This window comes from Tursiops truncatus, chromosome 8 (assembly GCF_011762595.2).
Source record: "Tursiops truncatus isolate mTurTru1 chromosome 8, mTurTru1.mat.Y, whole genome shotgun sequence".
NCBI lineage: Eukaryota > Metazoa > Chordata > Mammalia > Artiodactyla > Delphinidae > Tursiops > Tursiops truncatus.
Window position 1 is genome coordinate 83,827,497 of NC_047041.1, and position 71,893 is coordinate 83,899,389.

The 71,893-nt window shown below is 45.3% G+C and overlaps 1 protein-coding gene and 1 long non-coding RNA gene across 3 annotated transcripts; both read right to left on the reverse strand.

Annotated features, from left to right (window-relative positions):
• Window positions 1-8,851: 8,851 nt before the first annotated feature.
• Window positions 8,852-20,605, reverse strand: LMO2 (LIM domain only 2). Of its 2 annotated transcripts, none has more exons than XM_019948454.2 (4): window positions 20,465-20,605; window positions 19,439-19,664; window positions 15,118-15,333; window positions 8,852-10,492 (listed from the first exon to the last, which is right to left on the reverse strand). In XM_019948454.2, exons 2-4 carry the CDS (start codon window positions 19,477-19,479, stop codon window positions 10,273-10,275), a joined length of 477 nt encoding a protein of 158 aa, XP_019804013.1. In that variant the 5' UTR covers window positions 19,480-19,664; window positions 20,465-20,605; the 3' UTR covers window positions 8,852-10,272. The 2 variants fall into 2 exon arrangements, with proteins under 2 accessions (XP_019804013.1, XP_019804014.1); XM_019948455.3 differs by lacking the exon at window positions 20,465-20,605 and adding an exon at window positions 19,786-20,063.
• A 10,330-nt stretch (window positions 20,606-30,935) lies between these two features.
• Window positions 30,936-40,654, reverse strand: LOC141279270 (uncharacterized). The gene is made up of 4 exons (XR_012333242.1): window positions 40,556-40,654; window positions 40,080-40,160; window positions 39,445-39,643; window positions 30,936-30,987 (listed from the first exon to the last, which is right to left on the reverse strand). It is a non-coding gene; the product is annotated as an uncharacterized lncRNA (long non-coding RNA).
• Between the last annotated feature and the right edge of the window lie 31,239 nt (window positions 40,655-71,893).

Here is a 71,893-nt window from a genome sequence, read left to right on the forward strand (position 1 = left end):
TGTTCAATTCAATGAGTTTTAACAAAAGTACAGTCACGTAGCCATGACTACAGTCATGATACAGAACACGTATATCATCCCCAAATGTCTTTCATGCCCCTCTGAAATCCATACTCCCTACCCCCAATCCCAGCTCCTGGCAACCACTGATTTGTTTTACATCACTTATTTTCCTTTTTCTAGAACTTCATGTAAATGGAATTGTATAATATCTAGCCTTTTGTGTCTGGCTTTTCCCAGTGCAATGATTCTGAGATTTATTCACATTGCCTGTATCAGTAGGTTTTAATTTTTCCTTTTTATTGCTGAGTAGTCTTCCATTTGTACATCTCCTTTAGCGAAGTGTCTATTCAAATCTTTTGCCCACTTTAGTTGACTTGTCTTCCAATATTGAGTTATAAGAGTTCATTATACATTCAGGATACAAATCCTTTATTAGATACATGCTTTGTAAGTATTTTCTCCCTGTCTGTATGTTGCTTTTACATTTTCTTAATGGTATCTTTGGAAGAGTAAAAACTTTAAATTTTGATAAAGTCCATTTTATCAATTTTTTGTTTTAGGATTTATGCTGTTTATATTGCATTAAGGGCTCATTGCCTACCCAAAAGTTGCAAGATTTTCTCTTAAGTTTTCTTATGGAAATTTTATAGTTTTATGGGTTACATATAGGTCTATAATTCATTTCATTTTGAGTTAATTTTTTGTATGGCATAAAGGATTGAGATTTACCCTTTTTTCCAGTATAGATATTCAATTATTTCAACACCATTTGAATTACTCTATTGAATTGCCTTGGCATCTTGTCAAAAATCAATTGACCGTATATGTGTGAGTCTATTTCTGGACTATCTGCTTTGTTCCATTGTCTAGTCTTACACCAATATCACTCTATCTTGATCAGGTAGTAGGTGAGTCCTCCAACTTTGTTCTTTTTCAAAATTGTTTTGCTATTTATATCCTTTGCACTTTATGCAAATTTTAGAATTAGTTTATCAATATCTACCGCCTAAAAAGTTTCCTGGGATCATGATTGGGATTATGCTGAATCTACAGAACAATTTGGGGGGAGAATTGACATCTTAACAATACTAACTCTTCAGATCCATGAACATGGTATTGCTCTTCATTTATCTAGGTCTTATTTAATCATTCTCAGCAATGTTTGGCAGTTTTTAGTGTATAGGTTTGGGACATTTTGTTAGATGGATCCCCAAGTATCTAATATTCTTATGCTATTTTAAATGGTATTTAATTTTCTTTCAAAGTCTGATTTTTCATTGCTAGTATATGTAAATGCAACTGATTTTTGTCTGTGACCTTGCTAAACTCTTCAGTTCTAAGTTGTTTTTTATGGGAAACTCCTTCAAGTTTTCTAGACAAGCATTCTGTTTATGAAAAGACAATTTGCAGTCCATATGCTTTCTATTTCTTTTTTCTTGCCTCACTACACGGGTTCGAATCTTTAGTACAATGTTGAAGAGAAGTTATGAGAGTAGGCATCCTTGAATTTTTCCCAAACCAAAATTGAAAGTATTCAGTCTTTCACATTATGTATAATTTTAATTGTGGGTTTTTCTTTATTGTATCTATATAAATACACACAACACATCCTGTTGGTTCTGTTTCTCTGGAGAACACTGGCTAATATGTTGTGACTCTGGCGTGTGAAAATTCATGTGTGTGATTTAATCAATTCTGGGATATTATCAGCCATTATCTCTTCAAATATTTCCTCTTCTCAGGTCTCTCTATTCTTTTGTTTTGGAACTCCTAGTAGGTATAAGTTGAAACTTCTTGTTCTAACCTCCATTTTTCTAAATCTCACCCTGGGTGATTTTCTTAACTCTGTCTATAGGCTCACGAATTCTTTGTTCAGTGGTCTAAACTGTTTAACCCATTCATTGAGCTTTAAATTTCAGTTCTTTTTCTTTCCAGAAGTTTTATCTGATACCTGTTCAAATCTACCTTTTTTAAAAAAAATAGACTTGTTCTTTTAATAGATTTCAATTCTTAATGTATCTAATCATTTAAAAATATATTTATTTTATATTATCCTTTAAACAGTTTTTCTATGAACTGAAGTTCTTGGGGGTCTCTGTGTGTTGTATTTTCTGATACTTGTTCATGGAAGGAGTACATACTTTGCGTTTTACTTATTTACTTAAAGCTCTTCTTGAGTGAGGCTTTAGTTTTCCGTGGAAATTCTGAAGTATCTAAGTTGCAAAAATGTCCCTTCAGAGAAAGTTGATGTTTGCTTCTTCCCAGTGAGACAAGAGGAATCATTGGCCCAGTGTAGATTTTCATTATAATTTTCTGGGCTGTGCATTTATTATAAATTCAGAATCTGTGAGCAGTAGGCCTGAGGTTTTGGGTACCCAGAGGAAACTTTTGTTTGCTCTCATCCAGTATATCCAGGCAGAGATTACAAACTTCCTTGACATCTCTCTGAGACTGTGGATACGTTTTTTTTTTCCGGTCTACCCTTTGTGGATGTGGCCCTTTGCCATCTCTGCTTTTATGTAGGTTTTTGCTTCCAATCTCCTACTTCACAACAATTCTCATCTCTTAATCCCTGCATGGAGCCAGATTGCAGTGGCCAGTAACTCCCCCAGGGCATCTCAGGATCAGCTTTACACAATTCTTTCCACCTCTATTTATTTCTGGACCTAATATTTTCTATGTTTGCTTTTCCTGCAGCTCAGTTTTGTGTTTAAATATCTTTGGATTGGTTTTATTCAGCATTTATAGGTGTGGTAGGTTATCCTAGGTGACCATCTTGCCCAAACTAAACGTTCTCCAGTTTAGATTCTACTACATCTTTGTGTACAGCTGGGTCTGAGGCATCCTACCTTCCCTTTGTTCTGGGTGTATGCTGGGTATACTCATCACTGGGCACCTTGGTTTTGTTATAAGCCGTGGCCGGCAGGATCAGAAGATTCACATTCTAGTGGTTACCAGAGGGAGAAGGGGTGGGGAGGAAGGCAAAATGGGTAAAGGGGATCGACTGTATGGTGACGGTTGGAAACCAAATTTTTGGTGGTGAGCACACTCTAGTGTATACAGAAATACATGTGAAACATATAATGTTTTAAACCAGTTACCTCAATTTAAAAAAGAAGATTCACATTCTTTTCTAACAATACCAATTACCCAGAACCTAAGACCAACTATCTTTTTTTTCTTCAAGCACCGGGTAAGGAAGGAAATATTTGTCTATATTCAAATGAAAATTTTCTTTTTTTAAAAATAAATTTATTTATTTTATTTATTTTTATTTTTGGCTGAGTTGGGTCTTTGTTGCTGTGCACAGTCTTTCTCTAGTTGTGGCATGCAGGTTTCTCATTGCGGTGGCTTCTTTTGTTGTGGAGCACAGGCTCTAGGCGCACAGGCTTCAGTAGTTGCAGCACGCGGGCTCAGTAGTTGTGGCTCGTGGGCTCTAGAGCACAGGCTCAGTAATTGTGGCACACGGGCTTAGTTGCTCTGCACCATGTGGGGTCTTCCCGGACCAGGGCTCAAACCCATGACCCCTGCATTGGAAGGCAGATTCTTAACCACTGTGCAACCAGAAAAGCCTGACAAATTTTCTTTTCTTAGTAGCTCATTTCCTCTGATCACACGAAGCAAGTAAAACCTTAGAGAACGTGGCAAATTGTGTTGCAACAAACACCATGAAGACAATGTTTCATCAGCAAAAACTGACACCCAAGATGTTTAAGAAGTCCCTATTAATAATAATAACAAGAAAACAACCATTTTTTTAGTGTCACTAAGTAATTTCAGCTACCTCTGAAATACATCTTGATCCTGTCGCCTTTTCTCCATCCTCACTGCAAACACCCTCGTCCAAGCCACTGTTATTTCTCGGGCTTCCCTGGTGGCACAGTGGTTGAGAGTCTGCCTGCCGATGCAGGGGACATGGGTTCGTGCCCCGGTCCGGGAAGATCCCACATGCCATGGAGTGGCTGGGCCCGTGAGCCTGCGCGTCCGGAGCCTGTGCTCCACAACGGGAGAGGCCACAACAGTGAGAGGCCCGTGTACTGCAAAAAAATAAAAGTTTCTAAATGTGTTTTAATTATGTCTTGCCGCATAATAAAATACCTCAGAACTCAGTGACTTAAAACAATTATTTATCTTACATAATTTCTGTGGGTCAGAAATTCAGAAGCAGCTTAATTGACTAATTCTGGCTTAGGAGTCTCTCGTGAGGTTACATTCAAGGTGTGCCAGGGTTGCAGTCACCTGAAAACCTGACTGGGGCTTGAGGATCTGCTTTCAAGATGGCTTCTTCATAGGACAGGCAAGTGCTGGCTGATGGCAAGAGGCCTCAGTTCCTTTTACTGCATGGACCTCCCCATAGAGCTGATGGAGCACCTTTAAGCCATGGTAGCTGGTTTTCTCCAGAGCAAGTCATCCAAGAGAGAGCTCAGTAGAAGCCACAGAGTCCTTTATGACCTAACATCAGACATCATACTCTATCATCTCTGCAATATCTTGTTGGTTAGACAGGTTAGCCCTATTTGATGTGGGCAGAGACCACATAAGCCTGAAGCCAGGAGGCGAGAATCTCTGGAGGCATCTTGGAGACCAGCTACTACAAATGCTTATTCCCAATTCCCACACTGCCCTGTCTGTAAACCAAAATTTGAGTAGCAAATTCCTAGAGATAACCTGTAATACATTCTTCATTTCGCAGATGAGGAAACTGAGGTCTGCCTGAAGACATAACCCTAATTGGAGGCAAAATCACATTTCCAATTTCCATTTCAGGGTTCTTTCTACCACATTAGATTGCCTTTATATCTATTTTACCTACTATTTATCTAAGGGGTGGGGTGGGGGGCATTTGCCCTGAGCTGCTCATTAAGTAATGAGACTGAATCAGGTGGGGTGGAAAGGCCGTGACACACAGAAGCTGCGGCTGCAGGTTTTCTTAGGATCACCACAAAGCCGTCTTCAAGGTGGCCATCAAGTAGGGTAATTCCGTGAGCCCAGTTCAAAAGCTTCACAATGTTACAATGGAAATAGACTTGATTTAGCTTCAAAGATTCTATTAACTCAGAGAAATGATGGTTTTCTGGGTGAATTAACACACAGCCACTGGTAGAGGACGAAAGTCACTTTAGTGCTTTGAAACTTCTTTCAACTCAATTCTTAGATCTACGTACAAAACATTATAGCTTAGATTCCTGGTCCTAAAATACACACATTTCAGAGCCAGATGATCACATCTTGATCCTAATTTCAAAGGAAATGAAGAATTTGTATCAAGCTCATTTTATAAGGTTGAGAAATAACCTGCTTCAGAAACTGGCACTAAGTGAATCCTCCTAAACACATCATTTACATTACATGTGTGTGTTTGCAAGGAACTGCTGGCTTGAGACACATGAACTTTACTTCTAAGGCTAGAAGTACATTAAAATTGTGATAAACGAATAGTAGAGTATCACTGACTTCCAAACGATATTTTCCCTCACTTTATCATCTCTCCTATTCTTCTCCTAATTAAATCAAAACCTCCCAAAAAGAAAAGGTCAAGATTTCTAAAGTTTAAAAAAACTTTTTATTTGTAAACGTGTCAAACTGATAGAAAAGATGCACGAACAAAAATAGTGTACCTGTGTATCCCGTACCTAGATTTACCTGTTAACATTTTTACCCATTTGCTTTGCCATTTATTCCTCCCACCCTGCCCTCTCTCTGTCTCTGTCTCTCTCTTTCTACACACACACAGCAGACACACACACACCCCACACATGTAAATTTTTCTTAATTATTTGAGACTAAGTTCCATATGTCATGACCATTTTGTCCTAAATATTTCACTGTGTATTTCCTAAAAATAGGGATAGTCTCTTATGTAACCACAGTACAGTTGTCAACCTCAATAAATTTAGCATTTGTGCAATAATTTGAACTAATCTACCCTCTCATATTTCAATGTTATCAATTGCCCCAATGATATCCTCTATAGCATTTTCCCCCTCCAGTACTGGAGGGAAAGTAAAGGGCCAGGTATTGGACTTAGTTGTCAGGTCTCCTTAGCCTTCTTGAATCTGGAACATTCCCACAGCTTTTCTTTATTCTTTATGACACTGACATTTTTGAAAATAGAGCCCCATCTCCTCCCTTTTTAAAAATACAATGTTCATCGTTTTGAGTTTGCCTGGTAATTTGTCTCGTACTTAGATTCAGGCTATGCATTCTCAGGAGGAATCCTAAAACAGTGATGGTATGTCCCTCACAGAGAATCACATCTGGAGGCACACATGGTCCATCCGCTCCTCACTGATCACCTGGTCAGCGTGCTGTCCAATGTCTCCACTGTGTAATTACGGGTTTCCCCCTTGCAACGAATAACAATACATGGAAAGGTACTTTAAGACCGTCCAAGTATCCCGCTCTCTCTTTGTTGAAATTTAGCAACTCTTGATGATTCTTGCTTGATTCTATCATTTCACTATGATAGTTGCAGAATGATGACTTGCCAACTCCCACACTCTTTTCACATTTACCTGTTGGCATTCAAGATTCTGCTGTAAACAAGAGCCCTTTATTCTCTCCATTTATTTATTATTGGTATGAACTCACGAATTCTTATTTTCCCCCCAACACTTTGTAACTCATTACTATCCTTAATTATTTTGGTAGTCAAATTGCTCCAGATTGGCCAGCCCCTTCAAGTTGGCTTCTTTGTCCTTGTGGCGTACCTACATCACTTTTTTAAAAGCAGTTCCTTATTTTCTAGCATAATAAGATGTTCCAGGCCCCTGTTATACCTTCCTTGCACCCTCCCTCCACCTCTCAGAGATTCCTGGGTTTGGATTTTGATTTGCCATTCAGTCTCAAAACTGTGGAAGACCTCATCTCCCCTGTTAGTTACTCACTGGCCCAGCCCCCCTCCAGCCAAAGCTCACCACCTCCACCACCACCACCATGAAAACTCTGGGCTCACTTGACTACCTGCTCCACTAGGTCAAGGTCTCTGAGTCTTTGCTCTTGCCTGTGTCACCCCCTTGCTGGTCCAGGGGCATTTGAAATGTCACTTCTGCTTTACTCCAGATAGCCGCCCAGGGGCCAATAGAATTGTTCCCTCATCTGTGTTTCCACAGCACTTTCGACATATCTTTATTATGGTGCTAATCTCATATCATTGTACTTTGGTTACATTTCTGGCTAGACTGTACTCAAATGGTTTCAAATAACCTGGGGAGAAAGGTATTCATTTTCCCTATTTTGCAGATGAGAAACCTGAGGTTCAGGGAGGTGAGCCTAAGAGAGGCAGCAGAGCACAGGGTGAGGCCTCAATTACAGACTACTTCTGCCCTTTATTAGCCGTAGGACCTTAGGCAGGTGACTAAGCCTGTCTGTGCTGCAGTTTCCCCGGGAGTCCATGTGGATGATAATAAATAGAAACTGCCACGTGGCGCTGTTCTGTCACTTAAAGGAGTTGCTATTTGTACAGCCCCTAGAAGAGTGTCTGGCACGTGGTAACTGCTGTGTAAATGTTCGTTAAATAATTAAGTCACATCATTGCCATTCATATCCCAGTCTTATGATGATAGAGCTCCTAGCCACTGCTCTGCTGTAACTTTGTAGGATTCCAAGATTCCCTGAGAAGCAGTGATTCTATTAGAGACAGCAATAAAAGGAAGCTGGTTCAGGTTACAAGACATTAATAAGGTAAGAGGAAGTGAAATGTTCCACCAAATTGCTGAAGTAAGTCATGGACCGGGGAAGGGTGCAGGTGCCTGGTTCTCTGCCTCTGGGTCTTGGGCACACAGCCTGCATGCTCAGGCAAGGACCACCAGGGTAGATTCTGGGAGCTGGTCCCTCTCTTTACATGTCCTTCCTCTCAAGTCAGTTGTGGGTTAGACATTTGGGCCCCTGGGGTGATTTACCACAAAGACTCTGCTTGCGCATTCACAATTCTGCAAAATGGCGCCGTGGACAAATGGAAAACGTTAATTATCGCTTTGTTGAGGATGGCAAAGGTATGGGTTGAGCTCCTGAATCTTATGTGTATTATACTATCATGGGGATTAAGAATAAAGTTTACATTTCAAAAGCAAGAACCATTTTTATTTTGACCTAATACTGCACATAGGTCATTCACATAACTAAAATCTATTATTATTATTATTAATGTCGATATGGTTAAAAATGGTGGATTGAATTGTGATTGATCTGGTAGATGACAACTGCTAGCTGAGTGACAGAATTATGTAAAGGTTTTCAGCTTAGGGACCAGGGGTAGACAGTGTTGGTCTACATGTGGAAAAGTTACTCAGTGATTAACCATTGTGTCAAATACTAACTATTAACAACTTAGAGCAGATGATCTACCAAACTGGGGGATGTTTCAGAACATTCTTAAGCTTCAGCATGAGTCAGAATCATCTTTAGGGCTTGTTAAAACACAGATTGCTGAACCCCATCCCCAGCATTTCTGACTCACTCTGTCTGGGATGGAGCCCATGAATCTTCATTTTTAATAAGTTCTCAAGTGATGCTGATATTGCTGGTTCATGGACCACAATCGGAGAACCACTTCCCTTTGTTGATTTAGAACAAATATCCCCTCACTGGAAGTCCCTTACCAACACCTAGTTAAAATTCAGTATAACTAGATTTGTTTTAAATAGGCCACCCTAAGCAGTCAAACTTCCCAACCACTTTTAGTATTTTACAGACCAAGAGAGCCATCACTTAATTATTTCTCCAGAAGAAGAAAAAACCAAGCAAACCCTAGTGATGAACTTTTTAAAGGAATATCACAGTTAATTAATTGTAGCACTAGATGCATGTTTCTGATGTCTTGATAATTAAACACATTAAGACTTCTTGGTACTTGCCAATATTTTTATGTAACAATTGAAATACATCTCCCGTTCGTCTTTCATTGGGACGTTCTTGAACTAGTGAGCTGAGAGGTGATGACCAGCAGGTGGCGCTCTGAGTCAGTTCATGGCTGCCTGGATGCGGTGAAAGGCAACCGCACAGACAAGGTGCCTGCTTTAAATCCTCAAGGTAAGGTTCTCTTAACCACTTGTCATAAAATACCCTGAGACACACGTCTTGGAAAATCGAAGTGTCAAGCTCAGCATCTTTGCCACATTTCAAACTAGGTAATTACCTTCTCTCCCAAGGGAATCTGTTTTATGTATTTGTGTCCTTCCTAGGTTACAGGTTTCCCAAAGGCAAAGATCTTGCCTTCTGTTCACTCTATACAATGCTGAAGTGAAATGCAGGTTTTACAATAGCAATCTCATTATTCTACATCCCTCTGAGCTACATGATGACCCGTTAGATACTAATTGCTAGTAATATAGAAACGTGCCTGACTCATATAAACCCTAGCCATAAACTTGTTTTTATTTGACCGAAAAGTAAATTGCTTATTTACTTCTCCTTTACAATATAAAAAGCCGTTTTTTTCCTGCCATCCCAAATTGTAAGTCATTACCAGGTAAACACCACTGCGTATTTTAGTCAGTCATTTTTATTGTCCTCGGAGTTTTTTTAAACTACACACAACAAATACTTTGATATAATCTAAGATAATAAAATAGGTGAACAACTTTTTTTTTTTTTAGATTTACATTTGTATAGAAACAATCTGTGGAACTCCTCACTTCAAAACTAAGGTGTCTAAAAACAGTGGTTCATCAGCATTGCTTTAAAGAATTGTTTGGTTAAAAGTTGCAGTTTTCATTCTCAACTGAAATGTTGTCTCCATGCAGTGTCCCTTGGGTCCAAAGCTTAAAGCCTTGGGAAGGTGGCCAAGAATAAAAGGATGGCCACTCTTCTCTCTGTCCTTCCCTTGTGTGGAGGACAGTGGTTGGAACAGGGTTCTCATAAAAGCCAGGAAGGAAAGAAATCAATTGCACATCTCTAGTTTTCAAGGGTTAAAGACATAACAAGTCTGGGCAGAACAAGTCCCCATCTGTAGATGGGAAGTTCCATCATGACGGCACAGAAGCCCCAACACTCTCTCCCTCGCTAATCATGTCAGTTACTACCCATAGGCTGTGGCCATTGTCCATAAGTTCTCCCTCAAGGCCAGTCATTTTGTCACGTTTAAGTTTTGCCCCCTTGCATTATGTCACTTGGATGCTGTGTATTGGTTCTTGGTGTCCAATTAGGGTCTTTCATCCCCTAAGAAATGTCTCAGCCCACCCTCAAATCCCCCAAATGCCTAAGAGTGAAGACCCCACGGAGACAGTGACTTCAGTGAAACACCTCTCCAGAGATGCTGGGGCATCTGGCCTATATCATCCCATTGACCTTAGTCCACTCATAGATGTCCTGTTCACACACTATATCGGAGTTGATGAGGAGGTATCTGTCACCCACACAGAAATGCTTCTGACAGGCGGCACATTTGAAACATTCCAGGTGATACACTTTGTCCCTCACCCGCATCGTCATCTCGTAGGCACGGATCCGCCTGTCACAGGATGCGCAGAGGCCGTCCTGGCCAAAGAGCCTAGGGAGAAAACAGAGAGAAGAGCTAAAGAGACAGTGGCACAGATAATACTGGAAGAAAGGGCCTGAGGATGGGTTCCATGCTGTAGGCTGGATTCCCAAGACGTCCCAGCAAGGAAGAGCTGGGTCCAGACTGATGGCTGACTCGTTCGCAGTGCTTCCTAGAAGGAAGTGGGTCCTCTGGGATGAGACCGTATCTGTGGCATTTGTGTTTGGCATAACTCGTCCCTTTTCTGAGCTCTCTCCCTGCCTGCAGCCACCACCCTCCACGCCTCCAGGTTGCCCCGGGCCCCACCTCTGTGGAAAAGACTCTCAGCTGAAGTGATTTCAGAGGTTAGGCCTGGATTGTGTGTCTCTTCCCAGGGGAACTTTCATTTTAGAAGAGGGGCCAGGAGTGAACCCCAGGGGCCCCTTTGAGAGGAAACTGACCAGGAATGCAGTGAAATGGGCATCTTTCTGAGGCTCCCGAATTCTATCACATCAACAGCCACTAGTTCCACCCATAGGGAGGGTTGGTCTTGAATTCCTTCAAAGGTACCAAGGCCATCTCCGCATGGTTGTTTGCTGGGTCCCCAGCCTCTGGGAGACAGAGGGAGCTCAACCGAAAACACGCGGTATAGTTAATCGTGCCTCGGACATCGGGAGGATGGGCAGCATTTCTCCACATAGAATGGAAGATCTTAATTCGAGATCCTTGCTGCCCCAATGGCATGAGTCTCTGGAGAAACTCCTCTTCTGACATTGAAATCAAGACTCTCCTAAGTCTCAGCTGACAGGTTACTTATATTAAGCAACATGTAGTGCCAAAGTGGGAGATGCGATATGGTGGAGCCTAGTGCAGTGGTTCTCAAAGTGTGGTCCTGGGACCAGCCGTATTTGCATCACCCGGGAACTTGTTAGAAATGTTCGCTCAGGCCCTCCTGATTGAGATGCTCTGCGGGTGAGGCCCAGCCATCTGTGTGGTCCTGAGCACGGCCAGGTGATTCTGATGCAGGCTGAAGTTTGAGAATCAGCCCGCAAGAGTGGGATAACACAAGCACTGGAATCAGAAGACTTGGGTTCAGCCAGGACTAGCCCTGAGTGCCTGAGTGACGCTGGTGAGACCTCTGATTCCTCTGAGCTTGGCAGTGATCATAGCGTGCCCCTCACCCGGCTGTTAAAGGATGGACGCAGCATGTCAAAGCACCAGCGTTCAAGGGCAAAGCCAGTGCTGGCTGGGTTTTAACACATCTTGGGGGTATTCCAACAGGGCCAGTCTTGTTGCCAGAAGTCATTTTCCCACATGCCTGATTACATGGCATGTCAGCAGGTCCTTTCCACGGAAAACCTTCAGGGCGGTTTTAGGTGAATGCCTGTTCTTCTCGGAAGTTCTTATTAACTTCAGAAGAGCAGAGAATCAACTGGTACGTTCTGAGAGGTTCTAGGGGAGATGAGGGCAGTTGACAAATTTTGAAACACATGAACAAAATTAATGGAACCAGGAAGACGTGGTCTGTGGGCAGGGAACTCATGGTTACAGCCAGGCCAGCTAATTTCCCTCCGAATCCCGCTTTCCATTTGAAGAACTCTGAGTGTTTTCAAGGCACCACCTGGGAGCAAGCTCATTACTGGGGGAGAACATTTTATCCCAAGGCAGCAGATGGTGGAGCTGTAGGGAACTGCCACCCTGGAGGTCACAGAGTGGAAAGACAGTTCTGATTTCCTGATTGTTCAGTAAGTTGAGTTTGGGCCCAAGTGACTTACAAAACAGTGTGTGTGGAACGAAGCCAACCACCTGGGGTGTGTGACCCTTACGGAAGGAGAGCGTTTATTAAAGGGAAGTTGGGGGTAAATTACAACACACGTCAGGCAGCTAACGAAGGGAAGGATGAAGGACTTGTATTTGGGAGACAAGTTCAGGTCCCAGCATCACCTCTAACTAGCCGGGTGCCCCAGAGCCAATGACATTCTCTGCCCTGGCTTCTGTGTCTTAAGCTATAATGCAGGAGAACTGGAAGAGAAGGCCTCTGCAGGCCCTTACAAGCTCTGGTTTGCTGGGACTTCACTAATAGTGAAAATAGCCAGGACTTGACATCTAACTCGGGCGTTCACCTCTGGCACCAAGAACTGGTGCCTTAGGCTGGATATCCCGGAAATAGACCCTGAGACCAGGATTTGTTAAGGATGTGTCATCAGGGGAAACAGGTAAGGTGGCAAGGGAAGCCGGACAGGAGGGGTGCAAGGCAAGCAAAGTTGCACACTCGGGCCAAGTCCGAGGGGAGCTTCAGCCTGACTGCACGGGGACTCTGGGGTGTAAGTTATGTCTCCAAGAGGCCCTGGCTCCCGGCAAGATTGCAGGACTTTGGTCTCCGGCAGTGCCAGCCACTGGGCCAGGTCTGTTGGGCATGGGGGGGTGGGCAGTGGGCACACTTCTGGCTTTAACAGACACAGGTGCTGGCTGTTGAAAGTAAAACACTTAGGGGTGGGGAGGCACTGCACACAAAAACTGGTAAAAAAGCGATCCGAGGGGATCTGGGCTGGGCACTGATACTAACAGCTACTCTTCGGTTCCCAAGAAAACAACATAATAGCACAGGGTTTATTTAGGTTCTGCATGGGGGTCTCATGAATATTTGAGGCTAAATGTCTGAAACGGACAGTAACAGGCAAGTCAAACATTGGAAACCCTCAGGGGGAGAAGTTCTCCTGGGGCAGGGGTGGGTGGGCAGGGGGAGAAGGACTGAACCCCATCATAGAACCCATTTCCTCACTCCTCCAACTTGCCTTTTGCAAAGACACTGCCAGATATGTCAAGAATGCAGGCAAACAAGTCCATGGCTAAAGGGCCATGCCTGCAGCAAGAAATGATTTTTCTCCTCTGTCAAGAGATGTCATGTCTGAAGCTCCCTCCTGCCCATTTTAATAACAATAATATAAATATGAAAGGATGGCTGGAAACGCTTGCACTAACACAGAGTTAATTAACATGTTGCCTAGGAATGTAACAGGGAGAAGAATTATTTCATGTCACCAAGACACAGGTTAATTAACACTGGGTTCTCCCAGACTGTTTTTTTCCTCTCCTTTTTAAAAATGCAAGAGATTAACAAGCCCAGGCAGCACGGGGTTTATTCTTGAATGTTATATAAAAACCGCAGAAATAGGGAGAAGCCCGGGCTCTTTTGACCTTACTCTATCTGTACTTCATTTAATAAGATTCAAATGATTTGACAGGGATGTAGTCAGGGGGCCCAATGGGAATCATTTACCCGTCTGCTTTCTGCACTGTCTTGGCAAACTGATAGCGAGCAGAACCAGGTCTCTATTTATCCCAGTTCTGTTTTCTTGTTACTTAATAAAAAATTGACCAAAATTAAAATCATGATCCTTGGAAACCTGACTTCTTTTCTCTGAACCACCAAATTTGCAAGGACTTTATCAGGAAATTTGGGGGTGGGAAGCTTACTCTGTCAGTCTCTGGGTGAACAGATAAGCTTCCTTCACCATGGAATTGCCTGCATTTTTTTTTTTTTTTTTAATGTAAAATGCTCTGAGGGCAGGTTTGGGAGGAAGAGCTGGCCTGGCAGCCAAGGGCGCTGGAGTCTAAACAAGCTTCCCTGGTTTGGGTGGTCCTAATGTATTAGGGCTCCATGCTCCACAGACCCTCTGCCACAGGAAGGTGGCAAAAATCTGACAGCTACACAGTTAAGCAGATTTGACAGCAGAGGGCACAGAGTTACCTCTGCAGCAGCTAATATGAAACTGGAGATGCTAGAACATTCCGGGCAAAGGCACTCATCTGAGTGCTGGAAAATTCACATAGCCAAACTTATGACCCAGAGCACCCAAGATGGCCTCAGTGCCTGTCTCACTGGGTGTTCCAGAGTTCCTATTTTGCCTTTCCATTCTTCCCTTTCTTTGTTCATTAGATCGGAAAAGACTCTAATGATCAATGTCATGAGCAGCTAACATCTATTTGATCCTCATACTCATGCAGCAAGCCAAGCCCTTCACATGTATCACCCCATCTAATTCCCACCCCTTCTTGGAAGTAGGTATCGCTGTTATCCCCATTTTACAGATGAGGAAGTCGAGGCTTAGGAAGGTTACGTAACTTGTCCAAGGTCACAGAGCTAGAAAGCAGTGGTGCCGGGGCTCAAACCTACAGCTGACTTCAGGGCCTTCCTGCTGTGACCGTCAAATCCTTGGAATGCAATGGCGAGATCATGCTTTCTATTTTTAATTTTCTCATCACATAATATTGGAATCTTACAAAGGACTATTTAGAACCTATAGGTATATTTCGAAGCATTAAATGAGCTCCTAGGAGCCCCCACTCAAACTTAGAAACTACAAAGCTCGCAGTTCCTTTGGCACATCCTGTGCCTTCTCCCCAACCTTCTCCCCTTTTCTGCCCCACAGAGGGAACCGCTATTCTGAATTTTGTGTTCATCACTATCTCGCCTTTAAAATATTAGAATTTGACCATGTAGGAACGTATCCCTGAGAACATGCTTCTCGAACAGGAAGAAAGGCCGACTGCTTCCCTGCATCGGGCAGCTGAGACCCAGCCTGACCTCGCTGGGGCAAGAGGCAGGCACTGGGGGAGACAGACCCACAGCCCCAGGAGGGCAGCGATGACAGTACCTGAGATAGTCTCTGCGGCAGAGCTTCCTGCCCAGCTTGTAGTAGAGGCGCCGGCCCACCTCGCCCAGCCGGCACCCGCAGAGGTCACAGCTGAGGCAGTCCTCGTGCCAGTACTGGTCGATGGCCTTCAGGAAGTAGCGGTCCCCGATATTCTGCTGGCAGCCTCCACATGTCAGCAGGGATGGGGGGATCTGCAGCACCTCATCCACTGGCTCCCTGGAAAGAAGGCCAAGCATTAGGGATGACCTCATCTTGGGGAGACAAGCACGGGAGAGGGGTCAGGAGTCATGCTGTGCCCAAAAGGAAACCTCATTCAATTGCCTGTAGGTGACATAGGAGAAAGGAGGGGATAGCATATACCTAGGGCAGCCTGCAGAGAGACCCTGCCAGCCTTGGGTTAGGACAGGAGAGAGCTAGACCCTACATCCTAGATCCCGGAAGAAGCAAGTGTGGGGCACCAAGAGGCACCAAGGCAACTGCAGGTGGTACTGCACCCCTACCCACAGTCCAGCCCCACTTTCTTGGCACCTGTGGTCTCTCTTCTTTATCTCCCTCCTACTCCATCTCCACACCTCTCCTCTTTCCTCCTCACATACCCAGGACCCAAGGGCACTGCCCAAACCCAGAGGAGGCACCCAGGACTATAAGAGTTGCTTGCTGCCAGGACAGTGACTTCCTAGAGGGCTAAGAATCTGCAAATTCCCTTTTGAATCTCCGTGCCATCCTGCCTCAAACCCTTCCCAAGTGCACAAAAGCAGAGGTGAGGAAGGAAGAAAGAAGAAAGGGACCCCAAGTTATTTTAGGTTGCTTTCTCTTTCCAAGATAAAAATTCCTTCAGGATATAATAGAAATTCTCATTATTATTATCTTTTAATAGAAATTCCTCATCCCATCCTTCTTACTGAATGAATCCTTGGAGAAAAATCTCAGGTGTTAATTAAGGCCACTGTTAAACTTAGAAAGGACGTCAAACAGAACTTTCTGCACGTGAACATTTTTACAGCAGCAAAACTGATTCAGATGAAGTTGATTTAGGAAAGAAAATGGGGAGAGGGGCAATAATTATTTTCGAGAGAGTGGAAGGCAATTAAACAGACTCTGAAATCTCCATCCAGGCAATTGTTAGGAGCGAGCCTGTGATGTGTGTTCTTTCACTACAATGTCATACAGTGTCTCCAGTTCACTTTGCTTCACTGGAATCTGAATACTTCCGTTTTACATTTTAAAAGAAATAACGTTATTTGCCAAAAGAAAATAAAGGGAGTGGGAGAAATGATTCTCTCACCAGATGGGACACAGGAAAAACAGTATACCTGTTGATGTGTGACAATTAACAAGTGCTTTCTTGACCCTCACTCAAACACAAATCTATTTTTCAAAATTCTATTATGTTTTGAAAAATGGAACTGCCTCCAACTGTGAAATTCCCAAAGGGAGTTTCCCCCTCGGTACTTTGAGGGTATAAATCTGTGTCTCCTATTTCCAGCTGACGCTAACTTACCAGGTGACCTTGTGTCCTGATTGGCCTGTGCCCACAGCACTCAGCGTCCTTTACACCTAGGGATGACAAGGCTCAGGGAACCAGTGTTGATAACACACTCTGACAGCTTCGGGTGACTCTGTCTGTAATGTGCATACCTCCCTGTGAATATTTAGGGCTACTGAAACCGAGCCCACACTTTGTAGATCAAGTATGAGGGTCCTTTTTGAGATGATCTCCTTTTAGAACAGGGAAAGGTAAAACCCAAACCAGTTTCCTCCTAAAAACTCAAGACTTTGAATAGTTTTAAGAATTCACTGAAGCCTGGCTTGCTTTTCTTTGTTTCCATGGGTTATACATAAAGACTTCCACTCTCCCTCCTGAAAAATAAAACACCAGCATTTTCACATGCATCACCTCAGAATCGCATCTCTTCCCTTTCCACAGCCCATGGTCTTACTTTAGGCTTTCAGAAACACTCATGGAACCTCAACACCGCTGGATGCCCTGATGCTGAGGCTGCCAACCAACTGTGAAAGAAGAGAATTTGCACTTAGCTGGTGCAAAACTGCCTGGAATTAAAATGAACTGCTCTTGTTACTCACAGGGAGGCGGTTGGGGCCACTGGTGGTCCAGTAGAGGAAATCTCTGTGTGAATTCTGGCTGTCTTTCTGTCTAAATGTTTCATTTGCATATGCCTTGGCAAATTTCTGTGTGTGATTTGGAGATGCTGATCAGACTGACCTCAGCTGCACTGACCCAAGTATGTACACAATGAAGCTTCTGGTAGAATAGTGGTTCGCAGTAGAAATGGTAAGCAAAAGAGCTACTGTGATGGCCTGAGATGAGATAGGAAAGGATAGGATAAGATATTGGCTCTATCTTTCTATAATTAATGATAATATCACATTATCTTTGGTGGATGTTCCAAGCCAATAACTGAGTGGGATTTACTCCCTAATATTTTATATTCTCCTAGAGCCTATCTGAATATTATACCTAAACACACTTCGGCCTGGATTTCTGGGATAATTTCTCAACAATTTCCAAGAGCGATAGGGAAGAAATGTGCTGCAGTAATTTCTCAGTGAGCTGGTCCACCTCCAATGAGAGCTTGTCTGCATTGGGCAAATAGTGAAGCAAAGGATGGAGAAGAGCACCCTTCAGTAGGTGCTTTGCTGTGTTATGAGGTAAAGATGTTTCAATTTTCCAATCTCAGTGAAAAAGCACAAACTTTGAAAAGAGAAACACTTCCTTCAGGGAACTGAAACCTCCAGATTTATCTTCTAATAAAAGGCTTAGTGATTGAGTTCTACTGATCGAAAAGGCATTAGGAGCCTTTCAAAGGTAATTCATCCAATTCACTCTCTTATTGTATTACTATGGTCTTGCCCAGGCTCTGAAAACTCAGAGCTAAGTTGTAATTCTTGGTTTGTTAAAAAAAAAAAAAAAAAAAAAAAGAGCAAACCACCCCTTTAAACCCAGTGTTTTCGTAGATATATACTTTTAAAAAGGAATGTTATCTTTCTCCTGAGAATTTAAGGAAGCTGGGTTTTTGTTAGAACAAACCAGACTCCTTATAGAACTGGCATCTGAACCTTCAAGATTGAATAGGGCTGTTTATATTCTCACTAGATCATGGTACTTCCTGTGTTTTATGAGAACACGCTGAGCTTTTATGCTCGTAACTGAGGGTAAAACCCAGGTATATAAACACCATAGGAGACTGAAATTGGGAGAAGGAGGTACTTCAATCAGGAAAGCACAATTCTTTTAAAGCAGAAAAAGAAAAGAAAACAAAACAAAACAAATGCCTCTTAAAAGCACAAATGGACAAGTCATTAACCAGCTCCTTTGGTCTGTGTAACAAATCCCTTCAAAGGATTAGATGGGGACTTCAAAGGAATAAATGTTCTCAAAACCAGACAGCTAATGAATCTTAAAAGGGCATTTGCGCTGACGGCTAAATGATATCTTAAAACAACCCTTTCTCCGCGTCTTAACACCAAGGAATGGGCTGGAGGTAAACATTGGGAAGAGGGGTTACTTCAAACCAGTCAGAGCCTCAGAAAACAAATGCAGTTCATTAGAGCTCCGGTTCCCAGACTCCAAACCCTTTGAGACTGTGATAAAAGCCGTGAGACTCCGCTCCCCAGAAAAAATTCACCTATACGCAAAATGGTGCACTAACTTTCAAGGTTCAAAGGTCCCCATCGGTGGACCCCGAGGGGAGAGGCGGGGACGTGTATCCAGATTAACTCCGTGTTTAGCTGCTCTACAGTCTCTGGAGGCCTGAGTGAGCTCCGAGGTGAATTCTCGCACCTCCTCACCCGCCGGTCCCTGGCGCTGCGGGCAGCCGCTCCACCTGCGGACCGGGAAGGGGGCCGTCGGGGACTCGAGAGGCCTCCACTTGTAATGTCCCCCTTTCCAGGACCAAATGGACAAAGAGAAAGGGGACCGAGAAGGAACGAGAGGGGAGAAAGGAGCAGAATCGAGTCCTGAGGGCTCTCGGGACTGCACCTGCGCGCCTCCGACCTCCCCCTCTGCCTGCTCCGGTGTAAACTTTCTGGCCCGCAGTGGCTTTGGGGAGAGTCCCAGGTAGCCGGGAGGGGCCCGCAGCGGCGCCGGGTCGATCCCCTCTTCCTGCCGCCCGCCGCCCAGCCCCTCTCCCAGTGTCCCCGGAGTCACCCGATAGGATGCGGGAGCCCCGCGCAAGGCAGAGGGAACCAAGGGCACGCTGCGGGCGCGCACCTGGAGCCTTCTCGCCGGCCGCCCGCGCCACCCTGCCGCCCCGGGGCGCGAGGCCGTGGACATCGTGGGTGGTAGGGGCACCACACTTACTCAGACGGGTCCAGGCTCTTCCTCTCGATGGCCGAGGACATTGGGGAGGGAGGTGGTGTGCCAGGCGGCGGGGGCGCTCCCTTTGTGGCGCGGGGCTGGCCGGCTGCCGGGGCTCGGACCCCCTCGGATGCTCGGGCGCCGCCGCCTCCGCTCCTGCGCCTCCTCTTGCTCCGGCGCTCTGGCGGCGAGCTCGCCCCTCCGCGCTCAAGGACAGTCACCGCGCTCCCTTCAAACGCCAAAGAGAGAGAGCGAATCACCGGGCTGCCGCGCGCCGCGGCCGAGGCGGGGACAGGGGCGCGCAGCCTGCCCCGGGCGGCTGCAGCTGCCGCTGCTGCTCAGGACTTAACCTTCCATCCCGGTCCCGCCGCCGCCGCCGCCGCCGCCGCCGCCCGGTCCGGCTCGGCTCGCGCGCTGTCGCCGGCTCCGCGCCGCCCGCGGGAATGGGGCGCGACCGTCCGGCCGCCCCTCGCCCCTCGCCCCTTCGGCCCGGGTCGCGGCGCGCAGCTAGCCGCCGAGGGCAGGGAGGGGGCGGCGGCCTGGGGGCCGCGAGGGGACTGCGCCTCTCTCCCCCGGCTCCCTCCTCTCTCGGGAAGGTCTATTTTCGCTCAGCTTCCCTCTGTCTCTGGTTTCATTTCCTTTTTCCTGATCACGATTCAAATACAATAGAAGGAAATCACATTTAAAGAGACAGCTGCCCGGTACCCACCCCCCCTTCTTCTTTTTTTTTTTTTTTTAACGGGGCTCCTGGGGATTAGCGATACAAACAGCAGCCGCCGCCGCCGCAGCAGCCGCCGCCGCAGCAACCTCCGCAGCAGGACTGAGTTGGCGTCTTAAAGGGGCCAGCGTCGGGGACAGGAAGAGTCTCTCAGTGAACACCTCTCCTTGGAGAGGCGGCTGGGTTGCCTCTAAATCATTCTTTAGGGATTCCCCTCTTCGGCGTTGCCCTTTTGGTAAACTAAGATTGAAAGTAACCAGCGGGCCGCTCGAGGAAGAAAGAAAAGACAAGAATGCGAAATAAGCACATACAGAGATGCACGCGTTCCGAGTGGCGTTCGCGCCCGTTCGAGGTTCCAGGTCCGCGGACACGGAGCGCGGAGATGCCCCAGACAGCGTGGCTCTGCTGGCTGCGGACTTGTGACTGCGTCCGCGCTCCAGGCAGGCGACGGGAACTGTGCGAGCAGAGGCCGCACGGGCTGGGTACGCCTGAGCAGTGCCAGGGGCTGCTAATCCCAGAGGGAGCGTGGTTGGGAGGGACCAAGCTGATCTCAGTCTCCTCTCCATCTGCTGGTGGCAGAATTCCCTCCCTCAGCATCTTTCAAAAATCGGACTCCTGCGGTTAAACTGGCCCCTGTAAAGTGCCAATAGTACTCTGCACAGAGAAGAGTGCCTCTCCAATGAGGGAGAGACTATTTTGCCCTGGGTCAGGGAAAGCGAGAGAAGCCAGACTTGATTTTCGAGTTCAGGTTTCCCCTCCAACCTCAAGGGCAAATTCTAGGAAGAGGGAGGAATGCAGAAGGGGAGAGGAGGAGGCAATAATCTGCCCTTGTGTAGAGCAAAACTTTAGGTCCCTTGGGCCTCATCAGAATTCCTTGAAAATAACTGCATTCAGAAATGATTACTAAAGGCCTACTTGTGCATGACACCAGTCACAAGTCTTGTAGAGAAGAAACTACCAAGTACTTTCAGGATCCATAGTTTTATATGAGCAGTCTGGATCATGGTCATGGGTATTGTATTCCCATTTTAAAGATGGCACTGAAGGACCTGGATGAGTTCACCCTCAAGGGTGGTGGCTGAAATCAGAAGTGCATCCCTGTAGGCATCGTTTTCCCTGTTCAGAGCTTATCCTCACTAACTTCTCACACGTAAAACCAGAATTTACTATTGCTTGCATGCTCTTGTCCTTTCCTTACCTCCATGTCCAAAGCTTGGGTCCCTATGGGTATAATTAAAATCTCTCCCAATCTCCACCCCTCCGATGTGTGTGTGTGTGTGTGTGTGTGTGTGTGTGTGTGTGTGTGAAAGGAAGCCTTAAGAGCAGCTTTGGGTCCAACTCAAGGCCTTCTTGAGTCTCTAAAAAGGCCTTCTCTGCTCCTTGTTTTTAATTTAAAAAGGGAAAATGCCTAGAATTTTTAGGTCAGCCTAAATTATGTGATAACCATGTAACCTACTACTCTGCAATTGGAAATGAAAATAAACATATATATAGGCTGTGAGGAGCAGTTCACCTATTTACAACCAGTCAACATGGTGATTAAATGCTAGGACTTGGGCATCCGACTGCCTGGGTTTGATTTAAGCTCTTAGTTATAAGCTAGCGGGGCCTATCTAGGAAAGTTACTTAACCTCAGGAGGCAGTATTGGTAGTGGCTCTGGAGTCAGACAGCCTGCACCGCAACCCACCATTTCCCACCTGTGAACCTGGGCGAACAGCAGGAATTTAAATGCCCAAGATCCTCATCTGTCAATGGGGGTGCCAGAATCTATTGATCAGTTGTTGTGAGGATGAGTGATTGCATGCAGTGTGGCCCTTAGACGTGTAATGAGCTGGGGGAGATACAGACATGAGATTACATACATGGATAGCATTTGGTGTGTGTTAAGCTCTCATAAATTGTAGCTTCTGTGTTACAGCAGACTATCGTTGGGAGAATTTAAAAAGAGTTTGAAATTAAATTTAAAGGTGAGCTGGGGGTTAAAAATAAGAATTTCCCGCCCAAATTAAAAAAACTGTCCCATTTTTTAAAAGCAAACAGAGGAGGGTCACTTCACTTCACCTCCTTGTGCTCGTATAGAAAACATATATGGATTTTCCACTTTAATGTTCACTGCCTTGGTGATTACATGATATGTTTGCATCTGCTTGCTTTTATTAAATCTGATAAGTTGCTTCCTACCTTGCTATATAGTTTTGCATGGGGCTTAAGTTAGTTGTTATATTAAATATATCCTTGGGTTCCGGAGGTAACCTCTAAATGGCCGACTTTGGGACATGAAGTTTCCTTTTAATAATATGCTTCTGTTTTGACCCGAATGTGTAAAGAAAGAGCGATTACTGCCGATGACTTTGGGTCAGTTTCTTATCTCTCACCACTCTTTGGGGAGAACTTCCTTAGAGAAAGTGAATATTTGAAATGGTATCTTAAGATTTCAATTTCACACACAGTAGTTGTAAGAAATAACTGCCTACCGGTGGGATTTCATTTCTATTCAACGGGCAATTAAATTGCTCAAATTTAAGTTTAACATTTAGAATCGAGTCTCAAAATGTGTTTTCATTATGACTAATTTTAAAGCAATCATGACCTTATTGTATCCTTCCATAGCAACCTTATGCCTTATGCAGAAGAGGGACTCAGTACCTATGAGGCAATTTGAACATGTAAAATGGTTCTTGAGAGTTGGGGAAATCTATACTTGATCCCTATCCAGTGGGATTGTCATTTAATTCCTTTTGCCCTCCCCCAACTCCTTGCAGATCTTAAATACCCTAAAATTTAGAAAATTTCCAAGTTTTCCATCCTGAATGTGAATGTCAGAGGAAGACTGAATGAGTTGGCATGATGAATCTGACCCTAGGTGGATTACTTTCTTCCTGTTGGCATTTTCTATTCTTTTTTTGCTTATTACATCTACAATTGTTTTCTCCGGAAGAGCAGTTTAAGTGACTAAGGCTACATATCTTTGTTAAAATGGACTTCCAATAGAAAGGAAAATGCAAATGTCATTGGGAAAATGTCAAGAATGACAATTTACCTCTTTTATTTTTTTCCAACCATTAGAAGCCAACTTGCGTCATATACCTGTTAGTTGTGACATTCACATACAGGAACAAAAATAAAGGTTTATTTTATTATGGCTTCAGCTCCCATGCAAACTTCTTTAAACTACTCAATTGTCACAAGTATCTGGCTCCCAAACACATTTCAGAATATTTCAGGGCATGTTGATGGGTATGTTTTCAGAACGTTAGACCTATTAGTGACCTTAGTGATAAATAAACCAGATTTCCTATATAGTAGAAAAGAGCTCCAAAAATCTAAAAAAAAAATCTTTATCAACTGAGTTTAGGAGATGAGCATAGGTGTCAGAAGGCATAGCTCAGCTGTTTACTAGCTGTGTGACTTGGGGGGAAGTTACTTTACCTCTCTGAACCTCAGTTTCTATATTTGTAAAATGGAGGCAATAGTAACACTCAGCAGGGCTGGGACTAGGGTGAGGCCATAGGGATGCCTGCTTACTTCACAGGAATTTTAAGAGGATTTAATAGGATAAAGTGTGTAAAAATACTTTGTACAGTGATGGTGCATAATATATGCTCAGAAATGATACCTGCTGTTCTTACCCTATCTTTCAGAAGTCATCACCACCGTATTAGGTAGCAACAATCTCCCAGCTAGTCAGGACATCTGGCAAAGAATGCTGCGACTGGGGTGCTGTAGAAAGAGCTGAAGTGTGCCTAAGACATCAGCAGGCTTCAGGCTTGGGGAGCCCCCATATTTTAACCGAAATGCAGGATTGTGCCCATTTAGGTCTTGGGTAGGCTGCTGACAGCTTCACTGCTTCCCTACCACATTGCCTGTTTCAGCCACATCCCTGATTTTATTCATCTGCTTTTCCTCTTGCCAACAACTTCTAAATCACCTTTTACAACTAAGACAAGAGGCAAAATCAAGTGCTAAAGTAACTGCCCCCAAATGTCACAGCTCCACAGCTAGGTCTTAGCAGAGTTAACCTCACAGCATGTCCTAGTAGAAGGAGCCTCTGGAATGTGATTTCCCAGCTTGCTCCTTGGAGCAGTAGGGGTTCTGAAGTGCTTCCCTAGTGGACTCCACCGCCCCTGCTCCAACTGTAGCAGCTCTGCACTTATTGACATGTTGCTCAGCCTCTCTGGACTTTAGCTTCTGCATCTGTAAAGTGGGCATATTCAGAGTACCTATCTCATGGAGGTGCTATAACAATTCTGTGAAATGAAACATATAAGGTGCTTGGAAAGGAGAGTGGCACATAGTAAGCTTCTGTGGAAGATTTTGCTTATACAGAGAGATTCCAACTTTAAAATATTTGAACAACCATTGGTGATTCAGACACCCTTTGATGGACAAGGCAAATGAGACATGGAGTCAACAGCTCCTTCTTCCACCTCTGCCCCCATCAAATCCTCCCCCACGTTCTCTCTTTGGGTACCAGACCTGAACTTATCTGCTGCTCTGTGTTCAAGGGGGAATCAGAGCTGGGTGAGCTAGCTGACTCACGGAGCTGTCCCAGGGCCCTTTGCTCACATGCTCCATTTCCTCTCTTTAGCTGCTCAGAGGCAGCCCCACCCGGCTGACACACCACAGTGCCTGGGACCCTGCAACAGCGCATTTGAGATCCAAGCTCCTTTATGTGGCTTAGAAAGCTTTATACTATCTGGCCCCTACTACTCTTTTCCATCACAACCCCCTCACTCTCTCTGCTTGAACCACACTGACCTTTTCTCTATTCCTTAAAACAAACGAAGCCAACTCCTATTGGAGGGCTTTTGCACCTGCTCCTCCCTCTGTCTGAGATGCTCTTCCTCTAGATCATCCCATGGCTCCCATGTACTTCACTCAGGTTCAAATGTTTACCCTCATAAGAGCCTTTTAAAACCCCATTTCTCATCATTCTCCATCTCCTCATCCTGCTTTATTTTTCTTCCTAGTGTCATCATTACTTATACTTTACATATGTATTTGTAGTTTTTTATGGGTTTGGTTTTGGCTTTTCTTCCCAGCTAGAATGTAAACTCCATGAGAATAGAAATTCTTTATGATTTGTTTCCAGTTGTGTCCTCAGGACCTAGAATGTGCCTAGCACACAGTAGGCCCTCAATAACTATTCAGTGAATGAATGTACAAATGGTAGCCTTCCCCTTTGGCCAAAGCATGCCTGCATTATGCTTTCTGGGTAAAAGTTAAGAGGGAACTTGAAGATCCCTTGTCTTCCTTGAGCATCGCTTTTGGGAGATGATAAGGGCCCAGATACCATTCAGATGCAGACCCAAGAGTTTGGTTTGGGAACGAGATCAAGCTCTTGGCTGCTAGGAACACGCAGATACAGGTGTTTTCAGGAAGCCACAAGGCCCCACTTTGAAGCTTGATTCTCCACTGCAAGGCCCCCATACCCACAAGGAGATGTGGCTACAGTGGACCAATGTGTAGGATGCAGTCAATTACATGGGTAAAGGCACAGGCTTTGGAGATAGACAGGCTTATGTTTGAGTCCTGGCTCTTTCAGCTACGTGATTTTAGGCAAATTATTTGACAGTCTGAGCCTCAGTTCCGTCACGTGTAGAATAGGGATAATTATATCTTCATCACAGGGCTGGAGGAATAAAATGAGACCATGCATGTCAAATGCTTAGTACAGTGCTCAATGGACGGCAGCTATTATTAGAATTAATTAAGCAAAGAGAACCTCAGAGGAGGATAGTCAACCAGGGCGGGCCTTTCTCGACACAGAGGTGGATAACTGGAGTTCTGCCACAGTGAGGGCTCAGCCCAAGCAGGTGGGGTCAGCCTCCTTGCCTGGGGGACTCTTGCCTAATCTTACCTTCTCTGGCAACCCCCAACCCCCACGGGGCAGATGGGTTAGGCTTGCAGACACCTGGTCTAGCTTCATGGTCAGGAAGGCGACATAAAGAGATGGTGTCAGGAGCCTGTCCTGGTCACTGGCTCTTCAGGGTTGGGGGTCTCTGGTCTGAGACACTGCACTCCAAACACACCTTCCATTGGAGGAGAGGCCAGGCTGCTTCCGGGGAAGTGGTGTTTTCTGGCACTCGTGTCTAGCTGAGGGCACTGAGCCTGGCAGGGGAAGAAGATTCTGGCCTTCCTGATGACACTTGACTTCCTAAGCTTAAACCTCAGTGGAAAGGAGTCTTGTGTGTGACGCTCCTAGAAATACCAATTGCTGAGGGAGGTAGCTTTCAGCCAAAACGAGGGAAAGAGCTGTTTGCTTCTTCCTGCCAGTTTTCTCTGCTTCCCTTCAGCTGCCCGTCATGTATCTGACTGCCAGACTAACCCATCTGGAATACTGTTTTCTCCACTGTTACCACCCTGCTCAAGAATTTGCAATGGCTCCCTGTTTCCTCTGATTATTGGTGAGTAGCTTAACCTCTTGGGACCTCGATGTTCTCATTTTATAGAGGAAAGAGGTTGACTGGAAGGTTAGAGCTGCAGCTCTATGTGTGATTCTGTCCTTCTAGCAAATCAAGACCAAATTCCCCATGATTCCATTAAAGGTGCCTGTGATCCTGCCCACGCCATCAAATGAACTTCATACCCCAAAGCCCTAGAGCCTGAACCTTCCCACCAGGCAGGCTGCTCCTCTTTGACCTCAAACATCCTGCTCATGACCATTTCTGCGCACTGCCTTATTCTGTTCTTCCTATCTGGAATGTCTGCTTTGTCTGTGCTTCAAAACTTTGGTGCTAGAAGAGCAGAAGGGTTAAGAATAGAGATAAACCTGGTTTCTAGGCTCCACTTTACAACTTACTATCTGGATAATTAATCTTAGGCAAATCTCTGTGCTTCAGTGCTTGCAATGATAAACTAGAGGCAATGATAAACATAGGGTGAGGAGGCATGGCTGAGATAATGTGTGTAGCAGGCAGAGCACAGAGCCTGGCACAGGGCGAGCGCTCGGTAAATGGCAGTCGTTACTGCAGTTAGTCCAAAAGCCTCCGACTCCTCTCTGCCTCTCCAAATCGTGTCCATCAGCCTGGACCCCACTCAAGCCACATCTTTGCACTGAAGGTTTTTCTGTCCCCTGACCTCAACTCCTTCCAGCTCTTGGCTCTAGGGCCTGGTTAGGTGCTCATTAGACTGCCTTGCAGTGCCATAATGTTATGTGTGCATACCATCTTGCCACCTTGTAAGTGACTTACGTTCTAAGAGAAGAGAGGCCATGATTTTCATTTTTACTAGCTCCCAGGGTATTGATATAAATTTGGAGATCCTCAATAATTCCTTTTGAATTAAAGGTTTCAGATACCACATCCATGTTATCAATTTCCCAATTCCTAGCTTCACATTCGTCAAGACCTGAGGGTCTCCCCAGAATCGGTATTGAGGATGGCCCCATGCATTGTCAGTCATAGACTTCTTAAAAACCTGGCAACTCGAAACTATAAAACTCTTAGAAGAAAACGTAGGGTAAGAACTATATGACATTGGATTTGGCAATGATTTCTTGACTATGACACTAAAAACACAGGCTACAAAATTAAAAACAGATAAATTGGACTGCAATCAAAGTTAAAAACTTGTGTGCGTCAAAGGACAGTATCAAGAGACTAAAAAGGCAACCTATGGAATGGGAGAAAATATTTGCAAATTATATATCTGCTAAAAGGTTAATATCCAGAATATTTAAAGAACTCCTGCAATTCAACAGCAAAACCCCCCCAAAACCCAATTAAAAAGTAGACAAGGACTTCCCTGGTGGCGCAGTGGTTAAGAATCCACCTGCCAATGCAGAGGACATGGGTTCGAGCCCTGGTCCTGGAAGTTCCCACATGCTGCAGAGCAACTAAGCCCGTGCGCCACAACTACTGAGACTGCTCTCTAGAGCCCGCGAGCCACCACTACTGAGATCATGTGCCACAACTACTGAAGCCCGCACGCCTACAGCCCATGCTCTGTAACAAGAGAAGCCACTTCAGTGAGAAGTCTGCGCACCACAACGAAGAGTAGCTCCCACTCACCGCAACTAGAGAAAGCCCGCGTGCAGCAACAAAGACCCAACGCAGCCAAAATTAAATAAATTTTAAAAAAATATAAGGAAGAGAACTAAAAAATTGTTTTTTTAAAAAAAAGTAGGCAAAAGACTTGGAGTGATATTTCTCTAAAGAAGATATACAGGGGCTTCCCTGGTGGCACAGTGGTTAAGAATCCACCTGCCAATGCAGGGTACACGGGTTTGAGCCCTGGTCCTGGAAGTTCCCACATGCTGCAGAGCAACTAAGCCCATGCGCCACAACTACTGAGACTGCACTCTAGAGCTCATGAGACACAACTACTGAAGCCTGCATGCGTAGACCCTGTGCTCCACAACAAGAGAAGCCACTGCAATGAGAGGCCCGTGCACCACAACAAAGAGTAGCCCCCGCTCGCCGCAACTAGAGAAAACCCGCACACAGCAACGAAGACCCAATGCAGCAAAAAATAAATTAAATTAAATTAAATTTAAAAAAAGAAGATATACAGATGGCCAATAAGCATATAGAAAGATGTTCAACATCACTAATCACTAGAGAAATGCAAAACAAAACCACAATAAAGCACCACTTCACACCCATTAGGATGGCTATTATCCCCTAAACAGAAAATAACAAGTGTTGGCGAAGATGTGGGCAAATTGGAAATTCTGTGCTCTGCTGGTGGGAATATAAAATGGTGCATGCAGGTTCCACAAAAAATTAAAAATAGAATTACTATATGAGTCATCAGTTCTACTTCTGGGTATATACCCAATAAATAAATATGCATACGATGGAATATTATTCTGCCTTAAAAAAGAAGTCCTGTCACGTGCTACAATATGGATGAGACTTGAGGACATTATGCTAAGCGAAACAAGCCAGTCACAAAAGGACAAAGACTGTATGATTCCACTCATAGGAAGTACCTAGAGTAGTCAAATTCACAGAGACAGAGTAGAATGGGGGTTGCCAGGGGCTGGGGGGAGGGGAGAGTTATTTTTCAATGGATATAGTGTTTCAGTTTGGGAAGAATAAAAAAAGTCCTGGGCTTCCCTGGTGGCGCAGTGGTTGGGAGTCCACCTGCCGATGCGGGGGACGCGGGTTTGTGCCTCGGTCCGGGAGGGTCCCGCGTGCCACGGAGCGGCTGGGCCCGTGGGCTGTGGCCGCTGGGCCTGCGCGTCCGGAGCCTGTGCTCCGCAACGGGAGAGGCCACGACAGTGAGAGGCCCGCGTACCACAAAAAAAAAAAAAAAAAAAAAAGTCTTGGAGATGGATGGTGGGTGATAGTTGCACAAAAATGTAAATATGCTTAATGCCACTCAACTATATACGGAGGAGTGGTTAAAATGGTCAGTGTTATGCCCATGTATATTTTTACCACACACACACACACACACACACATACAAAATCTAAAAGTTTTTAGATAAAATTTAAAGACGTTTCCCTAGGTGCAGAGCTGTCCAAGGTGCAGAATTTTACCTTTCATTTCAGGGAGCTCACAACATTCTCAGGTTCATCGATGGACCAATTTAACAACCCCAATGTATGGTGAAGCCAGTCCCGTGAGCTCTGAGACATTCTTCAGGTCCCCAATGGCAATTCCTGCTCACTTATGCCCCCATCAGCAGCACTGGTCCCTGACTTCTAGATGACCTTCTTTGCAGGAGCCCACTAGGCCCCAAGGACAGGGGAAAAGGGGGCAGCTTGTTATTAATAAGTACAGCCACATCCTTAAAGGGACTCATGCTCTTATAGATTCCTATCTGCCCTCTCCTCTGAGAAGCCGAGGGTTAGAGTATAGCAGGCACAGGTTCCATTTGGGGTGGGGATGGCTGGAGTAGGGGGTCTCATGTAAGTAGAGCATCTTTAATGCTCCCTTCAGGCCACAGCCCCTCTCCAAAGGCCCCCAGGATGCTCGTGGGCCAGTTCAGCTCCTCCTATGGTATCAGGCTACAGTGCCTCCCATCGCATTGCAAAAAGCTGCCTTGGGTCGTAGCTTGCAAAGGAAGAGCTATTAAAACCTTTTCCATTTGTATTTCCTGCGTGGCCCTCCATCTGGAAATATCTTTTATCTGGCAACTTTTACAAAGCTGAATCTTGAAGGGGGTCCTGGCAGGTTTATGCTGGCCTCTCTATCACTCCAATAAGATATTTCCATCCTAACCTTCACCAGGGTCAAGGAATCATGACTTGGTCTTTAAAACAGGACTGGCATGGCATGGCAGCAATTCTTTCTGGCCCTGAGGCATCTTTTTAACCCTGAAAACACCCACTTGGGGGGCAAGAGCGAAATCTAGAAGATTACTATACGCACTCTCTCTCAGCTCAAATGTTACTTCTGCAGGGAAGCCTCCAGCCTCTCATGACTAGATTAGGACCCATCATTATATGATCTCACTCCCAGGTTTTTTTCCCTTTTTACTTATTTATTTAAGTATAGTTGATTTACAATGCCGTGTTAGTTTCTGGTATATAGCAAAGTGATTCAGTTATTTTTTTTTCAGATTCTTTTCCATTATAGGTTATTACAAGATATTGAATATAGTTCCCTGTGCTATACAGTAGGACCTTGCTGTTTATCTACTCACTCCCAGTTTGGATCACAATTGGTAATTCTATGTTTTGTGGTTGTGAAGTTCTGTTGAGCTCCCCCAAAGACTGCAAGCTCCTTCTGCTTGGAATTGAATCCAAGAGCCCTAGCACATAGTAAGTACCCAATAATTATTTATTGAAGGAATGAATGAATAAAACTCATCTTACCTGCCTCTCCACCAGTTACTTCAAGTCCAGGTTGAAAAATATCTTCTTTTCAGAACTGGTGTTACTGAAAGAAAAAGAGAAACTCTCTGGTAGGTAGCTAGAAGTAGAATGGGGGTGGGGAGGAAGAGTCCTTTATCTTCAGTTAGAGAAATGTTTCCACAGGTCCCTGATAAACTAGGGACAAATACCTCCAGGGCTCTGCGATAGCCTGAGTGTCCTCGATAGTGTAGCTGGGTGGTGCAGGCCGAGCTTTGGCATCAGGGCAAAGGGATGGATTCTAACGGTTTCTTCACTGGTTGAAAAGGCTGCTTCCTGCCCAACCTTTTTTTTCTTCCTTATGTACCAGCTCAGCTTATAACGTGAGGGAGCAGCCCCCTTCTCCAAATGAGTGGAGGCCAGTAGAGCAGGAGCGTGCTTATAGCTGCTGTTGGGCCCTTCAGTTGGATGGACCGGCTGCTCTGAGAAGGCGAGCGTCCTGTTTGTGCCTTACACTTTGCAAATCTCACATCCCTTTAGGTCTCAGAAATATGTCCCCCCCACTGCCCACTGAATTAGAAAGGGCAAGTAGCCAGGCTCCCTTTTGATAGGAAGGAAATTAGGCCAAAGCCCTTCCAAACCTGAAACCTGCCTAAACTAGAGTGCCGTAGGACATACATTCATTGGACTCTGGCATTCCTGCTCACAAGAAGGTCTTTTGAGAATTTATTTTTCAAGAGGAAGAGTTTTATTGGGCAAAAATCAACTTAGAGGCTATATTAACTGCCTACTAAGTGGTACTTGTTGGGTCTGTCTTTCGAGTAATTCAAACAGAAGATTATAGTTAGGAGTAGATGGGCCTATTGTTGTAAGTAATTGCTGCCTTTTATTGAGCACGTACTATGTGCCAGGAATCTTAAATCTTGTTTTCTGTCTTATTTTAATCCTAATATAACCTCCTGATATGAGTAGTAGTATTATTCCAATTTTACAGATAAGGCAACTGAGGGTCACAGAAGTTCAATAACTTGCTCCGGTCACACAACTACATAAGTGTAGGAAACGGGATGTGAACCTAGGTCTTCTGACCCTGTACCCTCACTCTTACTCACCGTGTCAGCCTTTCCCAAATTTCCTGCATTTGCTTGTTAACAACACATATTCGAGCCCACACAAAATCTACCAGATCAAAATTTCCAGGGGCTTCAGAAAGTCCCTGGACACCCAATCTAAAGTAGCCTTCTCCCCAGGCACTAACACAGCACTATTTTATTTTCATCACTGTACTGATCACTATCTGATATTTTCTCATTTATGAATTTACATATTGTTTTTCTTCCTCACTAAGTGACAAGTTCCATAAGTGCAGCGACAGGACGCCCAAAGTTTTATCTCCAGAATACTAAATGGGAAGTAGTACCTACTAAGTACTCAATACATATTTATTGAATACATTACTAGACATCGTCCAAAGCACTGTGTTAAGAAGGATTCTGAGTCTGGACCAAGGTTCGGGGGAAGAGAATTATTATTGGGTACTAGTGTCTCCCAAGGCCATGGGGTAGGGAGGTGTTGGCACACACGCCATGTAATTGCGATTCCAGGGAAAGAAACTCAATCCTAAGAAAATTATGTGCAAGATGACACAGCAAGTTAGTAGGAGAGCCAGGTATAATGTTGTCCCTTCCTTCATGGACCTTTATCTCTTACTTGGGAAGGTCAAAGTGAACGCATAAGTAATGGAGAACAGATACACGGTCAACAGCAAGGTGCTGAACAGAAATGCAATCAGACTGGTCGGATTAAGGATAAGCTGAAGTGGGAATAGGTATGGAAGTTTTTCTGGAGGAAGTAGAAATTGAGTTGCCTCTAAATGAGTAAATACCTGGGTATTTCCTTTGTGTCAGACTTGTACTGTGAGCTTTACCTAGAGTGGGGTTTCTCACACCCCTTACAACACCCTAATGGAGTAAGTACTGTGTTCATAACTTTATGGATAGGGAAAGTGAGTCACAGAAAGGCTAAGGAACTTGTTCCAGGTCACAGAGCTTAGAAGTGAGTAGGGATTAACAGCCAGTGGTTTCAAAGCCACTTCTCCTAAACACCTGGTGAGTGAAGCAGGTGTGGCTGGTAGGAAAAAGCCTGAGCAAGGGTCTGGGTGTGGGATCAGGAGTCTGAGGTGCTGTTCTGGGGCAGTGATGGAATAAAGACATGTTCAAGTTGCCTTTTCCTGGAATATTGTTGTAATGCAACTCAACGACCAGTCTGCCATTCCCTCCTGTTTAAAGGCAATGCATGTCCAAACACACCACCCCTGCCATGATCACAAGTGACTCAAAGGTTTATTACCGACTCAGACATTGGCAAAGTGAGGGAAATCCCAGGCGAGGGGCCCACTGAAAAGAGGGCTCCCCATCATCTTCAGAGGGAGAACGTATGGTCCTGGGGACACAGATACAGGACAGGAACCCACCTGTTGCAGAATGCCGGGAGGTGGTAGAGGGGAGAGATTAATTATCACTTATTAACATACTTGGCTGTGGGCTGTACTGGCTTTTCGTGGCCACTTCAGCACGTAAAGTCCACTTTCTGGCAGAAGGGTCCCTGTAACAAGGTCACCCCAGGATGCAGGGGATATCCAGGAACTAGGGACTTCAGGGTGCTTTGTATAAAATTTGGTTTTCGTTTGGCGGTGCATCTGTTGGGCTATTTAGATTACTTTTCCTGCATTGTTTATCCACACAAAATGTGAAATTCCCTGGAGGGCACATACTCCTCTTGGGCAGTCAGGACATCATTTGGAGCTAGTCTGTTATCTGCCACCCTGGCCCCTGGCAGTTAGGCTTTTTGGCCTTCAGTGAAAGCCTCAAGTGCTGCCACTGTTTACGTTACACTGTGAATGTCACAAGGTTCTGATAGAATCTTGGACATTTCCTCTGCTGCATCTGCTATTTTCCTTGTGTAACCGAGCCTTTAGTCCCACTCCTCCAGCCCAAATGTCACTCTTATGCCTAGGGCGATGGGTAGGGAAATGCTTATCACCTTTGCCTGGGGACTGTGAACAGCAGGACCCCATCATGGGGTGGCTGGAAAATGTTAAGAAGGTCCGTGGAGTTAGCAGAGTGTGCGTGTGAGTTTAAGGAGTTGGGACATCTGGAGGGCGTCGTCTAGGGTAGGGCACCGGTGAACCAGGTTCCTTCTGGGTCTTCTGATCACTCATGTTCCTTTACTCTCTGGGCCAGCGGAGGGTTATGCCTCCCGTCATGCTGTGAGGGCCTAGGAAGGTATCAACATAGGCCTGTGGATTTGGATAGATGCATGATCTGGACTCATGGGCCAGGGACCAGACACGACAACCTCAGTCAATGTCCTGTCCATCAGGTCCTGGATAAGACAGGGCAAGACCCAGGAGCCTAGACCAGTAGCATTAGTGTTGGTGGTTTTGTGGGCCTTCTTCATGAGCCTTGGGTCCTCTGGCATGAGGTGAATAAGGAAGTGGCTTGCTCATGGGGGCTGAGTGCACCCAGTGGCTGGGCCTCTGGGATGCAGTCTTGACCATACGTACATACAGACTAGCCTGGAGATGGCCTTAAGCAGGAGGTTTGCTTTAGGAAGTCCAGGAGGGGAAGTTTTCGCCACAGCGGTAATGGGCTTCATTGTGCGCAGCGGGGAAGGTGGGGAGGAGAGAGGTATGAGTCTGGAGGTCTGTGGTGTTCACTCTTTTGGGTATGTGGTACATGCTGAGTGGGGGAATCCCCTGAGGGGAAGATGCCTGTGTTCCGGCAGGGGGCACCTTGGTAGATGATGTGGGTAGCTGGGTAGTCATCTTCTGAGATGGAGTGGTTGTCTGGGCCGCGGTCATCACCTGTAATGAGGTGGTAGGCTCCCTGAGCCAGGCCTCAGAGGCATAGATTGACATTGGCAAGGCTGTCACAAAGGTGTACAAGGTGGAAGGAGTGGTCGAAGTCACGTGTAGCTATGTGCTGGGCAGCCAGCTGGGCATCATAACTATGGTGGAGGTAGCCTTTGGGGGGCACTAGAATGCAGGACCACATTCCTGTTTGTTTTTCCTGATGGCTGCTCAGGATGATGTAATATGTTTGGCCTATGGTATTGTGGAAGAAGAGTGGTACACTCCAAACATAGGGATGACAGTGTGGGTGCAATATTGCCCAGGTGTCCTGGCATTGAGTAGGAAAACTCTGTCCCAGACCACGGCTATATCAACCATAACAAGCATAGCCAGCTAATGATAACCTAAAGGTTCAACAGTAACAATTTTTTTTTTTTTCCGGTACGCGGGCCCCTCACCGCTGTGGCCTCTCCCGCCGCGGAGCACAAGCTCCGGACGCGCAGGCTCAGCGGCCATGGCTCACGGGCCCAGCCGCTCCGCGGCATGTGGGATCTTCCCGGACCGGGGCACGAACCCGTGTCCCCTGCATCGGCAGGCGGACTCTCAACCACTGCGCCACCAGGGAAGCCCAACAATAACATTTTCAGGTTTGTAGGCGCTACAGTGGTATTTAAGGTTGCCCATTTATAATGCTAGGGGGCATCTGTATCCCACAGCTACGAGTGCCTGTCCTTGCTTCAGCATCAGGTGGTGGGAACAGAAAGCCTCAGGAATACTATTTTAGAATATCGGTGTTGGGGCCCAGGATCTCTTTTGCTTTTCTCCAAGATCCACATGGTGGTAGGTGTCAGTCCAAGGGCCTTCCCTGGGAGAAGGACCTGAAATTAGCCAGCCTATAAATTCATCATAAATTCCACCATGGGGGATGTTTTAGGGGATGGTGGTGCCTGTTCGCCAGGCTGGAAGAAGCACAGTATCAGGGATTTTGCTGTTCCGTGTAGCGCCAGCGGGTCCCAGTTTATGATCTGCCCTCAGACCAGGCACCAGTCCTTTGTGGACTGAGCGCAGATTGAAAGGGGATAGAAGAATGGGGGATGGAGAGATCTTGGGACAGAGAGTTGGATGTAGGAATTCATGACTTGAGCCTGGATCTCCCATTAGAACCAGCAAAGTCAAAATAAGGACATTTTGTTATGGGTGAGGGGCCTATAGGGGCAGGTATCAGGGGAGATAAGAGCAGTGAAAGAAAAGTGATTTGGGAAACCATATGCCATTTTGTAGCTTTAAGAGAAGACCCATTATCACGGAATTCATGATATTGCAGCATGGTGGGAAGGGTGAGCCAGTAATAGACAGGTGTCATGTCCGCCGTGGCTGGAGCATACAATGGCTCAGGGAATCTGGGGTAAGGTTCCTCTGCAGTCAGTTTGTCTTTGGGAGTGTGGTTAGGCTTCTCAGTCATTCTGCTGGGAGTGACAGAGTGCACCTGACTCTCTCCCTTAGTATTTAATATTTCTGGGAGAGCAGTAGAATATGGGTGGGAAAGGTAAATGTGGCATCATACTGGAGATGGTCTTGAATATCAGCGTCTAAGAACGTGAACTTAATGAGCCGTTAGTCCTTTGCAGACTTTTGAGCAGGGAAGGGGTGTGACTGGATTGTACTGGGGCTGGATTGGTGTGGGAGAGGCAGGAGGTGCCTTTGCTCTTTCCCTCGCCCTGGAATCTTATTCTCCAGATGCAGGTTCTCCTTATTAGAAAAGCCTTCCTTCATCCCCTGAATAAGACACTGACACCCTGACTGCCCACTTCCTTCCACACAGCTAATACACCATCCAACACCCTGTTTACTGGCTTATTTGTTTAGTGTCTATCTCTCCCTCTCTAGTTTGCAGGTGCCATTCAGACAAGAGCAATGTCTGTTTTGTTCACATCTACGTATCTCTAGGGCCTAGAACAGTTCCCACCATGTCTTAGGGGCCCAATAAACACTTACTGAAAGGATGAATAGAGTGTATTGTCGTCCTCCTTCGATGAAAGGGGAAACTAACGCTCAAGAGGGGTAAGCAACTCATCCAGACAGGGCAGCCAGTGGTTGCCAAAGCCAGGATTCGAGCCCAGAAAAGCCTGACTACAATGACTGCTCTTTCCATTAGGGTACAATACTCCCAAGGAGACTTAGACCTTTGTAACTGAGAAGAAGGGTCTTTAATAAACAGAAATGGGAACCTGTCTGGAAGAAGAGGGTTAGGTGGTGATGGAAGAGAGATGACAAATCCATTTTGGACTCTGTGCTCCTTGGAGTCCAAGAGGACATGAGAGTCCCCGTATAGCCATCTGAGCATGTCCTGTGTGCCAGGTGCGGTGCTGGACACCAAGGATTTAAAGGTAAACAAGGCATGGTCTCCACCTCGAGGAGCTCACCCTGTAGAGGTGGTGTGTCAAGGGCCTTACTGAATTCAGGCAGGAGGAGGGGCCCCCGCCCCCTGGAGCATGAGACAGGCATGCAGCTGCACTCCCTCGGCCGGGCACTGGCTGAGCAGCAGCTCATGGTCCTGTTCATCTGTTCAACAGAGTCACCGAACACGTGGGTTGTGCGAGATGAAGTGGTGACGTTAGAAATACAGAAGCGGGTCAGACAAGGGCCCATCCTCAGGGGCACACAGAAGTGAGAGCGCACAAATCCTTCACTGTTATTCATTCATTCACCAGCTAGAAAAGGAGTGCTTCCCATGTGCCAAATACTCCTAGACTCTGGGTATAAAACAATGAACCGAGTAAGCATCATCCCTATATTCAAGGAACTTACATCAAGTGGTAAGTAATTATATGGGGTATTATTGTTACTGTTATTAATAACAACAACGATGGCTGACAAGGGCTAAGTGCCAGCCACTTCCATGATTTATTTCATTTCTTCCTCACAATGACCCTATGGTCACCCCAATATGACAGATGAGGAAACTGAGGCTGCCATCTCCCTAAAGTCTATGGTTTTCTGGGAGCACGAAGGAGAGCATAACTAATTTTACTGATAAAGTCAGAAAAGGCTTTACAGAATTTTTCAGTGGGCACCTAAGGAAGTATGGGTTTCCCCTAAGCAAAACAGTGGGGCAAGAATCCGGAACAATGAAAGCATAATACCTGCTTCAAAGGGTAGTTGGAAGAAGCCAACAAGATACATAAAACCCTGGCAAGAAGTACATACTCTCAAACGTTTGCCCCCTTTCCCCATCCCCTGTGGTGGTAGGAACACGTGACAACTTCCTCCATGCACCTGGGTTTTTAGAAGAATACAGGTCATCATCCCCGTGGAGGCCACTCCGTGCCGATCCCTGCTCTCAGTTCAGAGTTGAAATGTGTTTGTAAATGCTGGACAGGGCAGTGGCCCCACCTCTTCATTGTGTAAGGTCGTTATGCAAATACGTATATGTATGTGTGTGTGCGCTCGCGTGCGCGCGCACACACACACATACACACACACACACACACACACACACGGGGTTGCTGGGGAGTTCATGGTAAACACCAGCCTCTCTTTGGGATCAAAATAACTGAGCAGTCTTCTTTGTGGCTGGTGTAGAGGAACACATTACATGAGTGAATTAGCAGTTCCTCACGACATTGTAATCACGGGGCACACACACAGAGCGCCTGACTCACCGTGGGACCCTTCCAAGTCACAGCCCATGAGCAGACGCTCTTCCTTCCTCGCGGAGAGAAGCCAGAGTGCCAAGTACACCCGGGGAAGCTTGAGGGCTCGTGCTCCCTTCAGAATAGTTTTATTTTAAAAGCCAAATCTAATGATCACTTCATCTGGCTCCTCGAAGAAGAGAAAAGTTCCCTTGCAACACTCCATTCATCGGAGAGTTAATCAGGCCTACTCACCCGCAGAGGATGTAACCCTGGTGGCTCCCCCAGTCAGGTCTAGGCCGCCTGCCCCCCGGACGCCTTCTCAGCTAATTGCCCTGCTTCGCACCTGTTCCTTCTTGGGAGGCCCTGGCAACCTAGGGCCTGGTGCCTGTGCCACCTCCTCTCTCTGCCAGGACATCGGCAGGCCCTGTGGACAGCCAGGCCCCCCTCCACGGCCTGGGGCTGAGGGGGGGTTTCCTTTGCCCTTCTGCTCGAGGCCAGTTGCTGTTCTTTGGGGGTGTTGCAAGCCCATGGCTTGGAGGCTGGGCCTGTGAGCCGCCTGGGTGTCTGTCTGACAGGGTGGAGCATGGTTCCTGCAGTGAGCTCTCACACCACATGTGCTCTATGTGCATCTCCCCTGCATCTTCAGGGCAGGGCCACTCTGCTGCGCAGACAGCAACTGCTGGATGGCCCAAGTCCTAACTCAGACCCTCCTTCTCTGGCTCAGAAAGTGGAAAAGACTTATGATCTACAGCTCTGACCCAGCTCCAACAGACCCTCCGATTCCAAGAAGCCATCCTTGACCCTGTGCACGCATAGCGCCCTCTCCTCTACTAGGGCTCCTCCCTTTGAACTTCTCCCTGCACTTTCGGCCCGTAAGTAGCTACTTTTCCCTCTTGCTCAATGCGGCACCATATTATTCCAGTACAGGGATGCTGCAGGCTATACTAGAAAGTTCAGAGGCTCACACAGACTTGGATCTGAATCCTGGCTCAGCCACTTACTAGCTGGCTCAGAACCTCAGCACCCTCATTTCTAAAACCGGGACAAGAGTACCCACCTTGCAGGGTTGTTGGGTGGATTCAATGAGATAAGGCAAGGAAACCGCTTGTGTCAATTGAGGCGAGTGCCAATGCTTCATGACCCATTGCAGTATTGTCTTCCCAGCAGTAATTTCAGGGTATGGATTTGATCATCTCTTAATTGGATGTGTAATTCTAACTTGGTTCTTGCTTTGAACCCCTCAGGGCCTGGAACAGCTATAGGCATAGAGAAGTCACTCATAAGTAGTTGTTTCTGTATTGGCTGAATAAAAGAGACTCCTGACTCCTGTCTCTCCATCCTTTATCTTCACCACAAGGCTGCCATTAGCAGCTCTCCTGGCCCGGCCTCTTTGATCCTGGGCTTTGGGGTCACACTAGGCTCTCCCTTCTTTGTGCCCCAACCCATAGTGAGCTCACCAGCTCCTGAGGTCCTGGCTTCCATGCTATTGTTGCTGTCCCCTGAAATGGCTGCTTCCCCACAAGGGCCTTGTCTGTCACCTGCTTCCCCCGTCTGCGTTGTCTATCTGCTGGGCCAGGCCCCACCCCAGGGTGACAGCTCACTAGGCCTCACCCCCAAGTCTTTTCCAAGCATTAGCAGCCCACCCTGGTCCAGAGATATCTTTCCTAGCTGATCTCTCACAGTACCTCCTACCTTACAATTGGGAGCTTGTCAACACCCCGGCCATCATTCTTGCTGCAGCAGCTGACAACACAGGTGCCTGCCGAGGCTGCTCTGGGAGAGGGAAGCAAAATTATTTTAGTGGTGCAGGTGGTGTTGGGCACAGGAGTTGGAATCTAGGTGAATCTGAATCTAGTCCAGCTTCCTGGTTCTGTAAGCAGGTGCCTCATCCTCTTTGGATCTGCAGCAACAAGCACAGCGCTGGGCATACAGTAGGTACTTAATAAATGAACACATGTGAATTGAAAAGGCCAAGGACACGTTTTTTTAAGCTATAGCAGATTCCCTTTCTCAATGCCTGTTGATGTCCAATTCATTTCTTTCTCTTGCAAATAAGAAATTTCTCTTGCAAACAAAGTTAGTTCATGACTAATCTCTCATAATATTTTCTTTCCTTTACTTCTGTGGTTAAAAATAAATTTATATCAGAAAAGAGAGAGATCTGATACCTTGTTCTTCCCTCTTCCATCTTCTCTAAATCTTAGGATCATGACGAGGCTCTCTGAAATTCAGGGACAGTTTCAGAAACTGGCGCTGATGAAGGAAATATGACACAATCGAACATTTTTCTTATCTGGCAGTGTGGTCTGGTGGTTTGCAGGGGGGTTCTGCAAGTCGGAAGTCTGGCTTTCTATTTCTGGGGCTTAAGGGAAACCATGTAACAACAGTCATTACAGCCCCCCTCACTCTTGCTTTCTCTTTCTCTTGTTCCCTGTAATGAGCCCTAAAGGGAATGGCTTAGCCACGGCAGTCAGTATTTCAACCAGGAAAGGAAGCGTACCACCCTTCTGGCCCCAGCTTCAGCCTTGCTTGAGGCTGTGAGGGTTAGTGGTGAAAAGATGAAAGATAATCCAGAGAAATGGAAAGTGAGGGTGATGTACCGGAGAGTGGTTTGGGGCTGAGAATCTGAAGACGCAGTGATGACTGGCTTAACCACATCAGACTAAACCTTTTCTCCTACTACAACCTGAGAGCCTGAAATCGCCAGGGCTCTGGGCAAGGGTGTGTTGGGGGTGGGGGAGTGGGGGAAGAGGAGATTTTATTTGGCTAAGGAGCGCCCTGTGTGCCTGGAAAAGGAGATGGGAAATTAACGTGCTTTGCCTTCTAGGGAGCAAATTCAGAAGTGGGGAATTGGGAAACTCCTTTTATCTGAAGTAGAAAAGTGGGAAGAGAGAGGGAGAAAGAAACAAAGTGACAATGAACTGATGAAACCAGAAAGGGACAAAAAGAAGAGGAGGGAATTAAGATGAGATCCTTGGAGGGCAGAGGACTACGAGAACACACTCTCTTTACTGCTGGCCTAGGAGAGTTTATGTAGTGGCTTGGGAAGGGCCTCCTAATGGGGTTTTTGTGTCAAACCAGCCTAACAGAGATAGAAGCACAAATCTCCTAAGAATTCTACTGTACTCCAGACTTCAAAGTACATCAAGATTTGAACAGCCTCGAATTTGGTAGAAAACTTTCAGCACTTGATTGATCAAATTCTCCCACTGTAACTATGCAAGTTCTGGGACTATATCTAGAAAGAACAGGGCCAGTTGGGGAAAAATAGTCATTTTAACATGCCATTTCCTTCCCCATTTCTACCCCGCTGATCTTTAGGTCTCAATTCCTGCTACTGTAGTTGTTGTTTTACCAACCAGGAAGCTATGAGACCTTTTGGGTTATCTTTAGACTGACACCCTGCAGCAAGTTTTAGGCTGAGCCTTGGGCTGGGCGATCAGAAGGCATTTGTCATGGGCTGACTATTGCTTTGAGGTTCTCTCTACAGGATGATTCAAATATATTTTCCCAGTTAGCTGTACGTGCATTTTGCAGAGTCTCAGATTATGGTGGGAATATGGTGTTTTATGAGCTCCCAGTGGTGACACACAGAGAAGGAGGTTCTATTGTGTGATTTGAAGAAAAAAATGCCTCTGGAGGGCCAACACTAAGAAAGGGCACTAGCTTTGTAGTTAGAAAAACCTGAATTTGAATTCTGGCTCAGCCCTTTACACAGGCAAGCCACCTCCTCTCTCCACCTCCACTTCTCCCTCTCAGTGGAGATTATAAGGTCCTCTCCAGGCTGTTGTAAGGATTTAATAAGATATAGAATTGGTATGATTCCTGGCACATGGTAAGTTGTAATTTATTGCCCCTCTGTCCCAAAGTGCCACCTGAGACTTAAATTTTAAAAATTAAAAAGAGGTTTTCACTGTGGAGATTTCTCTCCAGTCTATTGATGTTTACGGAGGAAAAAGCTTTCAATTGCCAAAGGCTATGGAAGTGGTAGAACCTGTTTTCGGACAGTGATCAAGACCAGGGATATCCTCCTGTTAAGTGGAGGCCACCAAATGCTAAGCAAGGACCCCACGCTGCTCTACTAGACAGCAGCAAAGAAAGAGCAAAGCACTTGTGTCATTTTCTTTCCAATGTGTTACCATCTTTATGTAATAGACAAAGTAGCTTAAGCTGGGTCCAGACTGGTTGGAAGCAGTCTGGAGGACCAGTGGGGCACCCTCCCCGCCCCAGGATTTAATTACCTGCAGGACCAAACTACTTCTCAGAAGACGACTTGTCCCAGGGAGAGGCGAAGTTGAGGGACATTTGTCTCATTCAAGGACAGTGGGTAACAGTGGAGAGAGGGCAGAATTATTTCTGAGGACAACTGTGGCACCCACAGTGGAGTCCTAGAACAAGAGAGCTATAATTAGAGAGCAACTGAAAGTAGAATCAAGGGTTTTTCACTGAAATATCTAGGGGATAACAACACACAAGACTTTGGGGTCAGCTCCTCGGCTATGAGCAAAGATGGCACTGGTAGCTTCAAAACATGGTTGCCTTAGCTTGGGCAGCAGCATGGTTTTGTTTTGTTTTGTTCACTGATTTCCTTCCTAGTGAAGTTAAGATTTATTTAAGTTTTATTTTGGGGCAATTAAAATATTCATATTTTATGAGACGGCAAAATACATCCTGAAAACTGTAACCCCAGTGCTCTGATTCGCTACTTCTCCAAATCAGAGCGATGTTGCATCTATTTATAAAAAGCAGATTATAATTGCCGTAGATACCAGTATTTTGCCAAGATTCATTAATATTAATCTGAAAAGATTATGTACTGAAAATGGCAACATGTGTAAGGAAGCTACACCCAATTTTGATGTCATCTGATACACATTTGTTCACTTGTTCAACACATTAATTGAATGAATGCCTATTACGTGCTGAGTTGGACATCAGTGTGTTTGTTGCAGACATCAGTCCCGTTAATACATGTGAGTCCACAAGAAATATCCCTAGGAATTTTTTCCCGAAACTATTTTAGGGGGACATGTGATGGACCTGGAACCCCTACAGAGCTGGAGCCAAGGGAGCCAATCAAATCCTAACTGGTTACAACACCCTGTGACCCTGTTTTATCAGCAGGCTTAGACACGTGATGGTTTAGATCCATGATACTCATCTGTAACAAGAATTGGCTCAACCAGGTGATTTCTAAGATCTATATTTTGTTTAAACCTCTACAAACTGAAACTCTAAGTCCTTAAAGTAAGCAGTAACAAATTACTAACCAGGCATTTTAAAAGCAGCTTATATTCATTTGGGATCCAGTTAGATGGCTTTGGAGGATCAGTTTCTAAAATGCTCCACACGTCTCCTTTCTCCCGTTTACCTCTCTTTGTGGCAGGGTCAGGCACTACTTCGCTACAGGCCTTTGTTGCCATGTGGAATTACAGGCCTAAAAATGATAGTTAATCTGGATTTCAAAGCGAATTCATCTGATTTTTAAGTATAGGCAAATGATTCAGAAATATTTTTTAAACCCTGCATGGGCCAACACTGTGTACATTAAAACAACAACAACAAAAACAGCAAGCTAACTTTAACCCTTGGCCACCAGTTTGCAATCTGAGTTTTATAATTAGGACCTGTCTGAGTCAGAAGAACTGGGATCCAGTCCTATCTGCCTCTGATCTCTGCATGGCCTTGAGCAGTTCATCAAACTTCTCTGGGACCAAATTTTCCTCATCATATGATGAGGTTTTAGAATTCAATATTCCTTCCAACTCAGAAAGTCTGTGCCTATGTTCTAGAGCAGGACATCATGAATGGACATGTCAGCTCATGAATATGTTACTGTTTTGTATTCCAGACTAGAAAGCGTGTCCATGTCCTATTGGTTGGGAGGCGAGCAGGTTCTGAAGGAACATAATGGCTTACCTTTCCTCCTCCTCCCTTTTATATTAGAAACAACTGAGAACTAGACCAGGAAGCAAAGTGGGAACTAAACTATGATATATGCTTTATTGCTGGTAAAGCTGAATAATGACCTCCCTTTTAACCTTGACCAGAGTCGGAGCCTCCCATTACTTCTTCCCAAGTTCAGGCCAAGGAATCTGCTTGCAGACAGTTAGGGCTGCAGAACAGAAGCTGATACTGACAGCCTTAATGAGAATGCCTCATCACCTTGTGGGAGGATTGCTGTGCTCACCTGGCCCGGCAGCTCCAGGAACTAGCAGCAGAGAGGAAACCTGACTTTGCCTGCAGACAGGCCATTGCGGACAGAAAAAGGGCTGCTGCCAGCCCGCCTAACACTTTTGTAAGAAAGGTGCCCCTTCCTCCAAGCAGACACAGCCACAGCGGGGGGCACAGCTTGGCAAGCAGGAAACAAGCTATGTTTCGGCCCATCTCATCCACTTGGCTGCACAACTGTAGCAACGGCCGGTGTGGGAGCCCCCGTTTTATGGGCTGAGGACAGGACTGCAAGGTGGGGACCCTGAGGGCTCCCTCTACACGCTTGAATTTATTGTCGTAAGTTTGATGGCTGCGCTGTCCAATATGGTAGCCACCAGCCACATGTAGCAACTTCAATTTACATTGCAATTAAATAAAACAAAAATGTCATCTCTCAGTCATACTAGCTTCATGTTAGGTGCTCGATAGGTACATGTGACCAAGCGGCCACCATATTGGACAGGGCTAATACAGAACATTTCCATCACAGAAAGTCCTCTGGGATAGCATTCACTGTTTTATGGGGTCACTTTCAGCTGTATTAACCACTTCTAAATGTTGACCAGCTTGCCTTTCTCACCTCCCTCTTGCCACTGCCCATTACGGACCATGTTCGCCAGCCCTTTGGACCATTCACTGTGTTCCCAATATTCTGGGTCATATTCAATCACTGTACTTTCCGTTCATGTGGTTCCTTCTTCCTAAAATGTCCTCCCTCTATTTTAGGGGGAAATGGATATTTCCTATCCCACAGGAATAGGGATATTATTCCCTATTCCCTATTATTCCCTATAGGATATTACCTAGCCCATAATATCCTGCCCACCCTTCAAGGCTCAGATCCTACACCGACTCCCTAGAGTCTGCGGCTCATGCATCTCAGCTCTTTTAGCGCTGATTCTAATCAGGTGTCTGCCTGTCTCATCTCCCGGGCTTGCTGTGAGCCCTGGAGGGCGGGCCCCTGCCTTATTCATCTCTGTCTCCATCTCTTTCTCTGTGTGAGAAAGACCCTCAAAGCTGTATCTCTGGAAGGAAACGTACCATTAAGGCTCTGGATGGGACAATTGTGTAATTATATTTTTAGATACAATGCTTTGAGCTTCACCAGCGGTGCTTTGCACTCTGTGGCTCTGAGCCTCAGAGCACTGTGAGATGGGTACTGTTTTCCCCAACTCCCAGATGAGGGAACAGAGGCTCAGAGATGGGCAGTCATCCAGGATGACTCAGCTAGAAATGGCAGAGTGACATTTGGACAGAGGTCTTCCTGCCTCCAGAGTTCAGATGCTGCGATGCCTCTCGTTTGAGGGAGAGGTCTGTGGACACGGCCTGGCAGACCTACGTTTGCTTACCTTAGGCAGGAGCTAGGACGAGGTGCTCCAGTTAAGCAGAGAGTTCAGGGCAGCTGTCCGCGGGCACCTGCCCCCACCCAACCACACCTGCCCCCGGGGAGAAGACTGATCCCTGAGAGGCTTTCACAGACTTCATTCCTCTGGACAGGGCTGGACCTAGGCCAGGGACCCCCACTTGTCCTTTCATTTCCCTCCCTGACTGCTGCGTGTTGCTTCCTGCTGACTTGGGCGCAGTAGAAAAGCCAGTTTGACTCTTGGCTGGGAGGGGACCTGGGTCCCTGACTTTCCCTTCTGCCTCAGCTTCAGGTCAGATGCTCTTATCTCCACTCTGTCCTCAGAGCCACCATTTCCACAGCAGGTTTAGGTGAGCTGGGCAGTTTTACGATGACATAAAAAAATATTTCCTTCCTACGAGAGGCTTGAGTGTCGTAACTAACTCTGGGCATCTTATTACTGGAGCTCTTCCTACTTAGGGAGAGATATTTTGTACTCAAAACTCATTCAAAAGAGTGGACAAACTGGGGGAAGGAAGCCCAGATTGTCCAGTACAGCCTACCCTCCCACCCCAACCCCTGCACAGGTTTCTGGGGGCAGCACTGTGGGGCAAGGCAGTAATTGTCAAAGTGCGAGTCTCTGGCCTGCCATCACAATCGCCTCAGTTTTCTCCTTTTTTGCCCTTCAAATTCTCACTTTCTTGTTTCCCATTTCTCTCTTCTGCACACACCTTAAATATCCCAGTGAGTTCCCCTGGCATTGTTTGGCCCCCTCGGGACACTCAGCCCACAAAATACTTTGATGTGGTCTCTGAGCTCTGGCTGACCACTTCTGCCCCCTTCCAACCCACCGTGAACTATGCTTTGAGGTCCAGATTCAGTACAAAGGGGTTGAACTGTGAGCCAAGATACACACAGGAGGAAGGAAACACCCACATGTCTGGAGCCAGGTCAGTTGGCTCCTGGCAGATCACCTTTCTCTCTGGCCCCGCCTGCCCAGCCCCGGGCCTCCTGCCCTTGTTATTCAGACCTTGGCAACCTGATTCTGAGCACTGGTGTCTCTGGTCTGTCTTTCTCCCTGTATGTGACATTGGCTGAGCCTAGGCTCTGGGTGAGGACCAGCCTGACAACCTGTTGTCTATCCTAGTGATGTGTCTGCTTTGCTTTGACATTTTCTACCTGGGACTGTCCCCGAGTTCATCTAAGCCCTTTGTGTAGTCTGAGCCTTTTCTAAAACTAAGCACTTTGATGTAGCCCCTAGTGTCAGACTAGCTGTGTTTGAACCCTAGTCCTTGTCACTCACTAGTTGTGTAACTGTGGATACATGATTTTGCCTTCCCATGCTTCCATCCTCTTACCTGTAAAAGGTAGGGATTATAATACCATCTCATCAAAGTGTTGTAAGGATTCAGGGCAATGAGATATGTAAAGGGCTCCTAACAGTGCCTGGAACATGTTAGAAAAGGCCCAATAAATACCATTATCATTATCTTTATAAGTGTCTCCATTAGTTTCCAAATAAAGAACATTTATTCCCTTTTCCCTGAAACCTGAAAGTTTCTTCAAGATGGTTTTCATGGAAAACCAACCCCTGAAATGTCCTGAATTCCCCCAAGATTGATGATGGAGGCCCTGCCCATGTGGGATGGCTCCTACCCTGCCTCTGGGGAATCCATAATCCTTCTGTCATTCCAGCAGCTCAGGGCCAGGATGTTTTCTGTGCAGGAGCCGTCTCCAGGCCTGTACACTGACAAGCTATAGACACATCTGCATTAAAAGTGATTTTATTTTCAGATCTACAAACAGCACCAGTCTTCCCACTTTACAAGGCCAGAGAAGAGTCACAAGGTCAGAGCTCTAGCACAATTCTAGAGAATATCCCCCTGGCTCAAGGTAGTCCAGGGGACACTTGGCTGTCCTTCTCAGGGCTGCTGAATGTCCAGGCCTCACATCCTATGAGCCTATAGGGCCGATGGGGTCTAGAGGTGGCTTGAGTATAGAGCAGGGCTGGTTGTGGGAGCAGGTGGGACTGGGGTTGGGAGAAAGGGGAAGGCAGGATCCAGAACCACCACGAGACCAACCAGATGGAAGTTCATCTCTTGAGAACTTGCCAGTTAAGTCCAAAAGAGTGTGAGCAAAACCCAAGTGCAATTTAGGCAGATGATAATGACCAAGGAGCCCAACCTGATGGAGTGGGCAGAATGGTGTATGGGGACAGGATGACAGCAGAGATCAGAGAGCAGAGCAGTGAGAGAAGCCAGAAACAAGATCCACCGGCAGGAATTCTACTATAGAGCCCAGAGCTGCCCATCCCTGCCCCTGGTCTCCTGCAGGATGGGGGAAACCTAGAAAACAGACCTGGGTGAGGGAGGGTTCAGTAAGTGGGACAGGATCTGTAGCTCGCTGCTGGGGTTCAGAACTAGGGCTCCAGTCTCTCTTCCTAGGTTCTAGAAGGGCCAGGGAGGTGGGTTAGCACCACAGGGAGCAAGGAGGCATAAACGAACAGCACAGGGCTGTGACTTGAACCTCTCGGTACCCAGTGTGGTTTGCCTCTTTGGCACCCATCCCCCCTTTCTTGGAAATAGCCCTTGATATCCCCCTGGGAAGCCATCTCTTCCCTACTCTCAGTCCCTGCACTTTGTGTAGAGTTCCCACATCCAGCTGCCAGAGTAGACCATATGAGCACACCTGGCCAATCAAAGCACTGTACCTCCCTGGCCACTGGGATTGGTTCAGAGAAGAGCAGTCACCTTAGGTAGCTGATGTTGCTGCAGCCATTTGCGACCAGGCAAAGCCAAGACTGGAGGATGATAAACAGCAGAATAAAGAGGAGACAGTTTCTAACCACGTTGTTGGAGTCCTTGAATCCAGCTATGCCTGGAGCTAGCCCCTGCCCCTGGGCTTTCAGTTGCATATACCAGTAAATTCCCTATTAGCAGAAATCAGCTTGGTTTGAGTGTTCTATCACTTTCAACCAAAGCATCCTAACCCAAGGCTGAAGCAGCTGAAGAGAGCCTATTTCCAGACCCCATTTGCTCACTGATAGATAGCAGGTTCCCGGTATAGTATGAGGCCAGGCTCCCACTGACCAGGGCCTGGGTAAGTCTCAGGCTACAGATGCCTGACATTATTGTGGGTACCCTGGCAGGGTTGGGTTGGCAGAGCAATGATCAGAGATATAGAAAACCAGGTTCTTCCTGATACCTTATATCCTGCTTTCATATCTCCATCCATTTGCTCTTGAAAGAGTTTAATAGATTGCTACCATTTTGGACATAATGTTTATACTTTACCTTCAAAAATATCTTTATATCTATATAACTATATCTATCTATGTATCTATGTGTCTATCTATACGCTCTCTTGCCATGGAAGTACCAAGGCAAAGAAAAGTGTAGATGATTCTACTAGGAGGCAAGCCCCTGGGACAATCAGACTGAGAACCCCAAAGCCTTTGAACTTTTTAATGACAGTTAGCAAAAGCACCCATTGCTGATAAATCTCTGATACTGTTCCTGATTTCTTCCTTCTTACAGGCCCATAATGTGAAGACTCAGTTGCCGTAGGTATTAGTTAAATTAGGATAACTGCTGAACCAATAGACCCCAAATGCCTAATGACCCAAAATAATCGAGATTGACTTCATGTTCTCATAATGGCACTGGCTTGGTGAACAGCTCACAGGGCAGGCTTCTTCTGTGCAGTCGTTCAGGGATCCAGACGGATGGAGGCTCTGCCATCTTCAACATGTGAGGTCCTCTGGGTTCCAGCCAGCTGGACAAGGAAAGAGCATCGTGTGGGAGGATTTTATGGGCCAGGCTTGAAAGTGATGCACAGCTTCTCATTCCACTGACTAGAATACAGTCCTGTGGCTGTAGCCATAGGCAAGGGGGACTGGGAAATGTAGTCTATCTGCGTGTCCAGGAAGGAGAGGAAAACATGTAGCCATCAGTCCCTGCTATTACACTTGATGTTTCTTTTCTGAATTCTGAATGGTACTTTGATCTTGCAATTTCTTTTTTAGTTTCATCTTGTGGATCTTTGCAATGCCCAGTAGATTTGGGGCTTTAAGACCTGCCCTTGAGAAGTTAATTATTTACCCCGTGGACATTCAGCTGGATGCAATACATATTTGTTGAATGGATAAGTGAATTCAATAAGCCTGTTTGGGGCTTCCCTGGTGGCGCAGTGGTTGAGAGTCTGCCTGCCGATGCAGGGGACACGGGTTCATGCCCCGGTCCGGGAAGATCCCACATGCCGCAGAGCGGCTAAGCCTGTGAGCCATGGCCGCTGAGCCTGCGCGTCCGGAGCCTGTGCTCCGCAACCAGAGAGGCCACAGCAGTGAGAGGCCCGCGTACCAAAAAAAAATAAATAAATAAGCCTGTTTGAAGGGAATATACTGTTTATCACTGGGAAAAATGAGATAAAACTTACTATTTAACCCTAGAAATCTAATTTTCTTAGAATTTTTGCATAAATGCTCATCTTCTTTTCCCATCTTTGTTTTACAACTACATCAGTGTCACAGAAAGGAAAAAATTAAAGAAGTAGAAACAAATACGGATGCTTTTTCCCACTTAACTCAACTGTTATCAAGTACTCAGGCAATCCTTTGACTGCTTGAGAAAACTACACTGTCTTCATCTCTCAGTGCCTCCAGTGCGCAAAAGTCCCAAGCTCTCAGCTTGTTCTCAGCTTGTCTCCTATACGGCTGCTGCAGCTCAGATGTCGAAGTTCCTCACCCAGGCTTTTCAATAGCATGGCTTCCTCCTGCAATGTTGAGCCTTACCGCCCATTTTAAAAACATTTGACTACATGTTCTCAAAGGGCTTCTACAGCCAGGGTTTTATTTGATCCCCCCGACAACTCTGTGAAGGTGGTATGAAGTCTTCGTCATCCCTAGCCCCCAGAAAGGTGACTGGGTTCACACACTACGGTGGCCACAGAGCTAGAACCAGCACCCAGTTCCTCTGCCTTTCCACTAAACCATCACCTGAAGGAGTGCTGTTTTATTAATCTCAAATAAATCCCCTCTCTCCACCCTTTACTCCTGTTTTCTATTGCAAATAAGGAACAGGTAAAAAAGACAAAAGATAAAGATTAAGATCAACCTTTTTCCTCCCAGTCAAGACAGAGTCTGTATCCAAGCCCCAAAGTAGTCCCCCAGCAATAGATGAGTAATTTGTTCACTCAACTTCCTGCCTACCTTATTTATCAATAAGTAATTCACATGAATTTTTCTCATTGTAAACTAACAGGTTTTCTGCTATTACAGGCTTCCCCTTACAGGGAGTAGACCCTTTTCCCTCTAAAAGTTTAGAAAGGTATTTTGAATATAACGGAACAGGGTGTTGTTTTGTTTTGTTTTTTAAAGTATACAGTGGTTTCCTCACTTCTATAAATACAGTCAAAGTCACTTGTTGGCACTGTATCACTAGGGGCTTAAAGATAGAAACTGGGTTGATTTCCACATAATGATCCAAATAAAAAAGCCTGAGAAATGAGCCCTGAGCTGCTAAGCCCACTGCGGTGTTTATAACCAGTTTATGTTTAGTAACGGCCATGGCAAGTTTCCCCGATTTGTAAGCATAAAAATAAAGCATTTTCCTGTGGATTATTTCTAACCTGCAAATTTTTTCTGTAGCCAGATTTGCCTTGACCTCAGGGGTAAACCTTTAGTGAGCAATGCTTCTCGCTAGCTGTTCCCGTGATGCTATCAATCTCAATGTAGGACCAACAATTAATTATAAAAATAAGAAAGACATTATTCATCCAGGCCTCTGTTCCTGCTCTTAAATTCATAAAAATCTCTGCCACCTGGACAGTTGTTAGTGTGTGTGGGGGGGGTGTGTGTGTGTGGATGTGTGTGTGTGTGGGTGCACACAAGTGCACTTAAAACTACCTGATTAAAATTATGTATAAAACACACAAGTGAAAAACTCTGAAAGGAAAAACATCAAAATAATTAAAGTAGCTGTTTAAGAGTGGTGGGAGATGTGTCTTTTACTTTACTTTCTTTTTCTAAAATAACTGTATTACCATTTTATTACATGAATAAAATTACTACCATTAATTCAATGTAAAAATTTTTAAGTACTTTATTATTCCTTCAGTGTTTATTGAGCGCCTCCTATGTGCCAGGTTCTGTTCTAGGTCCTCAGAATACACGGTGAATGAGATAGACACGGTTCCTTCTTCCATGGGGGCTCTAGTCATAAATAGGGGAGACAGGTCATAAGCTAGTAATTATATAGATTTATTAGTTAATATATTTAACAAATACTTATTGAGTACCTACTGCCTGCCAAAAATGTTTCCAAGCACTGCGGTTCAGCAGTGAACAAAGCAGGCAGACACCTTTGCCTTCAGGAAGCTTACATTCTAATTGATGTAAATATTGATTTATTTCTAGTTAGAATAATTATCATGAAGAAAAAGTACAGGGGACCTGCCTCATCGGAAAGGTCAGAGATGACATCCCTGAGGAAGTGACATCATTTTAAGTGCCTCAAATAAAATAGGGCTTTGTTTTGCCTTCCAGGACCGAGAGAGCTTTCCTGCACAGGGCAGGAGTTTCCCTGGGTGATTAACTTCTGGCGGGGGCTGCCTCAGTTCCATCTGCTGTAGAGGGTAGCCTGGTGTGAGAGATGCTCCTGGCCCTTGGCGGGCAGTGGGCAGGGACTTTGAACCAAGTGTTCATCAGCAGTCATCACCCATTTTTGCTCCGGTGCATTGTCTGGGAAGTCCTGGTACAGAAAAAAGCAAGGCCATCCTTCCCCTGTAGCACAGACAGTAACTAATGGACCTTCCTTTCCCAGATGGGAAAGACAGAGCAGAAAAGACAAACCCAGCCTCAGCCAGAGGGGCCTCTGCTTCGCTGGTCAGGAGAAAGCCACTGTTCAATTTCTGGTCTGCCCCTCAGACTGCAGAGTCGCGGGTCATCTGCCTTAACTGCTTTAATGCACATCCCGCCTGGGTCTATGTAGAAATGGAGGAACGCACTTAAAGGGAACACCCAACCTTTGTCCTCAGCCCCGAAACCACAGGTAAGTATTTAGGTCTGTGTTGTATCGATCATGCATCCCACCGGCACCAGGAAAAACGCTGTGAAGCAAGTCAACTTTCCAGTGACAAGGAAGTCATTCTCTTAATCCGCTCTCACTGGACAATCAGGTTGACAAAAACCATTAAGTTTTCTAAGATTAGAAATTCACTGTCAGAGGGAGACATGTATAGAGTTTTCCACTCCATTACACCCAGGACAATAACCAGAGGCCAAGTGACAGGAAAAGGCTGGGACTTTTTAAACTTTCCTGTGTTCTTGGGTGGAGGGAAATAAATTAACAAGTGCCTCTCTTTTGGAGGACATGGGATATATATTATCTCATTAATCAATACAACAACCTCTGAGGTGGTCTGTGTTTATTGCACTTGACAGAAGAATAAGCTGGGGCACAGCAGGATTGGGGCACCATCTAAGATCACCCGGCTTGTTCACACGAGATGGGGTTGAGAATCAGAGGCACCGGGCCCGAGAGGTCTAAAGGCTAACGACCTACTTTCTTCTGAGCAGAACTACATTTTAACCATCTTTAAACCCGTTTCCCTGTGAAAGATGCCGTGGTTCTCTAGCAGGTGGAAGCAGGCTGGTGCAGAGGTGAAGACCACAGACTGTGGCAGATCTGAGTCCGTGCATCAGCTCTGCCTCTCATTTTGTGACTTGGGGGAAGTTCCTCTACCTCTAAGCCCCCTTCTCCTCTTCTCATTCATGAGGAGACAATAATCTAAGAACACTCATTCCACAAGGGCTCTGGGAATTAAATGAGATCACACATGTAAGGCATTTAGCATCTTGCTGGACACAGGCCGGACACACGGCAGGTACTGAAAACAGGAGTCAGTTGCTAACAGGAAGTGGCTCTTTAACTCATATTTTTACTATAAATTTATATAACCATATTACCAAAGGTTTAGAAAATAGAAAAAAACACCCATATTCATAACTGCTATTATTGTTACTGTAATATTCCTTCCAGGATTTTTCTAACGCATCTATTTTTTTCTCACAGAGATAATTATTTTGTCTTTGTAATTTCAGTGTCCATAAATAAACTTTTATTGGCACACAATTGTGCTAATTTCTTTATGTACTGTCCATGTACTTTATGTACTGCATTAGCGCTTAGCAGAGTTGAGTAGTTGTGAGAGACCATTTGGCCCTGAAAGCCTAAAATAGTTACTGTTTGGTTTTTGACAGAAAATGTTTGCTGATACTTGACCCAGAATGCATGCTTTTGAGTGGAATTTCTGTGTTTTAGGGTTTGCAATTGTAACAACTTTACCAGATAATGTCAGTTTCTAAGGTGGTTGTACCACTTTTACATTCCCATCAGCAGCAGTTGAAAGTTCCTATTGCTCCACCTTCTCACCAACACTTGACTTTGTCCAAATTAAATGTTAACCCGTCTACTGGGTGTGCAGTGGTATTCCTTTGTGGCGTTTTGTTTTGTTTAATTTATTTATTTTATTTTATTTTTGGCTGCGTTGGGTCTTTGTAGCTGCCCGCCGGTTTTTCTCTAGTTACGGCGAGCGGGGGCTACTCTTCGTTGCAGTACGTGGGCTTCTCATTGCGGTGGCTTCTCTTGTTGCAGATCATGGGCTCTAGGTGCGCGGGCTCAGTAGTTGTGGTTCGCGGGCTCTAGAGCGCAGGCTCAGTAGTTGTGGTGCACTGGCTTACTTGCTCTGCGGCATGGGGGATCTTCCTGGACCAGGGCTCGAACCCGTGTCCCCTGAATTAGCAGGTGGATTCTTAACCACTGCGCCACCAGGGAAGCCCTTCTTCGTGGTTTTAATTTGCATTTTCCTGATTATCCATAGATGTTAAATACATTTTCAAATATTTATTGGCTATTTGGATTTCTACTTTAGGAAATGCCTGTTCAAATCTTTTGCCCCTTTTTCTATTGCGTTATCTGTCCTTTACCTATTCTGAATACAGCTCCTTTGTCACTGATATGTGTGGAAATATCTTCTCTTCACTGGGACTTGTCTTTTCACTGTATCATGGTGTCTTCTAAACGAACAGAAGTTCATTGTGTTCTGTTTTTTTTTTCACTTAGCATTACACTAATTCATTAATTCATCATATCAATTCATTTATTCATGTTGCTACTGTCTTTATTTGAATAATTGTACAATATTCCATGATTTACTTATCCATTCCTCCTTTACCTGACATTTAAGTTGTTTTCAACTTCCTCCTATTATCACCTAACAATTTGTTGGAAATGAAATTGTATGGGCACTACCCTAGACTTAACTGAATGAGAATCTTTAGGGAGAAGGACCAGGAATCTGCATTTTAACAGGCTTTTGACTATTTTCATGCACACTGAAGTTTGAGAATCACAGCTGTGGAGAAACTCACGCATATGTGCACAAGGATATATGTACAAGAGTGTTCACAGCAGCATTGTCTGTAATAGCCCCAAACTAAAAGCCACCCAAATGTCCAGGATCAGTAAAAAGTTCCAAAGCAATAAAATAGGTAAGTGGAATGAAGATGATTCAGGAATGAAAATGAACAAACCAGAGTCTTATGCCACATGGATTAGCATTAAAACGATAATGTTGAGCGCACGCACACACACACACGCACACACACACACACACATACACACACAACAAATCCAGACACAAAAGAATATGAACTCTATGATTCTGTACAACAACAGAAGTTTCAAAAATAGGCAAACTGGGACTTCCCTGGTGGTGCAGTGGTTAAGAATCCGCCTGCCAATGCAGGGGACACGGTCGAGCCCTGGTCTGGGAAGATCCCACATGCCGCAGAGCAACTAAGCCCGTGCGCCACAACTACTGAGCCTGTGCTCTAGAGCCCGCGAGCCACAACTACTGAGCCCACATGCCACAACTACTGAAGCCTGTGCAACTAGAGCCCGTGCTCTGCAACGAGAGAAGCCACCACAATGAGAAACCTGCGCACCACAACGAAGAGTAGCCCCCGCTCGCCACAACTAGAGAAAGCCTGCGCACAGCAACGAAGACCCAACGCAGCCAAAAATAAATAAATAAAATAAATAAAGTTTTAAAAATAGGCAAACTGAATTATACCATTTTGGGGTGAATACTTAAGTGACAAAACAGTAAAGTGAGGCAAGGAAGGTATACTCATTAAAGTCAAGGTTATTATCTTTGAGGGGAAAGAGCGCTGTGTTTAGGAAATAGCACATGGGAGTCTTGGGGGGCTGGCAATGTCCTATTTCTTGACTGGGGTGGTGGTTACAGATGTATTCACTTTATGATAATTTGTTAAAGTGTACATTTATGTTTTATTCACTTTTCTGTGTGTGCTATATTTCACAGTAAAAAATTTTAAAGAAAAGTAGCTTCCAGGAATGGTGACTCTCTGAGCTAGGCCTGTGTGTGCCACCCGCCAGATCCACTTCACACCTTGCCTTCCCACTTGGCCAAGTCCCCGTAGCCCACCCAACTGCAAGTTGCAAATTTATAGGCCAACCGAGCCCAGATGGTTTCCTGTGATAGCTGCTAGGGGCATAATAATGAATACACGTCTCCCCACATGTTCCTGAATGCATTTTGGCAGGATTTTTACTGCAGGCAGTAAAACCTTGTTACAAAGTCCCTCACCGTCTCAGGGGCTTGGCCGCCTTGTGGCTGAGCCACACCGCCTCTTGTTACAGGCAGCCCGTCATCCTTGTCCCACATAGCATCCTTGAGAGCTGGCATTCTCTCCGTTGTCCTCAGAGGCCGTTTGATTGATTGTTACTAATAATCATTGCATTTCAGGACAGAACCCTATTCCTGTCCTCACAGCTGGAACTTCCTCTTTGCACTAATTGGAGAAACATCCTCTGGGAAATGGGGCATCTTTATTGAGTCAATCTTTGGCGATGGCTATGTCAACTGGCAAGGTGAAGTTTGCAGCAGGGGGTTGAAAACTCTAAAACCCTCCCGGTGCACTGGCCCCAGGCCTGAGTCCAAGAAGCCATGGCGACCTGATCGATATCCAGATCCCCATTTGGAAACATTAAGGGTCACATTCGGGAAAGGCTAGCCTGAGAGGCTGGGGTCAATCCAGCAGTCCAAGAGCCATCCCGGTTAATGGTCCCCCAATTTCCTTCCCCTTCTTTCTCATTAACAGTAGCCCTGAATATTAGCTGCATAATTAAGACCACATTTCCCAGACTCCCTTGTAGTTAGACATGCTCATGTGATCAAATTCTGACTAATGAGAATGCAAGCAGAAGCCGTATATGGAACTTCCAGGAAGGGTCCTTCAAGAAAGAGTACATGTCCTTCTCTTCCCTTCCTTTCCTTGCTTTTGGCTAGAATGTGGTTGGCCGTGGTTCAAGCCATCTTGAACAATGAGGTGACTTTGGAAATGGAGTCCATGCCAGTGGATAGCAAAGCTCTGGACCAGCCCTGGACTCACTTCCTGCACTTTTGCAAAAGAGAAGTAAACTTCTATCTTGTTTAAGTCACTGCTTTGGGGGATTTTCTGTCACTTGTAGTTGAACCCAATCTTAACTGATACAATAACATTTTTATAATGGAAAAGAAGTGACAGCAACCTCAGTGGCCCATAAAAAGGGAATGGTTAGATTTGTTCACCCATTTGCTGACTCATTCATCACTTTTTTTTTTTTTTTTTTTGTGGTACGCGGGCCTACTCACTGTTGTGGTCTCTCCCATTGCGGAGCACAGGCTCCGGACGCACAGGCTCGGTGACCATGGCTCATGGGCCCAGCTGCTCCGCGGCATGTGGGATCTTCCCGGACCGGGGCACGAACCTGTGTCTGCTGCATCGGCAGGTGGACTCTCAACCACTGTGCCACCAGGGAAGCCCATTCATCACATTTTTAATGAGTACCTACCCCATGCCTGGCTCTCATCTAGGCCTTAGGGATGTAGTGGTTAAAAAAAAAAAAAAAGATATTGTCTCTGACCCCAAGAACTTTGTTAGAAGATGTAGCAGAGGCACAAATAAGTGGACAGCTAAAATGTAGCTTAATTAGTAGAACCATAAAGGCTGAGTAGTTTAAAAAGATACTTTAACAAGATGGGGAAAATGTTGATGACATATTGCTAAAAACAGTAGGTTATTAAAGATCATGCATAGTGAGTCCAGTTTGTAAAACAGCATATATATTCGCATGGAGAAAAAACAAAACTGATGTATACTTTGTCTGAACACCTTGACTAGCACTGGCATTTAGCAGGTGAACAATAAATGGTTAATGAATGAAAGAATCTATTTCAGGGTGGAGGGACTATTTCTTTCCTCTGTACTTTTATATACTTTCCAAATGTTCCCCCCAGAATATGTATTACTTTTGGAATAAAGAAAAAAAATATCACCGTTAGGAAACAATGTGAATTATAAAGTTGAGGATCAAGACAAAATGTGTGCGGTAGCGGTTTTAGTTAGAAGGCAAACTAAGTGGTGCTAAACTGGCTCAGAAAGAAACTCAAGTCTGAGGTCTGAGTTTGGCCTCTCCCTGGGGGGAGGACCCTCAAAGGGGCTGGTTCTCTGGCCCAGGCACTGTCTGGAAGCAGGCAGGGAATTTACCCAGGGCTTTGTTCTACATTGTTAGTGGGGCGGGGCTCACTGCAGCCAAGTTATGAAGCACCAGCCCTATCACTTCTCTTCCCATGGCTCCTCTGCTGGGCCTCCTGCCCCACCATTAAAGCAGCTGTTGTTGTTTTGTAGAGGCTAATTAACTCCACGCTGCATGAAGCCAGACGCTAATTGGCCCCTCACTTAATCAACTTTAATGTCTCTCTTCTGGTGGACCCGGCTGCTGCTTTCTGTTCTCCCGATCCCCAACAAACCCAGATCCAAGGAACTGGCAATAACAGCCTCCAGTGGGCACACGCAGCCCTTACCTGTCACCTACCACGGGGGTGCGGAGGCTCATTTTGACCCTCAGTTAGCTCAGTGGACAGACTCTTAAGTTCATGATTGCTGGAGCATCTTCGGACCTGGGCTTATTACTTGTCTTCCAAACATTGCACCATGATATGAGTCATCAGATGGTTGGTTTCTAGGAGAATTGGCCTCATCTCCACTTGTGGCTGACACGTATTTAAGGCTCTACAACCTAACTAACTTATACAACTACTGCAAACTACTTTTTACCAAGTGTTTTTTTCTGTGGCAGATGCTGTGTCAGGTCCTTTCCAATGCAACGTGACCACCATGTGGTTCAGAGAAAATAAGCATTACATATTTTTTAACTGAAGGAAAAAGAAATACCATTCTTATTCCCATTTGCCAGACGAGGAAACTGAGGCAGTAATAATATTTACATCTGTGATTGAAATGACATACCCACTCATTACAATCATAGTCCTATAGAATTAGGACTAAGAATTAATTATAGTCCCCATTTTTGGAGAGAACTGGAGGCTTTCAGAAAGAAAAATGCCTTCCCTAAGGTCACATAGTGAGATAAACAGAATAATGCCTCTGCAAAGATGTTCACATCCTAATTCCTAGAACCTGTGAATATGTTACCTTACATGGCAAAAGGACTTTGTTGATATGCTTAAGTTAGGATATGAAGATGAGAAGATTATCCTGGATTATCCAGGTGGGCCTAATATAATCAAACTGTCCTTACAAGAGGGACAAAGAAGACTCAAGTCAGAGTGAGATGTAAGAATGGCAGCAGAGGTCAGATAGGAGAGAAGATGGAGGAGGGGGCCAAAAGCCAAGGGATATAAGCAGCCTCCAGAAGCTGGAAAAGTAGGGAAATGGATTTACCCCTGAAGCCTCTGGAAGGCCCTGCCAACACCTTGATTTTAGACCTCTGCCAACACCTTGATTTTAGACCTCTGATCTCCAGAACTGTGAGAGAATAAATTTGTGTTGTCTTTAAGCCACTAAATTTGTGGTAATTTGTTACAGCAGCAACATGAAACTAATACTGACTTTGTTACAGCAGCAATAGGAAACCAATACACACTATCAGTGGAAGAGTTAAAGGGCTTGGATTTAGGCGTCATAACACAAAGTCTCTTTTTGGGACTTCCCTGGAGGTGCAGTGGTTAAGAATCCACCTGCCAATGCAGGGGACACGGGTTCAAGCCCTGGTCCGGGAAGATCCCACATGCCGCGGAGCAAGTAAGCCTGTGCGCCACAACTACTGAGACCGTGTGTCACAACTATTGAAACCCTCTCACCTAGAGCCCCTGCTCTGCAACAAGAGAAACCACCGCAATTAGGAGGCCACACACCACAACGAGGAGTAGCCCCTGCTTGCTGCAACTAGAGAAAGCCCACATGCAGCAACGAAGACCCAACACAGCCAAAAATAAATTAAACAAACAAACATGAAGTCTCTTTTTGACTGAATTGACAAGATTTCCCCACACTCAATCAGTATATGGTGATTTTGAATTCTAGCCTCCCATGAGACGGGCCTAACTGTGCATGTGGGACTGCTGGCTGGCTTCTCCTTGGGACCCATCATGCCCTCCGCCTCCTCCCAGTGCATTTCACACTTTTTACCCTTCTTTTACTTCCTCGAGTATCTAAAACCCAACTCTACAATATAACTCATCTGGAGGAAACCAGGGATCTGTCTCGATCTGGAATCAGCTTTGACCAGGGCAGAATGAGTCACAGAGCTTGTGGGAGTTTGGTGTTGGGGAAACAGTAAGGCGGGGTGGTTAATTCTTGCATTTGAATTCTATTGACCCCACTTAATTCCAGTGTGTCTCCATTTCATCCTTTAATAAGCAGGTTGTTTTGAGGATGAAATGTAACCCGTGCCATACTTAGCACAAAACCTGGCAATGATAAATACACAACAGATGTTGGCAATAAAAACACCAACACAAACTGAGCTCAGGGTTGGCAGAACCCTGAGGCCGACTCCTCAGAGGCCTAAGGGTCTAGAGCAGGGGTCCTCAAGCCTTAGCCTGCATCAGATTCACCTGGAAGGGACTGGGTCCCACATCCATAGTTTCTGATTTCAGTAGGTTTGAGGTGGGACTTGAGAATTTGCAGGCCTAACACATTCTCAGGCAATGGGGATGTTGCCCCACCAGCGACCACACTTTCAGAAACACTGATTTTAAGCACAGAGGCAAGGATCATACCTTCCACACTATTTGTCCCTAGTGCCCAGCACAATGCCTGGCATATAACAGGCACGAATGCAACAAATATTTGTGGAATGAATACACTTCTCCCACTGTCTCCCTGAGGCTTTAAAGGAAGCTACCCTTCTCCATAAAAGAATTCCATTCTCTATCTTTTTTATTGCCATCATATTTACTACAACTTGGTGCTGACAATCTCCTCTTCATAGACTCCCTGTTTTCCCCTTGAATACCCTCCATTTCCCCAGCGAGTGTCTCTCCCCTGGATCTCAACCTTTTCCATTAACTCCATATACTGCACAGCCTGTTCCAGGACATCAAACTTTAATTTAAACAGAAAATAATCAATAAGCTTAGCAAATTGCCCATGGCAACCTCTGCTGAGTGAATCAAGGGGTTTTATAGGTAATTTAAAGGGTGTCCTCACTCATCCCTCAAGGTAAAGCGTAGCACATTGACAGGAGCCCTTTTTCTACCCTGACCAGAGAAGCTCTGGAAGGAAATGGAAGAGAAAAGATCTAGGTTCTGGGGGTAGGGGAGGTTGAACCAAGAAGGAAGGGTCTGTTCTTCAGGATTAAAAACTTCTAAGTAACGGGCTTCCCTGGTGGCGCAGTGGTTGAGAGTCCGCCTGCCAATTCAGGGGACACGGGTTCGTGTCCTGGTCTGGGAAGATCCCACATGGGGTCCGTGTGCCATGGCCACTGAGCCTGCGTGTCCGGAGCCTGTGTTCCGCAACGGGAGAGGCCTGCATACAGCAAAACAAACAAACAAACAAAAAAAACCTTCTAAGTAAAAGCACTAACTTTTGTTTGATATTGAACACTGTGCGAGTAAGGGGTTTGGGTTTTTGGGTTACAGGCATCAGAAACAGACTCCGGATAACTTCAGAAAATAAAACTATTGAAGAAAAAGGCGAAATAGCTGGGTCTCAGAAATATTGGCAACCAGAGTGGCTCTCTTGAAGGTGCTGTTTGCGGCGCACCTGTGCTGTTTTCCGTCACTGTGTCTTGATTCGGGATTCATATTCCAAGTGAGCATCTGAGCAGCCTCACTGGGTCACGTGGTCCTCCCTTGGCCTGGGAGGATAGGGCAACCTGATGGACAGTTCCACCAAGAAAGTAAGTAGGGAGGGAGAGCTAGTTCCCCAAAGGAAAACCAAGATAGAGTAACTGAACCAGGGAATGGCAAAACTGGGTTGGCAAAAACATGTTTCTACTATAAAACACTTCTGGTGGTTTTGACTTATCACTTTCTCCAAATGAGCGACCAACCTACCAGTACTTATGAGTATGTATGAGATCCTGGGGCCTTCGCGGGACTTTGAAGGGCCATCCAGCACATTGCTTGGTTATCTACCCAAGCCAGAGGGCTGTCTATCATTTTCTGAGAATCTCTCCAGACTCCTTAGAGAAGACCATCTGACTTCTAAATACTTGCAAACAACACATTCTTCTCTCTAATCCAGGGTGATAGTAAATAATTGGCAACTGGTATGCCCCGGGCATAGACTAATCAAAACTATCACAACTAGAAAGAGTCCATAAGGCCACACTGGTCCGTGCCAGCTGACCATCAGTCTGATGTCTCCTAAATGGGGCATTGAAAGCCTGTTCCTTTTGATCTACACAACTGAGGCCTAGAACACCTCCTCATTCCTTGGGAGAAGTACTGAGTTCTTCTTTCCTGAGTTTCACAGACCCAGGGCTTTGTCAGGGACTCCAGAATTTAGTGTGTACAATGGATGCAGCCTTCTTAACAGAGCTAAAAGCACATGGCATGCAATCTGCTGCTTTCTCCCTCCTATTGAACCCGGACCAGGCTGCCTGAGTTCAAAACCCAGCTCTGCTACTTACCAGCTCTGTGACCTTGTGATTTACCCTCTCTGAACCTACTTTTTCATTTATAAAAAGGAGCTAATAATAGACCCTGTGTTGGGACTTCCCTGGTGGCACAGTGGTTAAGGATCCGCCTGCCAATGCAGGGGACGCGGGTTCAAGCCCTGGTCCGGGAAGATCCCATACGCCGTGGAGCAACTAAGCTCATGCACTGCAGCTACTGAGCCTGCGCTCTAGAGCCCGCGAGCCACAACTACTGAGCCTGTGTGCCACAACTACTGAAGCTCGCGCGCCTAGAGCCCGTGCTCCGCAACAAGAGAAGCCACCACAATAAGCCTGCACACCTCAACCAAGAGTAACCCCCACTCGCTGCAACTAGAGGAAGCCCGTGCGCAACAACGAAGACCCAACGCAGCCAAAAAAGAAAAAAAAAATAGACCCTGTGTCCCTGTGTTGTAAAGATTGTTGTAAGAATCACATGAATTAAAGCTTATAAGGTGCTTAGCATTATGCCTGGTTCATACTTGGCACTCAAATGCTGGCTGTTGTTGTTATATTATTAACACTTATCTTCTGAAAACATCAAGGGCAGAGAATCCTTGGAAACAAATGTGTTCAACTCCTTCCTTGGACAGAGGGGACTCTGAGGCCTTGGGAGGGGAGTCATTCACCCAATGCCACAAAGCCAGTTGGTGGAGCACCTTGACTGTGACCCAGCCTGTGGCAGTTAAATGGGTGATAGTGGTCGTGTTGACCCCATGTTTAGATCAAGAATGTGGGTACCTACAGGGGTAGCGTTGGGGGCCTGGGGCACCTTATAATCGAACCTGCCTTACCCTTGGCTTGAACTGAGCCCCGCTGTGCCAGCACCTCCCGCCATCCCCTGGGGCACTTAGCGGGAAGGCAAAGTGAGGGGTGAAAGACGCCAGAGATGAAAAGTTTGAGAACCTGGCTTTTGTCTCTAACTTGGCTTTATGCCAGCCCCATCCTGATGGGAGTAACTGGCATTTCTGACCGCTTTTATTCATCTCCAAGTATTTTTACATCCTTTCATTTCAGTTAACCTCTACTCCACCCTGTGAGCTAATTATTATTATTATTAATCCAATTGAGAAATGAGACAAAGGTTAAATGGTTTATACTTTATGCTTAAAACTGTATTATGGAAAATTTCAAACATGCATAAAAGAAAAAAAATAGGATCACAAACCTCCATTTATCTCTTCACAGCTTCAACAGTTATCAACATATGGCCATTCTTGTTTTATCTACATTCCCCCACCAACCTTTCAATCTCCTCCACTATAAAGCAAATTCCAGACATCATATCATTTCATCCATAAATATATCACTAAATGATAGGGACTCTTTTAAAAGACAAGCACAGTACCAGAATTCTTTTATATCATCAAGTAGCTTTTCCTCTTTGATGGTTCTTACATACTATCTTAATTGTTTTCTTAGAACAACAGTAATGTTTTTTCACTCAGTGTAGTATCATAAAATTTTACCATGCCATTAAATATTCTTCAAGAATGTAACATGTAAGCACAAATGGTATTAATGAATCAGTTGATTTATTGAGCCCATCATGTTTTTAGATATTTATATTATTCCCAAATTTTTACTATTAAAAAGTGCTTCCAATAAACAACTGTGGTAGACTCCATTCTCCCCTTATTCTTTAGAATAGAATCTCAATTTTATTTTGGTGTGACAAAAAAGGTAAACTAAAAAATGTCACTTCCCAGCTTCCCTGGCAATTAACTTAGGTCAAGAGAACATGCGTTAGTGAGATAAATAGAAATGGTAAGTGGGACCTCGGGAAGGCTGCTTGGAGGAAATTGACTCAGCTGGGAAGTGCTGTATTTTTTCCCTCCTCCTTTTCCTCCTCTACTGCTTGGAACTCAGGTAGAGTGGCTGGTGGTCCAGCGCCATCTCAAACTTACAGTATTAACATGGAAGTCACACTCAAAGGTGGTAGGGCAGGATAGGAGGAGCCTGGATCTCTGACGACTCCAGAGTCAGAGGTCTGCTTACCCCCAGACCTCCTTTATGTGACAAAGCAATAAATGTCTGTTTTATTTAAGCCACTGTTATTCTGGGATTTGGCTTTGTATGCAGATGAACCTACTTCTAATGAAATCTTTGCACGCGGGTGTTATTATGTATAGCAGTTCGAATTCTTACCTTGTATTATAGATGTTTGTGTTTCTATCTCACCGGTCCTACGAATCTGTAAGCTCCATGAGAGCAAGGATTTTTTTCTCTTTTGCCTCTTTAATACCATAACATACCTCTCCCAGTGCCTGGCACAAAACAGAGTTTCTAAAACATTTTTTTTTTAAGTAAACGAACATATGAATGTGGAAATGTGTGTGACCTTGAACAACTGATTTTAGTTAATCCAGACTTAGTTTCCTTAATTTTAAAGGAGGTGTCAGTGCCTACTACAGGAGTTTTTGAGAAAACCCAATGATCTGTTATTGAAAGGTCTACAAAACTATATATAATGTAAGAGTTTATCATTAAGGAGGACAAGAGAGGAGGGTGGAGGAAGCCTTGAGGTCAGAACATACAGGCCTTCACATGGAACAGCAGGAACGTGGCTGGAGCAGAGCTATGGAGGGGAAGAGGTGCAGGTATGAGGTTGGAGAGGGATCTCACAGGCCATGGTGAAGACTTTTACTCTAAGTGTGACATATGCTTCATGACGGTGTGAACCACATAGAGTTATTAAGAGAGGGTCACACGACAGTGCTTACCACAGCGCCTGCCACGTGGTAAGCATTTAATATGTGGTGATTATCATTATTATTGTTATTAGTGACACGTGGTATAGATGAAAGAGAATGGGCCCAGGAGTCAGAAAAATAGGGCTCCGCTATTGGTTTTGGAAGTTACCAGTCTCAAGACACTAGCCAAGTATCTTTTGCTTCTTGTGATCTCAATTTCAGCACATGTAAAATGGAGTTGTGGAAAATGTAGAACTGGGTAAGTGACTGCTAAACTTATCCAAGCATCAGAACCCTTTGCTCAGATGAAACATTCAATGCAAAGTCAAACGTGTCAAATAGACACAAGTGGGGTGATTGTGGTAGAAGAAGGCATGAGGGGTCTTGAATACTCTTGCTACCTGCCTGGCCTTCTCTTCCTCACCATGGTGGCCCTTCAGGGGTCTCCTCAAGGCACTGCTTAAAAAACCACTAGACAAGTGCTGAACGTCATTAGGGAAATGCAAATTGAAACCACAATGAGGTGGAACACAGAGGAGCTGTAGGGCAGTAGAACTATTTTGTATGAGACTACAGTGGTAGATACACCTCATTGTACATTTGTGAAATTCCATAGAATGTACAACATGAAGAGTGAACCCTAATGCAAACTCTGGACTTTGGTGATAATGATGTGTCAATGCAGCTTCACTAATTGTCACCAATGTGCCCCTGTGGTGTGGGCTGTCCACAGTGGGGAAGGTTGTGTATGTGTGGGGACAGGGGGTAAATGGGAACTCTGGATTTTCTGCTCAATTTTGCTGTTTCCTTTGAAGTGATGGAAATGTTTTATAACTAGATAGAAGTGGTGGTTATACAACATAGTGAATATACTAAATGCACTGAATCATACACTTTGTTTTCTTTTTTAAAATTTTATTGAAGTATAGTTGATTAACAGTGTTGTGTTAATTTCTTCTGTGCAGTAAAGTGACTCAGTTATACATATATATATTCTTTCTCATATTCTTTTCCATTATAGTTTGTCACACAGGATACGGTTCTCTGTGCTATACTATAGGACCTTGTTGTTTATCTGAATCATACGCTTTCAATGATTAGTTTTATATTACACAAATTTTACCTCAATTTAAAAATAAAATACTGGACTAGAAGCTCTCTAAATTCTTTCCACTTCCAGTGCTCTGCCATCCTGTCCCATTGCCACTCACCATCTGCAGGAGGATTGTAATTTTGAAGTGCACGCTGATACCCAGGAAGTATTATACCACAGTCTATTTTGACCATTAGCCCTTATTATCATTATCCTCAAACCCTGAGTAGGACCCTGAAGGAAAAGGGACCCAGGAAAGGTAAGTTTTGAAAGGATAAAGGAAGTATGAAAAGTGCCAGAGCATGAAACACAGACAAGGTATGAATGTAGCACAAATAGGGGTGGCAGTGATGGGTACCATAATGGAAGGCCCCTGAAACTTACCAGACTCCAGCTCTGGGAGCAACGGAGACAATTATACAGTTGGAGGGCCAAGTAGTGAGCTATTCCTAGTCAAGGCAAAAAAAGGTTGGGCTCTTTATTGCCTACAAAGGTTAAAATAAAAGACCCTCCAGGGCTTCAAGGAGTCTGTGAGAGAACTCTGGACCAGTGCTGTCCAATATAGTCGTCACTAGCCACATGCAGCTATTGAGCACTTGCAATGTGGCTGGTCTGGATTGAGATGTGCTAAAGTATAAAACACACAGCAAGCTTTGAAGACTTAGTATGAAAGAAAAGGATGTAAAATATCTCATTAATCATTTTCATATTGATTATTGTGTTGAAATCGTAATATTTTAGATATATTGGATTAAATAACTATATTACTAAAATTAAACTCACCTATTTCTTTTTATAGGTTTTTTTTTGTGTGTGTGGCTACTAGAAAATTTTAAATTACATACATGGCTCTCACTGTATTTCCCTTGGACAGCACTGCTCTGTGGTCCATTGTGTTACTCCCCCAGCGCAGAAGTGGCGCTGCCCAGGGTCTCTGTCCAGGGCAGACACAACTCAGGCTAAGCCACCTTCTGGAAATACAAGCTTCCTAAATAGTTGCCTGGAAATGTGGGTGTGTCTTATTCCAAGACAGTACGACAAACAGAATCCATTAAGCAAAGCAAATTTTGCTTGCAGCCTGGATACAAATGCAGGTGCATCCAAAGCTTAAAGTCTTTTAAAGTGAACCCATCTTCTCAAAAATACTGGACGGCCATAAGCATAGTGTCAGTGGAGGTGGGAGGCCACACCCTGCCCTTCCCCAGCATCCCAGCATGTCTCCCAGAGTCCCAGGGGTCAATGGAATAGAATTTCCAACATCACTTGAAATCGGCCAAGAAAATCGTGAAATGTTTCTTCTGTGGCAGAGTAAAAATGACATATTTCCTATCAAGGTAGAAAATAAGAACAAATAGCTAGTCCCTCGCACCACCGTTTTAGTCACAGTCTGCCTGTGCTTTTGGCTGTGTTACAAAATGAAATAAATCCCTTTATAATCCTTCACACTGGCTCCAAAAAAGTATTTCCACAAGCACCAGAGCAGACACTCCGGGCATTATTTCTTCCTATAAAAATGCTCATCTCCACTCAAAACCTTTTTCTTTTCTAATCACATCCTTTTACAAAATGGTAAACTGAAAGGATTTTGGTGCAGGTTTTGTCAGATGGGGCTGAGGAGGAGGGAAATGTGGGCAGTGGTGCAAACAGAAATCTCCCTCACAAGCTCAGGATCCTCCCCAAACTCTCCATAATCCTCCCCAGATCACTCACCTTTGCTAGTTTCCTCTTCCACCCAACACAGCAAATTTCCCATTTTCTGCCTGGAAACATTCTCTTGCATTGTTGTTACTTAACACTTCATAATTTGTAGAGTCTTTGAGCAGCATGACACTGCTTGACACCCACCCCTATACCTAGTTCAGTAGGACTTCACAAAGCACTCAGTAAACAGTTGTTGAATGAAGTTGAATCTGATATTTGCCAGCTCTGATAAAATAGAAGAAATCAATGTCAGCTTTTCCATCTAGAGAGGGAAACAGGACAGCTATATAAAATGATCTGAAGGAAAAATTGCATCCAACACTTTACTTTCAGGTCTCTGAAGGAGGCTGTTATAACAACGGACTATAAATACAGGATGAATGCTATATCTGTAAAGAAGCAATTCCAACAGTGGTCTGGAAGAGCCAAGAAAATCCAGCTTCTTCTCCCCGAGTATATACACAGGTGCGCTCTGTGGAATGAAATCCACTTAACTTGATTTTATGGACAGTGATTCATGCAAACTCAGTTCCAAACTGCTCGGCACATCTCAGTTAAATAAATTACAGCAAGAGTAAGCCAGCCGGCAGTAAAGGCAAAAGACAGAAAATAAACTTGAGGTTGAGGATTGAAACTTTAGGAGTGCCTGGTGTGCCAGAATCATCTTTCTTTTGGGAGTTCTGAAGGGGTCTTAGCAGTCTTCAAGGTCAAGGCGTTGATATGACTGATGGGGAAACTGAGGCCCAGGGAGGACTGAGTACCTGTCCAAAGTCACTTAGAGAGTAACTGGCAGAATCAGGGCTCCTGGGTCCCAGGTCAGAGCGGCTTCCATCTTATCAGGCTTCTGAATGTCGTGTTCACTGCCACAAGGCCAGGCATATCCAAGAGAATCAGTAAATATTTGTGGAATTAATGGTTGACCGAATCTGCTGGGCTAGCGATAGCCTGAGTCAGTCTGAGGGATCGAGAGGGGGAGAAAGATCTAAAAAGCTGACCCTCAAGAATATATACCTGTGTGTTTAGGGATAGAAGAGACTGCTCCAAGCGTCTCCTCCACCCAGATCCTCAGTGTTCCAGCTCCCACCTTGGGAGACACAACCATCTCCATACTTTGGCTTCCTCTTTGTTGTGTGTGATAAATCTGCCACAGGGCTCCACTCTCCTTCCACTGGCCCTCCCTGAGGGCCTTCAGGTATAAGGCCTCAATGCCCAGGTACGGAGACACATCAGAGGGGATGTTTGCCTCATTAACCCCTTAGCACCTGCAGGCACTGAGCATACAATAGGACAATAGTGACATCCTTGGGGGTGTTCTGTGAGATAATATTGCCTCCTTATAATAAATTAACTATCGCCAGCTTGGATAATCTTTGTTCCTTGCAACCAAAAGATTCTTACATTAAATAAAGGATCTTCGCAATTGGCACAATGGATAAATAAATTTAAGGTATGATAGTTTTAAAACATGGTTGCAAATTCTTTGTACAGGATGATTGTCTCATCGAGAAATGAGGTTTATGTCCCCTTCCCTTGAATCTGGGCAGGCTTGTGACTGTCTTAACCAATAGAGTATGAGAGATGTGAAGGGATGTACACGCTTCAAGAATAAGTCATAAAGGCCATGGAGAGTTCACTTCTTGCTTGGAGCACTGCGCCACCCTATTAAAAGTCTGACTACCATGAAGCCGTCATACTGTGGACAGGTTACATGTTGGTGTCAACAGTTCCAGCTGAACCAAAGCCAGCCCAGGCAACGGGCATATGTGAACCAAGAAGCTTCCAGATGACTCCAGCCCCGGCAATTCAAGTCTTCCTAGTTGAAGGCCAGACATCCAGGAGCAATGACAAGCCATCCCACCACACCTTCTGTAAATTCATGATCTGCAGAACACATGAAAAGGAAAAACAAAATGGTAGCTGTTTTATGTCATTAAGTTTGGGATAGTTTGTTACGTGACAGTATGTAACTGAAAGAGAAGTTATCTAAGAAAAAGGCCAAGAGTATGGAGCGTTGTTTAGCTGGTGTATACAGAGGGGGGACCATGGAATGGCAGTATCAGCCTGAAGATACCAGACGCTGGGAGCCTTAGGGCAGGGACAGGTGTTGGCAAAGGAAGTTTGTTGCAGGCAAGCATTGCCTACTTTGGCTTATACCGGCTTAGCCCTGGAAGGAGGCCCTCTCTGTAAGACAAAGAGGCTGACATAGGGAACAACCTTTGAATGTGCTTTGGAAGTTACAGCTTGCTTTCTCAGCCACATGTCAATTGCAGAAGGACCATGAGCATCAGATGGGAGGGGAGGAACTGCAGTCTTTCAAATGTTCCCATTGCCGGAACCTGGACTTTTTGGGTTGCCAGGGACAGAAATTCAACTCAACTAAGGTAACCAGCACATGAAGAATATGACATGTAGCTTGTGATCAAAATGCAACTTGACTTCTCTCAGTCCCTTTAAACTTTATTCAGTAGAGGCATCACACTATCCCTGAGTGGTCCAGTGGTGCAAGGCTGCTGTTGGAATGAAACTGTGAGCTATCCCATCTTCTCATGTGCTCCTGGAACATGGTTCTCACATGCTTCAGTAAATATACACCTTTCTCAGGTGGCAGCTTGACATTTGGCTGTGCGGAGGCCAAGTTGTGCCTGAGTCTATCCAGCATTTCATGACCCACTAGCTAGTATTCCATCTGTTAGACAGCCACCATAGTATGTATTATCTATCACCACAATCATGCTACAAAACAAATCACATACAACTTCAGGGACATACAGCAATTAATACTCTGCCTTTGAGTCTGTCAGTCAATTAGTTGGTCTCACTGGGCTTAGTAGGAATCACTCATGCATCTACACTCAACTGTAGGTTGGCTTAGGAGGCTTGGCTGATCTTGGCTGGGCTGGGCTTTCCCATATATCTAGGGCCTTGATCTGGCTCATCCCCCATCAAGCAGGACCAGGCTTTTTTCCTGTGAGGAAGGGCAGAGGAGCAGGAGGTAGAGCAAAGCAAGCAAGGTCTCTTGAGGCCTAGGCTTGCAACTAGCCCATCATCACTTCCAACACATTCTATTGGCCAAGGCGGGTCATGAGATCAGCTCATGCCCAAGGGGTGGGGAAATAGTCTTCACTTTTCAATGGGAGGGGCTGCAAAGGTAAATTACAAAAGAGATGGATACAGGGAAAGGTGAAGAATTAGAGCCATTTCTGAAATCAATTTACCACATAGCATTTGCCACTCAGCAGCAAATACATTTTATACATAAAATTTAGCAACATGTCTAGGAAAGGATTGCAGTAGACTGGAACGTCAAAGTATACAGGTTGAGAATTACTGGCACAACGGTTAAGAATTGGGATTATGGGTCAGACAGCTGGATTCTAAGTCCTATTCTACCACTTACTACATGACCTTTGACAAGGTTCTTAACCTTTCTGAGCCTC

Coding starts and splice junctions, on each gene's coding strand:
- LMO2 (XM_019948455.3), bottom strand. Junction 15,334..19,438: donor AAGAGCCTGGACCCGTCTGA/GTAAGTGTGGTG, acceptor CCTTCTTTCCAG/GGAGCCAGTGGATGAGGTGC. Junction 10,493..15,117: donor TGCCGCAGAGACTATCTCAG/GTACTGTCATCG, acceptor TTTTCTCCCTAG/GCTCTTTGGCCAGGACGGCC.